Raw genomic sequence first — 72089 nt, 5'->3', positions numbered from 1 at the left:
TTATCCAGCCACCTTCTGTCAGTTTCTATTTGCCTCTCATGGGAAAACTTGCTCCTGGTTTAGATAGCACTTTTCTTAGGTCATATCTGTCCTTTGTTTTAGATCCTGTGAGTTTCAATTTCTTGTTAAATTCACTTTCTCTAGACTTAAAACAGTAAAATTCTAGGTGTCCATGCACATGAATCCTCTGATGGAAGCAGTTTCTGCAAGCTGACATTTGGAGAAGCACCTCCTGCTAAGAAGCCAACTCTTGCTGGAACCCTGTCTTGACTGCCCTTCCCAAAGATATCCCTTTTCATCATGAAGCAGCCAGAACAATTATCCCCCAGTCCCCCTAACAGAAGCTAGGGTCCATTCTTCTTGAGGGGAGCATATGAGGAGTCAGATGGTTTAATAGGCAGTCAGGGTGGTCTCAGTGGAATTTGGGGTGTAGAATGCTTGCTTCCTCCCAGAACATTACCTTTAGCAAGAACAAAATGTCCACCATCCTTCCTTAGGAATCTCCAAATTTTCCATGAGAATAGCAAGGGCGTGCTGATTTCATCCTCCTGAGCTCACAGTTTATTGTGAAAACAAGTTATGCATACCACCCTTCTAGATGGTTTTTGTTGTATCCTGAGTAAGCCAGATAGGATAAAGAATTGTAAATCAGGTCTTTTGTTGACTGATAGTTTCATCCCCAAAGTTGTACTTAAAAACCCCACTACCACCAGCCACTTTGAGTTTTTCCCTTTTGGAAACCTCCCTCCATGCTGCTCTGGCTGGAGTTCTTTGACTCTAATAAATCTTGCTTTTTAAATCTCAAAAAAAATAAAGAAAAAATGTCAGTGACCTATTCAATCCTGCAACAGCTTAAACTTTGATGCAACCAAAGCCTTGTATTCATTTTGACAATATATGGCGTTTCCCCCAGCTGTATCCAACTGACATATTTATACAAGTTCCTATATCAAACTCATTATGAACCATTGTCTTGCCTTATCTGTGAATAATACCTTTTATCAATTCATAATAAGATGTCTTTATTATTCAGGTTTTTGTGGTGGTAAAGCCAGCTAGATCATTGCTCAGTGGACTAAGAACAGCTAATGAACTCAGGATAAGCAGATTTAAATACTTGGCAGCTGTATATATTTTACTAAAATATTTTAATTGAGCTGCTTAAATTTGACTCCATTGAAATAAAATTGCTTGAAAAGTGACAGTGGTTTCAGATATTTCCTTCAACATTTTTTAATTTAATCTTTTAAGTTGGATATGTAGGTGCCTTAGTTTACTTTTTGATTGAATTGTCTAGCCATGAAATTTTGTTTTGATTAAGAATGCCCAAAAAGTATATTTTTGTTTGAAATGTTAAAGTATATTTTATTTTCCTTACATGAAATCATTTGCAGATTTGGCCACCACTTGACATAAAGTGATTTCTATAGTTTGAATAACATGTATACCTCAATTTTAATCTTGCAATGATTACAGTTATTTATATAAAATGAGAGTTGAGATGTAGAACTGAATCATTGCCTGTGTTTTCTGGTATTTTTTTCCATGCCTAAAAATCTTTTTTAAGAGTATTTTGAATGCCTTTGAGTTACTAAGATTCAAAATAATGTAAAGTGGTTTATTTTTATTTGGTTAAATTCACAACCAAAAAGGCAGTGACCATCAGCTTTATTCCTAATACTGTCCTCTGCATGACATTTACCTATAGCTTATGAGAGGTGGGGGAGAGTGAGAGAGAAACTGCTGGGACTCAATCCAGCACCAATATGTGATGCTGGCATTGCCAGCAGTGGTTTAAACCACTGCACCACAATGATGGCCCCTCAGTGAAACTTTTCAAATTGCCATCTGAAATTTAGAATCTTATCAGTTGGGCAGTGATAAAGATTTCCTGTTATCACAACTGTGACCCAGTTGTATTTTGTCCTTGCTATAGATGATTATTGTTCATCTAATATTTGCAAAATTTTTATACACAGGGGTTTAATTTCATGCTTTCGTATTCTAGTGTAGTTGGACATACATAATTCCCCTCATACTAGCTCCATACTTTGATAGCTGAAATTTTAATGTACAAATAAAAACATGCCAATTTAATGAGCACACAATTATTCTTAGACATTTAAAATTAACTGAAAGTGATCCCTGTTAAATGTAAGAGTGGGACTAAGAGAGGGAGGAGACGTACAATTAGGCACATGCTCACTCAGACTTACCCCTAATGGTAGAGCTAGAAACCTGCTAGGGGATTCCAATTCAATACCACCAAGGTGGCATGTACCAATGCCATCTTTCTCATGAAAGTGATCAGTTTAAGTTCATAAATGATCAAAAAGATAGCATTGTCAAAGGGATTACATAATTAAGACCAGTGTCTGCAAATAATAATAGATAGAATTACAAAGGAGAGAATGATCCTACATGAGAAGCAGGATACACAGCAGACTCACAGAATGACAAATGCCCTAAACAGCACTCTGGCCTCAGAATCAATCCTTAAGGCATTCAGATCTGGCTAAAAAGTCCATGAGAGTTTCGTAGGTATGGAAAGCCAAGACACTGTGGCAAAAAATGACCTAAATGAAAGATCTCTGTGAGTGAGATCCCAGTAGAAAGAACAGGCCATCAAAGAAGGAGGTACCTTTCTCTGAAGGGAGGAGAGAACTTCCACTTTGACTATGGCCTTATCTAACTAAGATCAGAGTTGGTGAACTCAAGAGGCTTGCATAACCTTGGCAGCTCATTACAAGTGCCTTGAGGGATCAGTGACATCATAAATAAGAGTGTCAATTGTTAAATCAACAATGGGTGTCAATGTGCACCTACTCCCCATGTAGGATCTCTGTCCTTAATGTGTTGTACTATGTGAATTAACAGAACTACTACTCAAACAGTATTCCACACTTTGAGTGTCTGTGTGGGTGCAAACTGTTGAAATCTTTACTTATTATATACTAAGTTGATCTTCTGTATATAAAGATAATTGAAAATGAATCTTGATGAAGAATGAGATGGGAGAAGAAGTCAGAGATGGATGGTTGCGGGTGGGAGGGAGGTTATGGGGGGAAAAGCCACTATAATTCAAAAGTTGTACTTTGGAAATTTATATTTATGAAATAAAAGTTGAAAAAATTAAGCAACAATCTGCTTTATTTTTAGGCTTTTATCCACAAATGACTAGAAATGTGAACATCATATAAAATAAAGTTCCTCCACATTAAAAAACGATGACCATATTAAAATCTGATACTTCTGAATAAACACATAAATAGGCATTAATTCATATTAAAAGACTATCTTGCTTTAAAAAAGAATCAGGCTTCAGCTTCTTTTAATTATTAAGTTCCTCAGGGGGATTTAAACATAATTTTTATTTTCTAGACAGGAAAAATATTTTTTGAAGACATACTGTGTTTCAGACACTATGTCAAATGATTTTTCCTATTCAGTTCTCCTAAAAATACAGTGGAAACTGTACTTACTGTCCCTAGTTTTCAACTTGGAAACCTCAGTTTGTTAAGAAGCCTACTAAAGTTTACAGAGCAATTGATGAGGCAGATATTGGGTATACAAAGCCCTTTCTTGCATCATACTTATCTTTGGCATCCCAAGATTATGCTTAATTCACAACATACTGGAATAGATGAATGACTGCCTACATATAGAAAGCTTTTTTTTTATAAATGGTATCTCTATATGAGTGGGATGACTAAAAATTTGACTGTATTAATGACAGAATTTTGTTATTTAGGTAGAATACATAGAAGTTGTATTTTAAGTATTCAATATATTAGAGCTAGAAAACACTTAGCCTTAGGGTCTGTTGCACTCCCAGACCATTTCACATTCCGTTCCTGTGACTGATTGCTTTGCATGACTATGACAAAAGCTTGGCAGCCTCATTGGGTGGGGCCCATGAGTGTGAGGACTCAGACTGTCATTGCACTGAGACCTGGAGCCAAGCACTGAGTGCATGCTGAAGACACTGCTCCAAGCTCCACCACCCTATTGGCCAAGGCACAAGTGCAAATTGTACTTATGAATTTATCATAAATTATTTTTTAAATGGAATGTTTCAAACCAAACTATGAAAATGCTTTCCCTCCGGAATGGAATCCCACCCTTAGCAATCTGAGTTTGACTTGATAAATAACGTGACAGGCTACTGAGGAAGATTGCAAATTATATCTCTCAGGGGGTTTTCAAAAGACAATTACCATCTGTCCAGTAGAAGTCCAAGGTAAGGTTCAGTCTATGAATCTAAAATCTAGGAACTAGATTTTAGTTCGCAACTTTCTAGTGACTCTTCTTGTGATCTAAAACAAGTTGATTGAATTCTGGGGCCCAATTTCCCCAGACTGTGATACTGAAACAGAGGGTCCCTCATCTAAATAGCCTTTTAGCACCTTGTTATCAAGATGCCAGCTCTAACTAACCTAGAATGATATTTTTGGACCAAAATGTGTTCTGTTTAAAACTCCATTGGAGGTAGCTGGTCTGTTATGGAGGTGTTTTTTCATAAGTTGGGGAAAAGCATATTGCACAAAATTCATCTTTTTTTTTCTTTTTAAGACTTCTAAGAACATTTAACAGGAGTGGGTTTCTAGTAGTGAACTGATATTTAGTTCACTTTCCATTCAATTTCCAAACACACTTTATTATAAAATATATTTCATACAACATATCATTGACCTAGTATTTTATGAAACATATTTTGATAGACATAAATTTCAAGCTTATTGTAACCACTGTGTTTTATAAATATATCTGTTTATTATCCTACCTATAGGGACAGTGTTGAAATTTATTCATTTGTTAATTCATTCAAATAAGATTTATTAGCACCTATCATTTGCCAGGACAGTGTTAACTAGAGAATACACCAATGAATGAATACCAATATTAACAAAGATTTTTGTTCAAGTATAGCTTGCCTTTTAATGCACAGTGGCAGATAATCAACAACTGGGTAATAGAAATTAATATGCGACATAGAGAAAAATAAAGATGAAACTCTGACTTAACCTTAGTGACTCATTTATAACCAACAGAATCCAGTAGAAGTAAATATTATTTCTGAAACTAGGTCAAAAAAGGACATGCTGCTTTGGCCACCTCCCTTTGAATGGTCAATCTTCAGAAATTTGCAACATAGTGTGAATTAAGATATGCATTTTTGCTGCTCTATATTTTATCTCTGTTTAAAAGTCTTTTCAGGGAATCAGACTGCTCAGACAATATGAAATTGAAAAGAGTTTTTTTTAATTATTTGGAATCACTAATACGTTAAGCTGTGGCAATTTAGTTATCCATTCCCATAAGAGGCATGATTCCCTAGCAGTATATGAAGCTGAGTTTAAATTACAGGGTGCCCTTATTTGGTAATATTCTAAATTTTATTCCACCTTTTTCTTTGCTGAAAATGATAGGATTTAATTCTTCTTAGGGCTGGACAATATTCCATTGTCTATATATTTATCTATCTCTCATTTTCTTCATCAATGCATCTGCTACTGGACATTCTGTTGATTTCATATCTTGCCTATTTTGAATAGTTATGAACAGATTTGGTGAAAACTGATATTATCCACATCCTTTTTCCTACTGACCTATGCAATTGGTGAAACCAACTTCTAAAAACTTAAAAAATCAAATTGTTCTTCCTCTAGGGTGTAAATTTTCATTTCAGCAGAATGCACAATCAACACAGCTATGCAATTATGTCATGTTTAGGAAACCTCTTTAGCTTTTCAGCTTTAATTATACAGTTATTGCAGTCATTGGTAAGACAACATATAGTCCCTGTAAGACTTCTGAATAAATTAACCTGCAATTATCACAGCACGTGTATTTATTTTCAAGCAGTGTTCATGTTTGATTATCTTAAGTGAGCTATTGTCTCCTTTGCTTGGCATACTACAATGACTGAAGCATAAATTATATAAAAATTAAGCAGTGAAAGGAAATGTATATTGAGACTACGTAGACTTTTTAAAAATATTTGTTTATTTGAAAGGCAGAGTTACACAGAGGCAGAGGTAGAAGCAGAGAGAGATATTCCATCACACCCCCAAATGGCTGCAACGGTTGGAACTGGATGAATCTGAAGCCAGGAGTCAGGAGCTTCTTCCAGTCCTTGCAGGTGCTGTTCCTGTGGAGTGTAAATTCCAGGAGGAGAGTTAAGGCTGTAGCAGATGTTATAAAATGTAACTTTAATTATTTTGGAAGCTTATACATTGTTGCTGGTTTTACTATATTTTGAAGATATGAATAAATGAGTTAACATTTATCAACTGAATATTCTGTGCCAGGTATTGTGTTAAATGCCTTACATGTGTTAATCAATTTAATCCTTACATCATTGTATGATTTTCTGAGATAGGCAGTTTTTTTACGTTCACTCCCAAATGAAAATATTGAATTTTGGAGAGATTAAATGATTTTTTTTTAGGTTTGTATACCTTGTAACCATGAAAAGCAGGATTTGAATTTATAGAAAGTAGAACACCTCCTTTTTCTCTCTGTGCTTTATTTTTCCTGTTTTCCAAGAACAAACCAATCAGAATAAGGATGCTGTTTAAACTGGGACTAGTTAGTACCTTGGATAGCTCCCAGGGCACAGTTTCCAATACATCATTGGCTTTACTCTCTGAGCATCCCGGCTATCTGGTGGAATTTGCCTCTTTTCTCTCCTTTCAGTGACTCTGAACATTACAGAGGCTCAGCTAGTAACTCATTATTAACAATTCTTTAATTTTATTTGGAAAATACTATAGTGGAATCAGTATGTGTGACGACATATCAGACAGTAGAATGCCAGTGATGAGGATGCTTTCTTTTCATTCTGCAATATCCCTCTCCCTCTAATACAAACATCAATAAATACAGTAAAAAGACTTATTTATTTATTTAGTAGGGTATCATGCAGGGACTTAACAACTGTGGGAGCTCTTAAAAACTTACAATAAAACATTTTAAACATTTAATTAGGAACTTAATCAACAAGGATTAGGAATAGAAATTTAATTTCACAACATAGGGTATAATTGGTTTCTTTTATGTTTTACTGTGCTGTTCCATCAAAGATATTTTACTCTTATATATTCAATTGTTCTTCGAAGAACTTTTGTGAATAACATGTATGTATGTCTGTACTTAGGAGACAGACACACACACACACACAGAGATATATGAGTATACACAACACATCATAAACATATCAGGTTCTGATTTATATATGGTAAACGACTCCTTCATTAACTGATAATGATCAAGAATGATGAGGGAAAAAGATGTATATTGCATCTTTTTTAATCCTGTGGAGAAATAATGTCACTGAAAATTTTATTTATTTTTGAGAAACAGAGAGAAAAAGAAAGATATGTCTTATCCATTGGTTTCCTCCTCAAATGTCTTTATCAATGAGACTGGGCTGAACAGAAACCAGGGGTCAGAAACTCAAAGTCTCTCATGTAGTTAGCAGGATCTCAATCACCTGGGCCATATTTGCACCTCCCAGGGTTTGTATTAGTGGGATGCTGGAGTCAGGAGCCTAAGATGTGACTCATCCCAGGTACTGGAATATGAGAAACAGGTACCTTAACTGTGAAGCCAAATGCCCAACCCTCTCCTCCTCCTTTTTTCTTTTTCTTATGTGCACAGAAAAATTATTTTATCTCAAGTTTTCCTCTTACTTGTTCAAGTTTCTGTACTTTTTCTCTTTCCAGACCCAGTAACAAGGAAACATTACAAACTCATATAACAAGTTAGAAATAATGTGTCTTCGTTAAGGTCACAATGCTAAACCAGATGTGTGCTACTCATTGGAGTTTGTTTTGATCAAGAATCCTAGTGGCAAACTTTTGGACATATTTCTTGTCCTATTTTGGAAGTAATTCCATGATACAGGTCTGAAGCCAGGGGATCAAACAACACCAACAGACCAAAAATCTCATGAGGCAGCATTTTGGGGAAAAAAATAGAAAAACTCACATACTTTGAGTAATATAACATATTCAGTTTGGGATTTTAAATACGGTTGAGCAATAGTAGTAATAAAACCAATCTGCTGTACTTAATTTGAATCTTTCAAGAGCAGAAATTATTGGCCTAATTTATTAACATATTTAAGCTAATAAATAAGTATATTACTCAAATTAGGTGAGATTGGGTACACTGGCTTTCTTTCAAAGTATTTCTACTTCACTGATCTGTTTCATACATACTAAAAGTATAGAGTAGAATATGGTGAATTAACTTACAAGGCAAAACATAACCAAACCCATCCAATATTCAAGTGTCTGAGGTTGATTGAATTGTGTGATCTTAAAAACACTCAGAGTTTAATATACTATGCTGTATATTAGAAAGCCTTTCTAATTTAGGTTAACGGTGAGAGATAGCCTTATGGAACTTAGAAAAAATAGCACATTAAAATTACATTAGCATGAGTTATTTAAACATTTTGATTAAATTTTGTTTCTAACAAAATACAATGGATAACGCATAGTCAGTTGTTATTAAATAAATGAGCATTTATTTTTAAACTTTATACTCTCTTTGAAAAAGATTTATGTATTTATTGGAAAGGCAAATCAACAGAATGATACAGAGAGAAAGAGATTATCCATTTGCTGGTGCTCTCTGCCAAGTGGCCACAATAGCCTGGTTGGGACAAGCTGAAGCCAAGAGCCAGGAGCTCCGTCCTGGTCTCCTCATTGGATGGCAGAGGTCCAAGTTCTTCTGCCATCATTACTGTTTTCCTAGGGACATTAGCAGGGAGCTGGATATGAGATGCCAGATTTGCATGCTGTGGCTTAATTCGCTATACCACAACAATGGTCCCATAAATGCACATTTCTAACATTCCTGAATACTAGGTGTTTTTTAAGTAGAAAAACATTTATGTATATGTCTTATATGTGAGCTTGTTTTAGCATACTTATCCATATAAGTGATTCAAAACTGAGTCAAGTTAAAAAGGGTAAATGAAGGTATAAAAATCAGTGAAATATTATATTACAGAGTTCAAAGTTATTGATGACGATACTACCAATTGATTAATAATGGTATGTACATTTTAGCACTGGCCATACCTATTTTAAAATTAACATAATATTGACTTTGCTTACTAAACTGATTTCAATGTGAATAATACTTTTTTTTTTTTTTTTTTTTTTTTTTTTTTTTTTTTTTTGACAGGCAGAGTGGACAGTGAGAGAGAGAGACAGAGAGAAAGGTCTTCCTTTTGCCGCTGGTTCACCCTCCAATGGCCGCCGCTGCAGCCGGCGCACCGCGCTGATCCTGGCAGGAGCCAGGAGCCAGGTGCTTTTCCTGGTCTCCCATGGGGTGCAGGGCCCAAGCACCTGGGCCATCCTCCACTGCACTCCCTGGCCATAGCAGAGAGCTGGCCTGGAAGAGGGGCAACCGGGACAGAATCCGGCGCCCCAACCGGGACTAGAACCCGGTGTGCCGGCGCCGCAAGGTGGAGGATTAGCCTATTGAGCCACGGCGCCGGCTCAATGTGAATAATACTTTTTTCAGCTTGTTTCTTAGAGTTTTCCTCACAACAAAATACAGAGTCACACCTGATGATACTTAAATAAAAAAAGAAATAATGCTGGATGTGCTTTATAAAACTAATTGTTTATACTGCAAAATGTTAAAAAAGGCAAATATCTAACAAAGGGTTGAATATTATGGTTTGCCATGTACTCAATAAATAATCATGTCAGAATATAATGTTGATTTTAAAAGATACTACTGAAATATTTTACAATGTAAATTGCAGAATGCAAAATTCTACTTAAGGATATTCAGAATTGGAATGGCATGTATGAAAAGTAGGAATGGCCTAAGTAACTAAGCAGAGGATTTGTATGTAATTTCTATTTTTACGTCAAATATTTTTTAAAAAATGGTAGCATATTTCACTTATATAAAACCAAAATTCATGAGATAAAGACAATAAAATAGTAGCCAAGTAATTTTAATGTCAATTAATCACAATGTAAATATGTGACATATTAGGAAAATTGGTTCCATCCAATTTAAGAACTCTTATTTCAAGAAGCTTCTTTTAAGACTAAATATTAACAAATGAAGAAGAAAGACGTTGAAATAGAGTGAACATGGTCATAACTGGAGCTTTGCAAGAAGAGTATGCAGTTGATGAAGCCCAGCAAATTTCTATCCACTGCTTAAAATTTGTAACAGAGGGAATTAAAGAAAACTGAAAGTCCTTGAGAGTGTGAGGTTGATGTTACCTGTTCTCAGTTCTGTTGTTATTGATTTCATAGACAGTATTAGCTTAGATTATTTTCTTGTACCAGATGAAAATTAAAATGACTTCCATACACACCCAATAAAGTAGGTCGTGTTCTCCCTTGGTATCTACTTGTTGTCATTTCTGATTTATTGGTCCTAATAAATTTATGACACAACTAAGGGATTGAACAGTTTGGCCTGACTTTAGTCACTCCCTTGCTTTCCAGTTACTTGTTATCATTTTTAGTCATGAAATCTAAAACTGGCAAAGCAAGTCAGCCTTTTAACCCAGTCTTTTTTGTTTTTTGGTCTGAATAAGTCCCACACATGAACAGAAACTAATCTCAGTAGAATTCTCAACCAAGGGGAAATGTGGTGAGATCCAGGGGCGATCTAAATAGTAAAATTGTGCTCTGAGTAAGGTTTCATAATGTCCAACACATTTGGCAGCATTTTACCTCTAAGTACCCCCAGAGGGTGCCTGTGAGTATAAAGTAGGATCTTATGCAAGACACCAAATTTGTTAGTCATATTTACTTACCTTATAAAACCAAAATTATATCTCTCAATTGTTTTGAAGACAGCTGCAGCTAGCAGATCTAGCCCTTTGGGTACACTCAGACTTGGGTTTTATTTTCTCAACTCTTTGGAACAGTTTAGACCCTGGCTACCACATTGCTATACTGCAGCAAACAAATTATTCAGAGCATGTTATTATTATGATTCACCACAGAGAAGGAACTTCAGAGTTAAGAAATTTCCAGTGTTGTAGGGAATGGAAAACCTAGAAACCGGGTCATAACTAATTTTACTGGAAAGGCTACAATTTAGAATGGAGAGTTGAGTTTGAAGCACTGATTAGTTTCTACTGGGAAAGCAGATTGTTAGAGGAAAACAAGAAAGACAGAACCCGAACAAGTAAACAAATAAATAAATAAAAGGGACTACATTTGTGTATGGAGCCAGAATCCAGTTTCCTTTTACTATTAGTGCTCAACTATCACTTTGACAGTTAATACATGTGTCAGGACTGTACTATATTTACAGTTTAAAGATTAAGACATGCAGGAAGTATATCCCACTTTCGTTTTTACCATAGTCATGTATTTATTTATTTTCTAATTTTTTTAATTTAGGACAAGTGTTTTTCTACTTGCACTGCTTCTCAGAGTAAGCTTGCAATGGTTCTGAAACATTTAAACTACCTTTGATTAGGGCTGACCTGTCCAGCCAGTCTTGTGGAACTACATAATGTGACATTTAACCATGGAAAAGAAACAATGACAGCACACTGATTGGAAATGCAAAGAACTTCAGTTACTTCAATTATGACATTCAATGTTACTGCAAAAATGCTTACAAATGAATAGAATTAGCTTTAAAGGATGAAAAACAAACTCTGAAATTGTTCCTTCATTATTGGTGGTGCACAAATAAAAACTATAAGGAATTTTAATCTATAAAATGACATATAACTAACTGGATATTTATGTAGAAAAAAATTAATTTTAAAGAATCTTGGGATAAATGGCAGAAGGTGTTCTTGTGCTGCCAGAATAAATCAGACAAAGTTCATTGTAGACATTGTTTTCAGCAAACAATGCCAGCTCTAAAGAAATGGGCCTGTTAAATATAAGAGTGAGAATAAGAGAGGGAGGAGATGTACAATTTGGAACATGCTCAATCGGACTTGTCCCAAATGGTGGAGTTAGAAATGTGCCAGGGGATTCCAATACAATCCCATCAAGGTTGCATGTACCAATTTCATCTCACTAGTCCAAGTGATCAATTTCAGTTCACAATTGATCACACTGATAGGTCTAAGTGTCAAAGGGATCACACACACAAGACTAGTGTCTGCTAGTACTAACTGATAGAATAAATAAGGGAGAGAACGATCCAACATGGGAAGCAGGATACACAGCAGACTCATAGAATGGTAGATATCCTAAACAGCACTCTGACCTCAGAATCAGCCCTTAAGGCATTCAGATCTGGCTGAAGAGCCCATGAAAGAATTTTAAGCAAGGAAAGCCAAGACACTCTGGCAAAAAGAAAAAAAGAAAAAAAAGAAAAAAAAAAAAAAACCACCTAAATGAAAGATCTCTGTGAGTGAGATCCCAGTAGAAAGAATGGGCCATCAAAGAAGGAGGCACCTTTCTCTGAAGGAGGAGAGAACTTCCACTTTGACTATGACCTTGTCTAAATAAGATCAAAGTTGGCAAACTCAAAAGGCTTCCATAGCCTTGGCAACTCATGACTAGAGCCTAGGGAGATTATTGACGCCATAAACAAGAGTGTCAAATTGTTAAGTTAACCATAGGAGTCACTGTGTACTTACTCCCCATGTAGGATCTCTGTCCTTAATGTGTTGTTCAATGTGAATTAATGCTATAACTAGTACTGAAACAGTATTTTACACTTTATGTTCTGTGTGGGTGCAAACTGATGAAATCTTTACTTAATATATACTAAATTGATCTTCTGTATATAAAGATAATTGAAAATGAATCTTAATGTGAATGGAATGGGAGAGGGAGCAGGAGATGGGAGGGGTGCAGGTGGGAGGGAAGTTATGGGGGGGAAGAAGCCATTGTAATCCATAAACTGTACTTTGGAAATTTATGTTTAGTAAATAAAAGTTTTTAAAAAATTTAAAAAATGCAAAAAAAGAAATGGGTTATATAATATCAATGTTCACTATAAATTAGTCCTTTACTCTGATTTTGCAGAAAGACAAAAATAGTGCACTATTTTAGAGAAAATAATGAAGGTTAATGATGAATTTTCTGTTTGAAGACATTTTAGTAGAATTTTTGAAAACATGAAGGCACTTAAACATTTCTGGAATCAATCCTGATGCATAGGTTTACAGACATTTATAAACAGGGTCTTCACTGAGTTATACTCCTTATGTAATATGTAATACTATATCCTTCTTTCCTGACAATACTAAGTCCTTGGTGTGACTCCCACATTATGTGCAATTAATATTTCTGCATTCACAAAAATAGTATATATTTGTATGTATGCAATATTTATATATGAAGTGAAAATGACAAAATGTTAATATAATTGAATTTGGGGAAAAGGAATCCAATTGTACACAATTGTGAAATTTTGTGTGAAATGGGGTTTTCATAAATTTCTGCTCAACTTCTCTATGAACAATTTTCTTATTTTTAAAAGATGTGTTTGTTTAAGGCAGATTTACAGAGACAGAGGAATTGACAGGTATTTCAAAATTAACATCAATAGTAGTTTTCTTCCAATCTACTATGTGCGAAGATATATTGTCAGAAATCTGGCTATCCTGTCTATGAAGGTGAACATGTGAAGTTCTGTATTCCTGAAGTCATTGATAAAAACAATATTACTGTCATAGGGTTTAACCTGCTGTGCTGCAATGCTGGCCCCATTCAATATGCTTTTTATCTACAATAAAATTTTAATATTTTAGCTGGGATAATTTTATTTGTGTGATTGTAAGAGACATCTATATTTATGGTATAAAAATAGATACAGGTATAGAAAATACAATAAAAACAAATCAAAGTCTACATTTTTCTTTCCTTTTTAATATTATAATTTATTACTAAAATTTTTTCGTCATGTAGAATAAGGTGGCATTGAAAGATGATATCTTCCAGATATCAAAAATATCATGCTTGCCCCATCCTCAAATGCATAGACATTATTAGAAAAGAAAAATATCAATTTTTATATTGCTACTTACTGTGTTATACCATGATGCATACTACTTTGTTTATTATCTTTGTCTGTTTTATACTTTTTCATGTCTTTCATGCTTTCTTTGGCTTAATATCACCAAATAATGTGAAAAGCAGTGTAATTGATAAAGGTAATTTGTTAGTTTCCTTTTTGAATGTGTCAGAACTTAGAATTTCAAGTATAAAAATCATTGCAGAAAACTTGAGTGGTGAATTCTTTCCTCCTGATGTTTCCTTCAAATGAATGGTGAGTTGTTAGCACACACTTTCTGTTCCCCTTGTGTCTTAAGTCACTCTTTCTATGGAATATTGAATTGCGGGGAGGAGGGACAGACAGTAGGTATAATCTGGTGAATGAGTTTGGAAGCATAAAATGGGTATGTAGAGTTTTGCCTTTTCTCCTCCCTCTTTGAATCCTTGACCAGGTCCCTAAGAGCAGTCTTTTCTGAACGTTCATTACTGTAACTTTGCCTGTTTCCAAGTAGTGTGCCATGATGGAGAGGCCAAATTGGCTTTATCCTGGTGTTCAGGACTGAGAAACTCCTTTGTTCTTGCACACAATTTGATTGAAGTATCAGTTTAATGATTGTGATTCTTTGGCTCCCATTGGCTTCACTCTATTTATTTTTAAATGATTAAGAACTTGAGTTCATATGATAATGCAATCTATCAGGCCTCTTCAAGGCCCAGTAGAGCACCAGATGGTGCTCTATTCCTCCTGACCTAGAGCTGCTCAATAGTGCATTGAAAATGATTCTATTCCCATATTGTTCATGGAGTTCCTGTGGGAATGCACATTGCTGATTTCTAGTTTAGATATTGCCATGAACAGAAATTTCTCATTGTAGCTACTGCATATCATATTTAGACATTAATTTATTCACATATGGTGGCTTTGGGGTTTATGTGAATGTTAGTGATTATGGCCATTTTTTCTTTTCACACCTACCTTCCTTTACCTACTTTTTTATTCTCCACTTTTCTTCTTTCTCATTTATTTTTCTCCTCCCTATTCCTATTTTTGGTTCTGTTTTCTTCTTTATATTTTTCTCAAGTTTCAGTATTTTGAGTTTACATAAAGATATTCAGTTTCTGGAAATACAGTTCACAGGATATAAAATTCTGGGTATTAGGCTAGTTTGGCAATTCTTTATTCCATCAATTTTGGCTCTATCATGTGTTTCTAAGATTGTTTAGACATTTATTCTCCCTGACTGTTCCAACTCTTGGCATTGGGTCTTGGGGAAAAATTATTTTGATTAGGAAACACAGATTTTCTGCCTACTTCTTTCAATAACAACAAACCTGGTCAGGACCCCAGATATTTCTTACTTGAAGTCATTTAATTGAGAATAAGCAGATGAATTTGTTTATGAACAAAGCATAAATGTTATCTGTGATGAAGGTGACAAGGGCTAGGCAGGTAGCGAGTGTAGTAGGATCTGCTGAATTGGAGATATCTATAAACAACAAGCTCCTGCAATTCTGTCCTTCTACTTGTCAACCAAAATACCTCCGTTCCCAAGGTTCATATGCTTCATCTGGGACCTGGGGAAAGATGTCAACAAGATACGTATATTAAAATTCACTTCAAGGGATTGCAGTTGTGACATAGCTGGTAAAGCCACTACCTGTGACACTGGCATCCCATATCTGTGATGATTCCTGTCCCGGCTGCTCCACTTTCCATCCAGCTGCCTGCTAATGGCCTGAGAACAGCGGCAGAAGATGGCCCAAGTGTTTGGGCCCCTGCCACCCTCCTGGGAGACCTGGATGAAGCTCTGGGCTCCTGAAGCCAAGCTGGCTCAGTCCTGATTATTGTAGCCATGTAGGGACTGAACCAGCAGATGGAAGATCTTTCTTTTTTCTCTGCCTTGCCCTCTCTCTCTCTGTAATTCAGACTGTCAAAATAAGTAAACAAGTCTCAAAAAAAAAAAAAAAATCCATGGTGGATTTTATAATACTCTCAGGTGGCTTCATGTCTGTAGAGACATCCCTATACCCCACCCTCATCAAAGGAGAGGCTGTAATTGTCCTTTTGTTTTTCCTTCCCCACCCCTTTCTCCTTCTTGGCCCATGGTCTACTCACAATGAGCATTTCACTGTGTTGGGCAATTCATGTTCATGTGTGTTTATGTTTGTGTGTGTGTTTTCAATTTGTCACCTTTTGAATAAAATTTTCCTTATATGTGCCAGCATTAAAAATTCCTTTATTCATTCCATAAAATAATAAAACTTTGTGTAAGGCAAAAGCTTCCAAGAAAAATTAATCTCCCATGCCACAACAACAAAGGTATTTGAAATATGCAATGGCTTCACCAGAAACTTAAACAATATTTTACTATTAATATGTTTATGAACATAATATAATTTGTATTTAAGTATATATTGGAATTAATTGTATTATATATACTCATTCCTAAAACCAGCATATTATCTTATTTAATGGAAAACATCGAAACACTACGGATTTTTTCTCAGATTTGGTACAACACAGATTAGCCTACTATCTCAGTTACCATTCAACTATTAGAAATATTAGGCAGGACAATTTCAGGAAAGTAATAAACTAGGGCTTATTAATAGGTTAATAAAAGAGAAAATTATTCTTTTTTGCATATGATATTGGATACAGATTGAAAATCCAGGAAATATATATATTGAAACTAATTCTAATAATATCAGTGTTCAGTCAAGTAGCAAGATGTAAAAGTAATGAAAATTAAAAATCTTCCTCTCCTGGCTCCTCTCCTCTCCTCTTGTCTCTCTTCTCTCTGCTCTCTCTTCTCTCCTTGCTAGCTCCTCTCCTCTCTGTCTCTCTCTCTTATACTCTCCTTCTCTCCCTTTTTCCCTCTTTGCCCCTTCCCTCCAGCCTGCTGGTTTTCCCCAATAAACCCTTTCCCTTACTCCAGTGTTTGGTGTGTTTTGTGACGGCCTAACAGAAACACATCCAGCATCCCCCTAGTGACTTTACTCTCCCTTTGGGGACCTCTGAGCTGCTCTGGGGTCCTGGATTTCTTCCAATCACAGAACACACTGCTGGAACTCCTTCCATGCCACTGAACACTCCACGATCTCCATGACCTTATCACTTCTGTGACCGTTTGGGAAAATGGAAGGAGATCCCATATGCTCAAACTTTTCTATCTTTGATCTAAACCTTCTGTGTGTACTGCTCTCTGGTCTAGGTCCTATTGGCCTGCAGGGTTTCCACTGGAAGTCAAGTGCCTAAGCCAAAACCTCTGCCTTCCATGTTTGTGGCCCCAACTTTTCACTGTCTTGTCTCACTATACCTCCCCCTCCCACCCAGGAATTCAGACTTTATCCTAGAACCAGGCCTGGCTCAAATTCTACTCTCTCTGTCTTATCAGTTTGGGAGTGATTGTCTCCATGCTTCCACTCTCTAGCCCTTATCCTCCAACTGGTCTCTTGTCTCTCTCCCTCTAGATCCAGTATTTTTTTTTAACTTTTATTTAATGAATATAAATTTCCAAAGTACAGCTTATGGATTACAATGGCTTCCCCCTCCATAACTTCCCTCCCACCTGCAACCCTCCCCTTTCCCGCTCCCTCTCCCCATCAAGATTTATTTTCAATTCTCTTTATATACAGAAGATCAGTTTAGCATATATTAAGTAAAGATTTCAACAGTTTGCACCCACATATAAACACAAAGTGAAAAATACTGTTTGAGTACTAGTTATAGCATTAAATCACTATGTACAGCACATTAAGGACAGAGATCCTACATGAGGAGTAAGTGCACAGTGACTCCTGTTGTTGTTCCAGTATTACCATAAGAATAGCAAGGGAGTGGTAATCCCATCCTTTTGGGCTCCCTGCTTATTGAGAAACAAATTAGGCATCCCTCCCTTCTGATGGCTCTTTTGTTTTATCAAGAGCAAGCCAGACAGGAAAATCTGGTTTGGTGCATGGACCTTTGGCTCACTGTCACCTTTGGGAATTGGGCCTAAGGTGTTCTTAGGAAAAAAGCAACTGTAACTAGACACTGAGTTTGAAGGAATTTCTCTTTGAATCTAGCAAGTTCACTACCTTTAAAAATATTGCTTTGTAACCTGCTAAACTTATTTTCACAATTTATTTTAACAGGTTTCCAGGTAATCAGTACTCAATGAAACAGCAATGGGTAATTAGTACTTGTTTTAGATGAATACAATTTTAATTTTAATTGAATTCAGGTAGATATGATATAATATCAGCATCCTAAGTCATTTAGGTGTAACTGCTAATTTAAATTGGGTAAAGGCAAATTAAATGAATGTGTCTAAATGTAAACTTTTGTATACTCAGCATGTTATATTCTATAAAAACCATTTGGGTTAGTTTATAAACTGTCTATGAAAATAGACATGGCATAGAGTAACTCAGGCTGAAATTTGATGTGTTACCTTATTTAAAAATGTCTTAATTTTGAGATTTTTAATAGATTATTTCAAAATGTAAATCAAAGACACTGACTGATGAAAACATAAGTAAAGAAATGTGAGCCTAGTAAGGAAAGTTAAATCTTGGATATAAAAGCTTTTAATCTATTTCCCTATCATAAAATTAGAATCTGATCCTCTGTTAAAGTAATGTGCTAAAGTAATCTACTATGTTCTCTTGATGTCTCTGTTAAATTCTAATTGTTTGAAAATAGCTGAGTTTCTATTAAGAGCTATGGGTTACTTAAATGTATGCTTATTCTAAAACATTTGAATAATCACTTTGTAACAATGATCAAATTTGGTCTATATTATGTCATGTTAAGGAATCTTATTTCAAGCAGATATTTTGGATTTTGAGCCTTCTTGGCATTCTTGACAGGCTTTCAAAAAACCAAAAATCAAAGTTCCAAAGCATTTGGACTCTGAAATTTCCAGTAAATTTTGGACTTCAGTTTTTCCAGTTTGGGCCCAACTGGAAAAAAAATCGAAGGATATATATGTCTCTCATCTTGTAGAGACAACAACTAAGCAGGCTATTTGGACTATATTTAAAGTAGTGTCAAGATGTGAAGTGGTGCTAAATTTTAAGTTTTGAGAGTATAAAATGCTATTGATACAAATGTCTGAGAGTTAAAAAGTCTAATGATGTTATGTTACTAGACATGATGGTTATCTTACTGAGAAAGCCCTAGAGACCTAAAAGGGTTAAATGTTCTGTAAAATACTACAGGTGCTTTCAAAAATGCTATATGAAGTAAACAAGTGCCTCTTGTTGGTTAATGAATTTATAATTTTAAACGTGTCAATTTAAAATCTTTTGTCATTTGCTGCTCATAAAACTAGAACATTGTTGGTTCTGTGCTTAGTTGTTCTCTTATAGGTTCTGATGGACTTTTTCCAGCCACTTCTATTGTAGTCAGTATTTTGGGATGACTCTAAACAGATGAAGCAAATAATGTATTAAAGGTACCAACTGAGAGAAAGTATGGTTAACTGAGGTTACTAAGAACAGAAAGTAATTAGAATCAATTGGCAATTTACAAAAGGGAGTTAGATTTTTTAAAAAGCTGTGGGGGAGGCTGAATCTGGAGAGGCCTAGAAGAACTTCCTGAGCCTGCCTCGAATTTGAAAACCTGTCTTTAAGTTTCAAATCCCTGGTGGCAAGCACCCCAGCCCCAGGGCGCTTTTGCCTAAGGATCATTAAGGTGGTATAATAGGAGTGGCTAAGACCCTTTTACATCACATCACCCCACCCCTTGCCCGCATCCACTCTGTACCATCTGCTCTGTACCTCAGCTATATACACACCTCCCTTTTACAAAAGTGAGATCCTGCTTCGACTGGGCTCCCCACCACCTCTGATTGTCTCCCGGGGATGGGGGAAGGCTGAGTGGTGGGTGGCACACTTCCCCCCTTGGCCAAGGCAAGCTGCGGGCAGGCAGCCTGCCTAATTCTCTGGCGGTGATGAGGAAGAGTCACTGCAAAAAGCCATTATTGAAACTGCTATATTGTTCTATTATGTTATGTTATATGTGTATACATATTGTATGTCTACATGGGAAAATTTATTGAGTTTTATTTTAATTGGCTTATAGATAAAAGATTGCCCATAAATTTAAACAGCTAAAATTATTCAAAGATACATTTTAATTCCTGTGCCCTGAGTTTCTATCAGATGTTTTAAATTTGTTGGTAGAAAGAAACTAAAAACATTTTATATGCTTGTACTTGAACTTGCTGGTTAAACAAGCTACACCATGTTGAATATTTAAGAGATGTTTCCAAATACATGTATTCTTAAAATTTATAGAAGGCATTGGATCTTCTGGTAAATGTTTTCTTAAGTTGTTATCTAATGGTTGAAATCGCTTTCTAAGTTTTCATTTGATATTGCTATTGTCAGTAAGCGATCTGGGACTGGCTCCTCCATTTCTCTATTCTAAGCCCAACTTGTTCTTTCATTTCTGTATTCTCTTCAAGGTAGAAAGCTAATTCTATTCTGAAGGACTCTCCAAGGTGCACAATTTGATTTTTAGATCTTATAAAAGGGATAGCTAACATTTTCTGTAATAACATATAGTCAAAATGAAAGCTTAAATTATAATTTCACAGCTAGATCTACTTTGCCATCAGCACAGTAAACAGGGAAGACCTCCCTTTCAGACCAAAGGGAGAGAAAATTTTAAAGTAAGGACATAGCTTTCCTCAAGGGCATTGTCTGCCTCAACATAAGCCACTATGTAACATGCCTGTATCTATAGACTTGTAGTTTAGGCCACCAAGATTAGAGATGGGACTTGAATACTCCCTTGACTTCCATCCTCTGGTCTGCTTTAACAAAAACCAGGAGGGAAAGAAAGCCAGGCATCAGAAGCAATGTAAAGATAGGTGGCAGGCCTATTAATGGCTGTTCTGTACAGTGATCTGCCCTCAGAGACCCAACAGGCCAGTCCCCTGCAGTGGCTTTCAATGTGGAAAGCCTGGGCTTCAGCAGAAGTCAGCTTATGAAGAGTCCTGGCAGCTCTGCCAGCCAAGAGTTGGGTCACTGGAAATGGACCTGCACTGGAGTCGAAGAACACCCAGGTCAGAGCCACAGACCTTGCTGGCTCTAAGCTGAAAAGCCCTTAACTCGGCCCAGCTTCCAAGGTGACCACTGCTGCTGAGAGGAGATGACCAAGCAGGGTCAGTAACATTGCAGGCAGAGCTGTAAATTTCCTGTTAGAGATGCCACCTGCCTTTACCTGGCCAGCTCTCCTCCCAGGCCAGCTAAGTAATGGAAGTCAGCAGGGTGCCTTCCCAAGGAGGTTCACACCTCCCTTAGGATGTACCCTATGAAGAGATAGGTAAGTCTGGGCCTCATAATTTACAAGGCCTCAAAGCCCACCAGATTATTATCAAGCCCCTTCTGTCAGGTTCTATTTGCCTCTCAATCAGAAAACTTAGTTGTAGCTTAGATAGCACCTTTCTTAGGTTCTCTAATAATGACTGTCTTGTGTCTAGCCCACTTGGGCCTCATTCCTTTGTAACCACAGCCTCTATTCTACCACCAATGGCTCTGCCCCCCAACCTGTGTGTACTGATGGTCCTCTCCCCCACTTAATATTGTATGATTGTTCAGAATTTCTCTACAGACAAACCCTTCTCCCTGCAATAGTCAAGTGGCTTTTTTACAGTCTTGGCTGAAATCAGCTTTAAGCCACATCCATCAACCTGTCTCCTCTAGGGTCCAGAGGTACCCCACCCATTTCCTCTCCTCTATGAAATCCTCTAATTACCTGCTTAATGCTACTCTTAGGATCATTGGTTACTATTCTCACCCTGTCTTCTATACTACAGTGTCTAAGTGTTTACAGCAGGTGATAATGGAACAAACAAAGGCCTTCAGCAACCAGACAGTCAACCAAATGCTGCTACAGGGTTATACTCAGCTCCCCACTCAGGAGACAGCGGCTTGAGACATTGCCCCATGCCAGCGAAGAGTACCTCGTCACCCCATGTCAGCAGGAAGTAGCTCTAAAGACAGATCATCGTCCCTCTACCCCTCCTGGACTTTTGGGAATAATGTGATCCCATACAACTCCTGCTTTATAAAAAACAAAAGGGGGGAATGTTAGGAACCTGGTGCAGTTTTATCTGTGGTGTGATCTACACCCTGATTTACATCCTATGCCCCAGTTCCCACCTCCATTGCTGAAAGCCAGGTAAACACGTAGTACAACCACTAATGTCAAGCTCCACCCCCATCCTAATGGGATTCGCTGCTCCGGCTTCCCTGCCTGCCCTCCACCAAAGGTTTAAAAGGGCCTGTTCCTGAACACGTGGCTCTCTTGGCTCCTCTCCTCTGCTCTCCTCTCCTCTCGTCTCTCTTTTCTCTGCTCTTTCTTCTCTCCTCGCTAGCTCCTCTCCTCTCTGTCTCTCTCTCTTATACTCTCCTTCTCTCCCTTTTTCCCTCTTTGCCCCTTCCCTCCAGCCTGCTGGTTTTCCCCAATAAACCCTTTCCCTTACTCCAGTGTTTTGTGTGTTTTGTGATGGCCTAACAGAAATACATAACAATTTGTCTATTGTCAAGGTTGTAATTTAGTTTCACAAAGGCCTTAGGTCAGCTTGACCCCAGTAACCATGTATCCCCCTCACCTTCTTGTGGTTTTTGCCTTTATAAGTCCTGTTGCTTTGAGCTTCGGGGTAGAGAATTCTTTAGGGCATGAGCCTGCTCTCTGCTCCCAGCAATAAAGGACCATCAAATTAAAAAAAATCTTCATACACAGATAGTAGAGTACATAATGGCAGCACACTCCATTTATAATAACAACAATGATTAAATATTTAAAACAGATTTAACAAGAAATTGGCAAAAAAATATAAACAAATTATAACACTGATGAAAAACAAAGAGAGAATGAGAAAGACACATGCTATTTCTGATTCAATATTGTAGTGAGTGATTATCTAACATTATAACTATGATGATTCTTAACTGTAAGTTCAATAAAATTCTGATAAAATACAAGCAAGCTATTGATAAGGTTAGACAAGTTTGTACTAAGTTTTATACAAAGAAGCAGACATGCAATAGCCTGGAAAACACAGTCAGATAAAAGTTACCAAGCAACACTAGGCTTTCAGAAATGAAAACTTTTGTAAGTGAAATATGTTGTTTCCGTGACATTAAATTATAAACCTCTCAGGAGAATGGGATGGAAAGATTACAGGTAGATAGTAGATATTTGGAAATTTGGTATTTCAATATGATAAATGTGCTATCTCAAATAAAGAGGTTAAGATAGACTTTTCCCTAAATGAGATTGGGACAGCTGCACGATCATTTAAGTTAGGTCCATGTCTTACACCATATTCAAGAATATGCTCCATATGTAAGAATAAATCATACAAGTATTAGATGAAAACAAGGGTGAATTTATTTTTATGCTTGATATTGGTAAAGTCTTTCTCAACATGAGACAAAATCCAGGATCAATAAAATTATTAAAACATTTGAACAAATAACTGAAAGATAACCCCTAAAAGAATCAAAAGACATCTGACAAACTGGAAGAAACCTAATTACAAGAAAACATTGGATCAATTCAACTGAAATAAATTCTCTAAATAACTGACAAATACTCATTAAGAACATTATTTATAAAAAAAAAAAAAAAAAGAGGCTGGCGCTGTGGTACAGTGGCTTAAACCTCCACCTGCGACACCAGTGTCCCGTATGGGCACCGATCCAGCTCTCTGCCTGGGAAAGCAGTGGAAGATGGCCCAAGTCCTTGGGCACCTGCACCCTTGTGGGATACCCGGAAGAAGTTCCTGGCTTCTGTCTTCGCATCTATGCAGCTGTGGTCATTGTGGCCAAAAATAACTAAGTGCAATATGAGATCCTTGATCAGATCTAGGAGCACAAAAGAACATTAGAGCTAAAGAATCTCAAATTCAATTAAGTTATGTAGCTTAGTTATTCATATTTAAATGGTGTTTCCATCCTGGCTTGATCATTATACTATGTTTGCATAATTGTTTACATAATTTTTATAATTAGTCAATGTAAAAATATTAAGTATTAAGATATATATCAAGATAGTCATAAAAAAATAAACCTGTTGATGGAACAAAGCAGTTTTCTGTAAATAGAGTGAAGTTTAAATCAATGAACTGTACTGCATGTTGTGTATCTGGACACATATCTATGTCACAAAAGGGGGATGATATTTGAGAACCTCAGAAGAGTTGTTACTTTGGGAAGCAAGGGAGGAGTATAGGAGATGCAGGTTACCCATCAGCTTCTGACTATATCTACAATGTTTTATTTTCATTTAAAAGGGAAGCAGATGTGGCAAATTTCATAATTTTATGTATCAGGATGGTAAGTAGACATGTGTTAGATCAAGTATGCTTGAAACAGTCTAAAAAAAATTGGAAGAAAAATTAAATAGGATTAAGTAGGGTCCTGTAAATAAAGAATGAAAAACTTGACTTAGTGGTTATACCATGAAAGTATTTTAAGAGTCACAGCTCTTATTTTTAGCATTTTGTCATAAAAATATTCTACTTGTAATAATGATTTAATTTTGACTTCTTCCTTTGGATTTTATAACAAACAACACTATTTTATAACTTTAAAGCATTAAATATACACACAAACAAAAAATATTCCTTAACTCTTTATTCAAGAATTTAGAGAAGAAACATAAACTTCATTGTCCAATGGGTTGAATTTGGTTGATTCATTTGGCCTACAGGGTGGGTTTATTTATTTATTATTTTATAAAATGGAGCCAATACTTAAAAATTGTTATTTTCCCTTGGAAACCCAGATTCCTGGTTTCTTGTGGATATAAAATCAAGAGGTTGACAGTGCTGTTTCTGCATTGTGAATGGGCTGAATTTAGAAGTGGTAGCACCATTTGAACAGGCATGAGTGCTCCACTTACTAGAGGCACTCATCATTAATACCAAATATGTATTTAATCTTACACTTGTCATTTTGTGTCCTAATTTTCTCTGGTTGATTTTAAGATCTAAGAGTTTAAGATGCACCATTCAAATGGGAACCATGTGTTCTTCCTTTAAAGAGAGAGAGAGAGAGAGAGAGAGAGAAAGGAGAAATGGATATGGTGTGTTGGAGTAGTGAGTTAAAACAAAGTAAACTTTCTCATGTAATTTTCTTGTGTACTGTAAGTACACAGATTGAAGGAAGTTTCCTAATCACTGGACTGATTTTAGGAAGACTTAGTATTGCAAGACAAATTTAAGCCAATATGATCTGAAGATATTTCAACAAGATCAATTAAACTTCCTACTATTTAATCTGATTGTAGTGTTATCTAATTCATCAAACTACAGATTTTCTCCAATTCTATCTCTTATTACTCTTTCTCCTTTTTTTATTCCTTTTAATTAGTAACACATTAGCTATAGTGTCATACACAGATAGCTTGAACTCTGTTCTGTTAATTAAATATTATACAAATTTAATAAGCAATTTCTGCCAAAAGAATATATTCTCTATAATGTAAGGTTAATTGACTTTATTGCTGATTTATACTTGTTTTTTTACTGGCAAGAATATATTACATTCATAAAATTTTATCCATTAATATGCAAACTTCAGGATTTCTTGGTCTTATCAAACTTGATCTTGCAAAAGTAGCTTCAATGGTTTCTTTGTTTCCTTCTTCTCCTTCTGTATTTTTGATTGCCTTAGGGAGCCCTATGACTATAGTCATGTGGACATAACATTGAGTGGCACTTATAAGAACTAAGGTTTAATGTGCTATGGTGAAATCAGAACCCTTTGCAACAGTTTCTAGGCTGAGTTCCCAAGTTTAACCTTAAAGTTAAGGGTAAGTGGATGAGAACACATCAGTAGCAACAATCAAAGTCCTAGAATCCCTTTTCCATTTCTGATGTTTCTTCCACCTTTGGTATAAAGACCACTGTGTACCTATGTTTTTGTTTGTTTTTTTAATCTTGGTCCTACATTTCTCCAAGGTCTCCTAAACTATTCTCAGTTTCTGTCGCTAAAATCTGATACACAGACGTCTTAACTGCTAGGCTAAATGCTTATTCTGAGATGTCTGCTTTGCTGTTCATAAAAGGATTTGTTTACATATATAACACAATCTCATGAGTGTGTCCATATTTTGGAAAATATATTCCTAATTTGGAAATGATTCCTCTATTTTTGTTTTCAAATTTTCTAAGAAATGACAAGAGCTAACACCACTGATTTTCTTTCTGTGACTGCATTTATAAACATATTTTAGAAGAACCTGAATAATAATATTATTGAAGGAGAGACAGATTTACAGACATAAGCATTAAGTTTTACTAATCTATTTGAAATAAAATAGTAAAAATTTGCTGTTATTTATTTACTCATATTTTATTTATTTATTCACATTACATTTGCTGTTAACTGATTACAATAAGCCAATAGTTTGAGACTCATTGTTTGTGACACAAAGACTAATATTCTGAAAGAGGCATATATTCTCATGATATGCCCATAAGACAAAATATCATTGAATTTTTTTCCCATGGAAGGTGAAACGCTGTAGCAACGCACACACAAATCATTCCTTTTCAAGGAAAGTTTTAAAAAAGTGATTTTTATGCTAACTTTTCATGTACTTATCTGGATATTACCTAGAAGAAAGCAAAATTACCCAAAGCAATTATAGGAGTCAAGTTTACATAATCACCTAAAGAAAGTGGTTACTTTTTTTATTTATTTGTTGGCCAGTTTTGAAATATCGACTAGATGAGACTAGACTAATGGGAAAATTAGGACAAAATGTCAAAGCATTTGGTCATGAATTCTGCTTAATAACCTTGATCAATATCAAGGTTCTCAAGAGAAGAGGAACTCATAGGAAGATATATCTAGATATAAGATACATAAATAGGTATTTACTATGAGAATTGGCACACGTAATTATGGAGACTAACAAGCCCCATGATGCACTTTCTGCAAGGTGGAAAGGCAGAAAATCTAGTGGTGTCATTCAGTATATGTCCAAAGGCCTCAGAGTCAGGAGATCCAAAAGTGAGGCACCTGGGGCTCCCATGTAAGTCCTGCGATCTGAAAGTTCCAGAACCAAGAGCTCCAGTATCTTAGCACAAGAGAAAATGGGTTTAGGCCCTCTGTAAGTTAAACGATGCCCCCCTCATTAGTGAGGGCAGATCTTCTTTATTCATTTTATTGATTCAAATGCTAATATCTTTTAGAGGCACCCTCAGAGGTGCAGGGAAAAATATATTAATAGCTATCTGGACATCCTCTAGACCAAACTGACACATATTATTAACCATCACAGCTCCTCCTCCTCTTGTCAACTTGACATATCATAAATACTTCATAAACAATACTAAATATCAAATATAGATAATACTCCAATTATAATTCTACCTAACATGATAAAAATACTCTATGCACTACTGAAACCATACTAATATCTTCCCCAGAAGATGAGATAAAGTTCTTAAGTGATAGAATGATAGATATTTTTCTGATTCTGTAAATTAAATATTACTATGTAAAAATAACAATACTTAAATATGTATATAAAGTCAACATATCTTATGCTATTTGATAAGGTGATGAAAAGGAAAATAAACAGATAATTGCTTAATACATGTACACATAAACCTGCTCATAAGAATAGGGAGATATCATTCATGATAATTATGGTCCTTTTTTCTATAACTAGTCATGTGGTCATAGCTGGTATTGATAACATCCTTCTTTCACTAACCATTCGATATTTCTCTATGCATTCAGCAAGTACTTTAGCTGGTCATGGTCATTTATCCAAACCTTCATTTATATTCCTGCTGAGTTTTGGGACTGCTGTAATTTTTCACTTACTTTAATCACAGGGCAAAGTAATACTAAGAAATACTCCCAACTCCTGTTTTCTAAACATGCTCCTTTTCACCATCAGTATGAAAGAGTAGTCTAATTTCTCCTTGGAAGCCAGAATCAGTCCTTCCAGCCAACACCACACCTCTTTTGATGACCTGTTGACACAGAAGCATGAAGAAATCAAAGTGGCAGAGCAGCAGTCTTAACTTCCTTTTCAATGGAATAATTGTGTCTCCTGGTATAAGCATCCTTCCCTCTGGAGCTAAGACATTTAGGCAAGTAGGACATAAGATCAAAAGAAATAAAAACTTTGCAAATGGGCAACGAGGGGTACTAATGAGTGATAACTTTCCCATTTCTACATATTAATTCCTGTACCTGGGATTCTTGCCTCTCAAAGAGATAATACTATATATTATACGTTATATAATATACTATATATTATATTCAGAGTATATTAGTACACAGTCTTATGGAGAAACTCGCACTAGCACGGCAAGCTGTTTAGGTGGTGCTTTAACTTAGTCTTCAATATGTCATTCTATTATGTTGCCAATCTGTTGGCTTTGAAGGGGTGGGAAACATAACATGTTAAGACTGGTGAATTTCACGATGATTGTCACATTACCCTACTTCTTGACTAAGAAGTGCATTCTCTGGTCAGAAGCAGCATTATGTGGAATATCATGATGGTGGATAAGGCATTCTGTGAGTTGATGGCTACTAGTTATTGCAGTACACAGGGAAGAAAACTCATATTAAGAGGATCTAGTCCAGTAAAAACAAAATGATGCCTCTTTCAAGACGGAAACTGTCCAGTGTAATCAATCTACTACTAGGAGCTGAGTAATCACCCCAGAGTGTGGTGCCATGTTGGTGACTCAGTGTTGGTCTTTGCTGCTAGCACCTCAGGTACTAAATGATGGCTCTGGTCAGAAAGATCTCAGTGAGTGGAAGTCCATATTGCTGAGCCCCTACATAATCTACAGTCTTGCAACCACTTCATTCATGAGCTCATTAGGTGCTAACAGTAGGCAAGGATAGACTGACTGAAATCCATAGAACAGGTCATCTTATCCACTTGGTTATTAAAATCTTTCTCTACTGAAGTCACAATTTGGTGAGCATTCATATGGTTCATAAATAACTTTACATATTTTTCTCATTCAGAGAAGTATATATGTATACATCATTTTCACCTTTCTTTTTTTTTAAAAAAATGTTTATTTGTTTGTTTGAAAGAGCCAGAGCCAGAGCCAGAGAAAGAGGGAGAGAGAGAGAGAGGTCTTACATCCACTGGTTCAGTCCCCAAATGGCCACAATAACCGGAGTTGGCCAATCTGATACTGGGAGTCTCCCATGTGTATGCAGGGGCCAATGACTTGGACCATCTTCTGCTACTTTCACAGGCCATAGCAGAGAGCTGGATTGGAAGTGGAGCAGCTGGAACTCAAACCGGTGCCCATATGGGATATTGGCACTGTAGGTGGTGGCTTTACCCGATACACCCCAGACGGGCCTGTCTTCAACTTTCTATATCACCAATATCACAATCACAATTTATTTCATACAAAGTACACTACTAGGTGCACTGTCCAAATTTCAGCCTAATAGCAGGATTTCTTTTAAACATTGTTTTTCAGTGATATGCCAAGAAGGGCTGTAGTTTTGCAGCTTTCCACATCATGCAGAACCATGTGTAAACCATACCTTTGTCTTCTATTACCCTGTCAGTTGACCATTGAGTATCCTTTATAAGGCAACAGGTAGGTGCAGGCTGCAAAAGGAAGCACTATTGTAAGTTTTGGCACCGTGGGCATGTAGGTCACATCTTCATGCAATTTACTTGTGTCTTCAGGGTATTTTCAGTCCCAATCACATAATACTACACCCATTTGATGATGAAGAATTGCTCTGATGCCCAACTTCGTGGCTTGGTAGTCAGATAACATCCAGTTCATGTTAGACAATTTATATCACTTGGTAACTTGGTGGTCTATGGTCAAGCACTGAGAATGTACTGAACTCTAGTAGCAGGCCAAGAACTTTCTGTCAAGTGGAGAGTAGCTATGTATGATTAGTGGTAGAACCTGGCTCACAAATCTCAAGAGCCTGAATTGTGATTTTTCCAATGGGAGCATACCAACATCCTTATCTGCTACTGACACTTCAAGCACTATTTGTTCTGCTGGGGCACAAGGCCAAAATAGCAGAAAGGCCTGCACAGCAGTTTTCACATATTACAGAAACTTGTTCTGTTCTGGGTTCTGCACAAAGCTAACCACTTTTCAGGTCACTCAATATGTTGGCTTGGAGTAAGATATCCAAATGAGAAACGTTGCCTCCAAAATCTGAAAGACCATTAGCTATTATGTTTCTTTCTTGATTTAAGAAGGGTTAAATGCATGTACCAGAACTGTGGCTTAACGGATTAAGCCTCCTCCTGCAGCACTGGCATCCCAAACGGGCATAGTTTCAATTCCTGTGTTCTACTTCTGATCCATTGCCTGCGAAAGCAGTGGAAAATAGCCCAAGTGCTTGGGCTCCTGCATTCATGTTTGCAACCTGGATGATGCTCCTGGTTCCTGGCTTCAAACTTGCCCGGCTCCAGCGATTGTGGCCATTTGGGGAGTGAATGCAGTGGATGGAAGTTTCTCTCTCTCTCTTTCTTTCTCAGCCTTTCAAATAAAATAACCAAATCTTTTAAAAAAGAGTTAAATGCAACAACTTATTCTTCAATTTGACCATCTCAGCTTGTCCCATATCTCTGGATCCTTAGATATTTCACTGCAGTAGAAGACCTCTGGATGTTAGTCAGAGAAATGCCCCATCCTCTGACATTCTAGAATCTTACCAATAAGTCTAGAGCAGCTGCTGCTTCTCTCAGGAAAGCCAATCATAATTTCATCAACCCCTGCATCACTTAAAAGGGGGGCAGCAGCAGCATGTTTATGTCTTTACTTCAGAGTAGAATTTAAAACCAAAATACTAGTACTTGTAACATTTTTTTTTTTCAAATTCAACATGCTCAGATTGGCATTCCAGTTAGTCCCTTTGATGCTTGTTGTACAGATACAGGTATCAGAAAAAGTGGTCAAAGGACATACTTATAACAAGTCATTCCAAAATCAGTTCATGTTCTAAATGGTAAGACTATGAGTATATAAACACATTTGGGAGATGTTTATGCTATACACCCCTCTATAGAGGAAGCACTTGTCCAGAATTGCAGTTAAGAACCTTCTTAGTTGATGTGTTGAGAAAAGGCAAGGGAAAGAAAGAAAGCAAGAGTCTAACTGGGACACTGCTATGATTATCCAGTAGGGAAATGGTAGTGAGATAAATGGGACAAGTGATAAGTTTCTCAAAACCTTTTTAGTAAGTTTGGCCATATTTGGTGAGAGAAAGGTTATGGGGATTAAAAGAGAACTAGAAATATTTTAACAGTTATTTTGTGACCAATTAATATAAGTGCATAATGGCCATTAATTGAAGTTAGGAAGACTCTAGGGGATTTTAGTTTGTGTTGAGGTTAAGGAGTAAAGTTTCGTCCTATTCCAATTTGAGATGCCTATTACATATGCAAGTACAAATCTTAGAGTGATAAATGAAGAAGATATATTTTGAAAATTGTCAGAATCCAGATAGTATTAACTAAATGAGTTCACCAGAGAAGGGAATACAGGTATAAAAGATGATCTCAGAAGAGAAACAAAATCAACCTAATGAGGTCAAGTTGAAGTATGAGCTAAACAAACAGAAAACAAATGACCAGTAGGATATTGAAAAACAGGAAATTGTGGTGTTATTATCATTGCCACCTGGATCAAACTTGATGTCATCATTAATTAAAGGCTACTACATGCCAGAAATATAGAGATTATATTCATGACTCATCTCAACCTCAACCAACTGCTATATGAGGGAGGTACCATATAATCTCTGTAGTAGTAACATATATTTCCTCAGGTCACAACAGATTAAGAATGGAAACGTCAGAACTTGAACACAGGCCTTCTGACCCTAAAGGGTAGCTTCCTCGCTGAGACAAGAAGCAATCAACTTAGGGAGGGGAAAATTTAACTTAGCAGTTAAGATGCCCACATTCCATATCAGAGTGCCTGGGGTTGACATCCGGCTCCAGTTCCTGACTCCAGCTTCCTGCTAACGTAGACCCAGGAGGTAGCAGTGATAGATCAAGTAATTGAGTACCTGCCACCTACATGGGAGACAGGATTGAGTCCCTGGAGGTGGCTTTGGTCCAAGCCCAGTACGGACCATTTTGGGCATTTGGGTGTGAACCAGTTGATGGTTGCTCTTGCTCCCTCTTTCCTTTTCCCCTCTCCAGATCTCTCTCTCTCTCTCTTTTCACTCTCTCCTGGTATCTTTTTTCTATCCCTCTCTCCCTCTCAAACTTTTTTTAATTTAAAAAAGACTTAGGAAAAGAGTTTAAAAGAGATTGAAAATAATGACAGAAGCACACCCATCAGGCGTTTTTGTTATTTATGACGTTGCATACTGAAATAGTATAATTAATCATGAAAAGAACTCACAAGAAATGCTTAGTTATGTGTTTTCTCTTCTGGCAGTACTCCATGTTTATGTACACACACTGGGCTGAGAAGAGAAAACGCCTTCGTCTTTACTCCAAACTATCACATTGTCTGGGTGGCATATTAAAGATATGAGACACATGGCCTTATTGAAAGCACACTGAGATATGAATAAGAATTGGAGACCAGACTGTAGGTCTAGTGCTGTCACTAATGACATCTTGAGCAAGTCATCTGGCTTCTAGGAGCCTCTCTTGCTTAGCTATAAAAGAAGTTGTACTGGAGAGTATATTTTAAAATTCTGTCTGTAACTTTTATCTATCCTCCCCAAATTTCTATGCAGGTGAAGCACTGAAAAAAAAATCATGCTTCAGATTAAAGTATTTTTAAGCTCTATAATGTAATGTTTCTTATGTGAAATTTTCATCAAGGCTGTATATAAGATAGTGAGCCCCATCTACAAAGTTATGTATAATGTAATATTTGTCATGTAAAAAGGATTAACTATAATTTTTGTAATATGGTATTAAAATACATAATTTTCTGAATATAATTCTAAGAAAAACATTGGTGGGGGTTTAATTAATAGGCTCCTCAAAGCCCCAAATATTTCAAATATTTTTACTTTATCATGCTAATCAATGCTTGTTTCTGCAATCACTACCTTGCTATCATTAAAACTTTTGAAATATATTAAGTAAGACAGATCATGGCTTCAAAAACTAATAGAATGTTTCACAATGTTTAATAATATTTAGTGAGATTTCATTTTACATATAATTATGTTTGTGACAACACCAAATACAATTTGCAGAATGCTAACTGTACAAAGCATTGTCCTAGATTTATCCACTTATTTTGTTCATTATTATCAAGCCATGTGCTAAATGCAGTTTATTAAAAACAGATATGTGCTTGCCATGGGTAATAAGAACCTTTGTAATTTAACCCAGAAATAAAATTATAGAGGCAATGTTCCCAGTTGCTGTGATTGTTCTGGGGGGGTCTCTAAGGATTTATCCAGTAGCTGGAATGCAGACATTTTTCATTAACTTCATACTGTTAAAAAGAATTGTTTAATTCCTTTAAAACTAACAATAATTCATAGAAGAATTAAAAGAATTCATACAGAAAGAAATCCATTCTCATAAATAAAAGTTAAGCAACATTCTAGAAGACAAAATAAAATAATCCCAGCTCTACTGGGTTATTCTGGGGCCAGTTCAGAAAAGGTCATTGTAAGTAAACCTTTGTCTCCAGGCGTGAAGTCACCCATTCCAGGATTTGAGCTAACTTTCTAAGCCCCCTCAACACTATTGCCTGACAACTATGAAGAATTTTCCTGAAGTTTATTTCATTCATTTTCCAGCCCATTATTCTATGTTGAAACTATCTAAGTAGATCATTTATAGCTTGCTTCACAACTCTATCACTCTGAATAAATGACTCATGGGCTCAATGGAAAGCACAGGGGTAAACACAAGGAGTTGAGGCAGAGGTAATGAGTGCAATCACTTGGCAATCCAACTCGGAGCCTTGCCAAAGTAGTCTGCTGGAGTCAACAGCAGTGTGGCTGACAACATATTTCATATGTCTAAGGTAGGAACTTAGTAGAAATCAAGAACACACATTAAGAAATAGTGGACTGGGGGTGACAGAAAATGCTTGGAACCAAGTATCATACATTTCCATAAAAAATGTGTATTATTCAGCCTACTCATTGTAGGGGAAGGTGAGCACTAAGACTAAGATGATTCTAAAGAATATCAGAAAACTTGGAAACAGCAGTGTGGCATGGTAGGTTAAGCTGCTCCCTATGACAACAGCATACCGAATTGAAGTAAGTGTTCCAGTTCTCGCTTCTCTGCTCCTGATCCGGTTTCCTGTTAATGCATCTGAGAAAGCAGCAGGATGACCAAAATACTGAGGCCCTACCATCCATGTGGAAGACCTGAATGAACTTTCTGGCCCCTGGCTTCAGCCTGACCTTACCCCAGCTGTGGGGCAATTTTTGGAGTGAAAGTAAAATAAATGATGGAAGATCTTTATTTCTCTCTGTATAACTCTGTCGTTGTGCTTTTGAAATAAATAAATATAAAATTAAATTAATAAAATCAATATCAGAAAACCTCTTTCCAGCTGCTTTCATCCTCTGCTTTTGTCAAAATTAGTAACAGATAACAAAAGAAATAATTCTATCACTTCCTTCAACTTGAGAGAGAAATACTTTGAAACATTGAGGCTTTAGAAGCATACAACAGAAGGGACAAAGAAAACTAGACAAGCCACTTTAACTGCTTGGGGAATGTTGATAATAAGTCATCAAAAGCGTGAGCACTCCAACACTGAAGAAAAGCCAAAAAGCATGATCAGTGGTGGCGGGGGGGGGGGGGGGTAGAGAGAATAGATAAGTCAGACTTCACTGAAACAAACAAAAATGCTTCTCTATGAAAGACACTGTTAAAAGAATGAAAAGTATGAAAAGTCAAGTCACAGACTGGGAGAAAGTCTTTGCATGCAAAATGCACATCTGGTAAAGGACTGCTATGTAAAACATATAAGAAAACAAACGTTTAAAAATGTACAAAAGCACTAAACAGACAACTGAAAAAAGAAGATATACAGTTGCCAAAGAAGTATTTGGAATGGCAATTGTCATAAAAATTGCAAATTAAAACAGTGAGATTCTGTTACAAACTTAACTAGAAGTCTAAAGCAAAACACTGACAGCTCCAAATGCTGGTGACAATGCAGAGTAACAGGAATTTTTATCATTGTTCATGAGAAGAAACAGTGCACTCACATTTGTCAGTTTTTTTCAAAATTGAACACATTTTTATTATCTAATTCAGTCATTGCACTGTTTTGTATTTACTCAGGTGAACTAAAAATTTACTCCCAAGCAAATATCTGCATATGAATATTCATAACAGTTTTATTCATAACTACCAATACTTGGAAACAGCCATGATATTCTTTAATAGGTAATTGAACAAAATGGTAAATCTATACAGAGCACTATTAACCAGCGACAAAAGTAAATGAGTTATAAAGTCACAAAAATACTTTGTGCTGTCTTAAATATATGTAGCTAAGAAAAATAAACTAATCGGAATAGGCTACATTCTACATGCTCCCAACAGTATGACTTTCAGGAAAAAGAAAAACTATGGAGACAGTGAAAAGATTAATGATGGCTAGTGTGTAAGCTCGGGGAGTAGTGATGGATTGGCAGAACTTGGAACTTTTAAGGCAGTAACATTATTCCATATGACACAATAATGATTGATAGACATCATTAAAATGCATTAAAATTCATAGAATATAAAACACAGGGAATCCAATCATAAACTGTAATGTAGACAATAATAATGCTTCAACATTAGCTCATCAGTTGTAACAAGTAGACCACACTATTGCAAGATGTTAATAAAAGATAAAATCGGAGAATGAGAATGAGGAGTTACATGGGACAAGTCTGTAATTTCTATTCAGTTTTTCTGTAAATCTAATGCTGCCCTAAAAAGATGACTTTTCTTTTAAGTAAAGGGATGGCCAGGATGCTCACAGTTCACAACATATAAACCTTTGCTTTGCTTTATTTGCATGTTTACAATAGTAAGAGATAGATAAGAAAGCAAAATAAGTAAACAACCAGATGAATACACCAATAATAAAATTAATCTGATACATGTGAAGACAAAAAGATGGAAGAATTTGGAGGGTTTCCCTAATATTTGTTTTGCATGTCTTTGGTTATACATATATATTGTTCAGCAAATATATATATATATATATTAAATAAACTGTACAAGTAAAAGAAATAAACTAATAAAAGTGAGTAATAAAATTTAAAAGTGAAAAAAGTCAGAAGGCATAGTTATTTATTAATGTAACCATTTTATATATTAGTAATTTATATTCACAATATTGGGTTCTAAAATGAGTAGGTTTATGAAGTTTATGAATACAAAAAATTAACAACTCTAAAATACTATCTCCTAGCATAATGTTGATTTCACTCCAGATTTAACATGCAGTTTAGGATGAACATAACTGATGGCAAATATAATTCATTCACATTTCTAAATGCCATTCTATTATCTACCAGTTTATGACAAAAGCAGGACCTTGAGCATCTTTTACTCACTGTTTGAGTCCAGTGCAATACAGTCAATACAATATGGACTCCATCACTCCCCCCAGCATCTGATGACAGTAGAAAAGCAAGTCATGAAAATAAATCACAAGAAGGATTAAAATCTCATGTGATTTTCACTGTTGGAATAGGGAAAGAAATTACTTAGTAGTTGATTTATTTACAAGTTGAGTATATTCATCTATTGGTTTATAATTTTCTTCTGTTTGATACTATTCAATATTAGTGTTGAGAGGTAGAGAGATACAACACACATACATACAGGCACACACACACACATGCACACAGAGGGGGAGGAGTGGGTGGGAGAGAGAGAAAGACTTTCATCTACAGGTTAACTCTCTAAATGTCTGCAATGACTGGGGCTGAGCTGGACCAATGCTGGGAGCTGGAAACTCAATCCAAGTCTCTTGAGTGGGAGCAAGCAATCCAATTACTTCAATCATTACTGTTGCTTACCAGGGTTTAAACTAGTTGGAAGCTGTAGTCAGGAGTGGGAGCCATGATCAGAAACCTTAACTGCTAGGCTTAACCACCTATTTCACATGAGAGTTTCTTTTTTTTAAATTTTATTTAAGATATACAAGTTTCATGTTTTTCATATATGCAGATTTAAGAACATACTAATACACAATTCTACTTAAGTGCTGAAACTTAACTGAAAAGTGATCACTGTTAAATATAAGAGTGGGAATAAGAGAGGGAAGAGATGTGCAATTCGGGACGTGCTCAAGCTGACTTACCTCAAACGGTAGAGTTAGAAACATACCAGGGGATTCCAATTCAATCCCATCAAGGTGGCATGTACCAATGCCATCTCACTAGTCCCAGTGATCAATTTCTGTTCACAATTGATCATAATGATAGGACTAAGATTCAAAGGGATCACATAACAAGACTAGTGTCTGCTAATGCTAACTGATAGAATAAAAAAGGAGAGAATGATCCTACATGGGAAGCGAGATACACAGCAGACTCATAGAATGGCATTGGAGGGTGAACCAACAGCAAAGGAAGACCTTTATCTCTGTCTCTCTCTCTCACTGTCCACTCTGTCTGTCAAAAAAAAAAAAAAAAAAAGAGTTTAACTCATGTCAGATTGTGTAATGCAAATATTCAGAACTCTCCAGTCATTTTCCAGATCACACTAAAGAAACCAAGACTACCTTTTTGGCTTACAGAGCTTATCTCCAGGTCTATCTCTGCCCAATGATCTGCTGTATCCCCATTGTTAGCTTTGCTCTAGCCTCATTTTTCTCTTTGGCATTCTTTAAACACTCCACAATTGATGCCTGCTACTTTTGTTGTTGTTTTCTGTTCCTGGAACCATTTTCCCTGTGACAGAATTTATAGCTTAACCACAATATTTCAGGAAAATTATAAAATTATTTTGTCAATAACAAAAGACATTTTTAAGAAGAATATTTCATTAGGCTAAAAAAGTAGCTTTTCTGCATAGTCTATTTTATTTTGGGAATTAAAAAAAAAACTGCAAGAGCATCCTAATACCAGTTTATGAGAGAAAAGAAGGGCTATAAGAGTAAAAATGAGACAAAATTTTGGTTATCCATTAGGGTATAAAGTTGTGATTAACCTTTGGCAAAGAATAGAAGCCTGATTATTCCAGTAGGATAAAAGATGACACAGTCTTGCAATTTGGAGCTGAAATTGCTCAAGGAATATCAAGATTATTTCCAAATGGATCCTGGGAAACTGGGCCAGGAATCTGGTGATGCAGATAACGCAGATTATAGAGTCTGGGAAGCATGTGCCTCACAAAACAACTTCAGGATCTGGATCACTTCAAACCCCTTTAAAGAAATAAAACTTTTGATTATGGTTTCTCCTTATACAGCCCATTCTCAGGCATTTTCTCCTCTTTCATTCATAAGATGATCACCAGCTACTTTTGAGCCTGCTTTCATTCTCCTTAATCATAGATATCAGAGCGGAGATGATCTCTTTCAATAGGACTTGCAAAAGGATAGGGTCCTTCTTTAAATGTTACGAACTCTTACCAGCTCAAATTAAGTTGCATGCATATCCTCAAAGCAATTCCTTTTGCCAGAAGACAGGATATACAGGTTAATCTAAGCATTTTCTCAAAGGGCCAGAGCATCAATTCCCAAAATATGCAGGCTGAAGTGTACAAAGCAGAGAGGTTGATTCTCCAGTGAAAATCTCTTGATCTGATAAAACTAGTTACAAGGCAGTTAGTAAAGAATGGATGCTAAAGATTTAACCAGGAATGAGTACTTCATCCAGAATAAATAATTACTGCATTAATTTACTCATGTATTAATGATTCTTGATTGCTATTGCAGAAACAATATATTGATTATAAAATGTATTACCTGCTGTGTTAAGGGTTGATTATATGGAGACAACACCAGCACTTATGTTCAAGAATCTTGTGATTTATTATAGGAGCTAGATAAACTAGCAACTAAAATAGCTATTAATTAACTAATAGCTATTAACTTAGGAGCTACGTGGGAGCAATAAACAGGCATCTAACCAGACTGTGAAGATTAATCAGGGAAATTTCCTGAGGAAAGAACATCTGATTTGAAGGTTCAAGGTCCAATGATAAATATTCAAGTGATAAGGTTGTCAAAGATAGAAGGAGCATCATGTACTAACACATGTAAGTGAAAGACAGTTGATTCATCTGCCAGCTTCAAGTAACATTTTATGATGAGGCTGTTTAAGAGCTTGCAGGTTTTTATAAAAAAATTATGAGTATGAGAGTAAAGTTAGATGAATTTGTAGCTGTTTAAAATGATGAACTCTGGTTGCCAAATGAATTATATAATGAGTAGTTATTTTCTTTACCATTTATACCTTGTAAATGTATTACTATGAATAATTTCTTAGGCATTCTATTCTGTGGAGAGAATCAGATGGGTAAAAAAGATGAAATGATATAAAAGCATCTTTATTTTTAATTTAGTTATTTTAGAAATGAAAATTCAAGTGTTGCTTATACGGAAAAGAAACATATTCAGATCCTATCAGGTAACTCTTAAGAAAACAAATTTAATGCTGATTTCATTTTCATGTGTTCTCTAATGAAGTAATTTTACTTTTCAACAAAGAAGAGAGACAATAAGTAGATGTAAGACCATGAAAGAGCTTTTCAGACAATGAAGCCTCTGTGAACCCCAAATATTTTACATTTGATAAAAAATTAATGAAGGTTTCTGATATTATCATATTTGAACTTAAACATGACCAGGAAGAAAAAGTAAGTTTTAGAAGTCTTCAAAGTAAAAATTGCATAATTTACAATAAAGAATATTCCAAGTTGTTGAGGAACCTTGTTTAATGTACAGATATAATTGTTTGTCTTAGATTTGGTATCGGGCTACTATTTTAAGAAATCATGTAGAAAAATAGGCCTTGCCAAACCATTAAGTGGGTGAACGATTTCTTAGTTATGAAATCAAGGCAAAAAGCAAGGTGATCATTATTCTCTGTGATAATCCCATCCCCACAGATATTCTGATATGGACCACTGGTGAAGTGACTCCTCCCTGGATCTTAGATCCCACTTTGATGTGGCATCAAGTATTATTCATTAAGTATTATTGTGGTCTGACATTGAGAAACATAACACTGGAAATATTTGGAAAATATTTAGGGAATGCCAGTTTAATTTTGCATCTGCTAAATGCTAAGGATTGTGATAATAATGACAATTATATAGTTTCACTGAAATTATGATATTTTTTGATTATTGAGAAAAAATGGAGCAAATTTTATAATAAAAATTTACATCATAGGACACTAATAAAAATATACTCTATTTTACACAGAAAAGAGCTTATATTATTTCTTAAGTGAAATTGAGGAGGAAGGCAAGTGACTATTTGAGATTCAGAAACGATAAAAAATCAGCAATCAGATTTTTATGTGGTAAAGAGTATCAAAAACTATAATAAATTTTGGTGAATTTTATGACAATTGGTACTATTCTGAAATTTTTTCCATATTTATTACAATCTATTAGATAGAGGGATTTAAAATTGTTCTCTTTACTTCTCCATAGAAACCTTTTATTTAATGAGTAAAAATTTCATCAATACAACTTCAGAAATATAGTGATACCTGCCCTCCCACCCCCACTCCTACATCACCTCCTCCTCCTTCTCCCATTCCTAACCCCTTCTCCATTAAGATTCATTTTCAATTAACTTTATAAACAAAAGAACACCTCTATACTAAGTAAAGATTTCAACAATTTGCACACACACACAAACACACACACAATAATATTTGAGAACAACTTTTACAGTTAATTCTCATATGACAGCTCATTGAGGACAGAGGTCCTACATGTGAAGGAAGTGCACAGTGACTCCTATTGTTAATTTAACACTTAACACTTTTATGTATGACATCAATGATAACCTGAGGCTCTTGACATGAGTTGCCAAGGCAATGGAAGCATTTTGAATCTACAGTCTCCATCAGTATTTAGATAAAGCAACAAGCAAAGTGGAAGTTCTTCCCTCCCCTCAGAGAAAAGTATATTTTTCTCTTATGGCCACATCTTTCCACTGGAGTCTCGCTCAGAGAGAAACTTCATGTAGGACATTTCTTGCCACAGTGTCTTGGCTTTCCATGCCTGAAATGCTCTTGTGGACATTTTAGCCAGATTCAAATGCTTATTCTGAGGTCAGAATGTTATTTAAAGCAATTGTCATTCTATGAGTCTGCTGTGTAGACTGCTTCTCATTTTGGAACATTCCCTCTTTTTTAATTATATCTATTATTATTATTAGACACTTGATCTTATTTATATGATCATTTTAACACTTAATCCTATACATAAGATCACTTTAATGCATAATACGATCACTTTAACAATGAAGATGACATTTTTATCACCCAGTTTAATGGGACTTGGGTTCCCATGGCAAGTCTTTCAAATGTATCCTTAGAAGTAACCCCATAGGAATATATATGCAGAACTAAACAGCTTTAGAGTTACAAATTTCCTCCTCTCTCTCTTATTCCCACTCTTCTTTTTGCTGAGAACTATTTTCAATTGAGTTTATACACATTTGATTAACTCTATATTAAGTAAAGCATTCAAAAATTAGTATGAAGAAAAAAAATGTTTCTCAACAGTCAAGACAACGGCTGTTCAAGTCATTCATTGCTTCTCAAAGTGTCAACCTCATTTCTACAGATTTAATTTTAAGTGCTCTATTATTTATCATAGATCAGGGAGAACACATGGTATTTGTCCCTTTGGGACTGGCTGATTTCCCTAAGTATGATGTTTCCAGATTCATCCGTTTTGTTGAAAATGACCAGATTTCTCTTTTTTTACGGCTGTGTAATATTCCATAGAATACATATCCCACAATTTCTTTATCCAGTCTTCAGTTGACGTTCATTTAGGTTGACTTCATGTTGTAGCTATTGTGAATTGAGCTGCAATAAACATGGGGGGCAAATAAATCTTTTATTTGCTGATTTCATTTCTCTTGTGTAATTCCCAAGTGTGGAATGACTGGGTCATATTTTAAATCTATATACAGATTTCTAAGGTATCTCCAAACTTATTTCCATAGTGCATTTACCAGTTTACATTCCCACCAACAGTGGATTGGGTTGCATTTTCCCCACATCCTCACCCACATTTGTTGTTTGTTGATATCTCTATGAAATACATTCTAACAATGGTGAGGTGAAATCTCGTTGTGGTTGTGATTTGCTTTTACCTGATTACTAGTGATCCTGAACATTTTTTTTTAACTTTTATTTAATGAATATAAATTCCCAAAGTACAGCTTACGGATTACAATGGCTTCCCCCCCCACCCCATAACTTCCTTCCCTTTCCCATTCCCTCTCCCCTTCCATTCATATCAAGATTCGTTTTCAATTTTCTTTATATACAGAAGATCAGTTTAGTATATATCAAGTAACGATTTCAACAGTTTGCACCCACATAGAAACACAAAGTGAAAAATACTGTTTGAGTACGAGTTATAGCATTAAATCACAATGTACAGCACATTAAGGACAGAGATCCTACATGAGGAGTAAGTGCACAGTGACTCCTGTTGTTGACTTAACAAATTGACACTCTTGTTTATGGCATCAGTAATCACCCTAGGCTCTTGTCATGAGCTACCAAGGCTATGGAAGACTTTTGAGTTCACCGACTCTGATCTTTTTTAGACAAGGCCATAGTCAAAGTGGAAGTTCTCTCCTCCCTTCAGAGAAAGGTACCTCCTTCTTTGATGGACCTTTCTTTCCACTGGGATCTCACTTGCGGAGATCTTTCATTTAGGTCTTTTCTTTTCTTTTTTTTTTTGCCAGAGGATTTTGGCTTTCCATGCCTGAAATACTCTCATGGGCTCTTAGCCGGATCTGAATGCCTTAAGGGCTGATTCTGAGGCCATAGTGCTGGTTAGGACATCTGCCATTCTGAGTCTGCTGTGTAACCCACTTCCCATGTTGGTTCGTTCTGTCCCTTTTTTATTCTTTCAGTTAGTATTTTCAGATGCTAGTCTTATTTATGTGATTCCTTTGACTCTTAGTCCTATCATTATGATCAATTGTGAACAGAAATTGATCACTTGGACTAATGAGATGGCATTGGTACATGCAACCTTGATGGGATTGTATTGGAATCCCCTGGCACGATTCTAACTCCACCACTTGTGGCAAGTCAGCTAAGCATGTCCCAAATTCTACACCTTCTCCCTCTCTTATTCCCACTCTGATATTTAACAGGGATCACTTTTTAGTTAAATTTAAACACCTAAGAATAATTGTGTGTTAATTACAGAGTGCAACCAATATTACTAGAACAAAAAAAATAATAAAAGGGATAAAGTATTAAGTTGTACATCAACAGTAGGGCAAGGGCTGATCAAGTCATTGTTTCTCATAGTGTCCATTTCACTTCAACAGGTTTTCTTTTTGGAGCTCGGTTAGTTGTCACTGATCAGGGAGAACATATGATATTTGTCCCTTTGGGACTGGCTTAATTCACTCAGCATGATGTTTTCCAGATTCCTCCATTTTGTTGCAAATGACTGGAATTCATTGTTTTTTACTACTGTGTAGTGTTCTCTAGAGTACATCTCCCATAATTTCTTTACTGTTGATGGGCATTTAGGTTGAATCCAGGTCTAAGCTATTGTGAATTGAGCTGCAATAAACATTATGGTGCAGACTGCTTTTTTGTTTGCCAATTTCATTTCCTTTGGGTAAATTCCAAGCAGTGGGATGGCTGGGTTGAATGGTAGGGTTATATTCAGGTTCCTGAGGAATCTCCAGACTGGCTTCCATAGTAGCTTAACCAATTTGCATTCCCACCAACAGTAGGTTAGTGTCCATTTCTCCCCATATCCTTGCCAGCAACTGTTGGTGGTGGATTTCTGAATGTGAGCCATTCTCACCGGGGTGAGGTGAAACCTCATTGTGGTTTTGATTTGCATTTTTCTGATTGCTAGTGATCTTGAACATTTTTTCTTGTGTCTGTTGGCCCTTTGGATTTCCTCTTTCGAAAAATATCTATTGAGGTCCGTGGCCCATCTCTTAAGTGGGTTGTTTGTTTGTTGTTGTGGAGTTTCTTGATCTCTTTTTAGATTCTGGTTATCAACCCTTTATCTGTTGCATAGTTTGCAAATATTTTTTCCCATTCTGTCAGTTGCACTGTCACTCACCTGTTTCTTTTGCAGTACAGAAACTTCTTAATTTGATGCAATCCCAATAGTTAATTTTGGCCTTGACTGCCTGCGCCTTTTCCAGAAAGTCTTTGCTTTGTGATGCCTCAGGCTTTGTTTTTGTTGTACAAAATTGCTTTAGCTATTCAAGGTCTCCTGCATCTTCATATGAATTTCATCATCATTTTTTCCATATTTGAGATGAATGTCTTTAGTATTTTCAATGGTATCGCATTGAATCTATAAATTGCTTTTGGGAGAATGGACATTTTGATGATGTTGATTCCTCCAATCCATGAGCATGGAAGATTTTTCCATTTCTTGGTATCCTCTTCTATTTCTTTCTTTAAGATTTTGTAATTTTCATCGTAGAGATCTTTAATGTCCTTGGTTAAGTTTATTCCAAGGTATTTGATGGTTTTTGTAGCTATTGTGAATGGGATTGATCTTAGCAGTTCTTTCTCAGCTGTGGCATTGCCTGTGTATACAAAGGCTGTTAATTTTTGTGCATTGATTTTATATCCTGCTACTTTGCCAAACTCTTCTATGAGTTCCAATAGTCTCTTTAGTAGAGTTCTTTGGATCCTCTAAATAAAGAATCATATCATCTGCAAAGAAGGATTGTATGACTTCTTCCTTCCCAATTTGTATCCCTTTAATTTCTTTTTCTTGCCTGATGGCTCTGGCTAAAACTTCCCAATCTATGTTGAATAGCAGTGGTGGGAGTGGGCATCCCTGTCGGGTGCCAGGTATCAGTGGAAATGCTTCCAACTTTTCCCCATTCAATAGGATGTTGGCTGTGGGTTATTCATAACCTGCTTTGATTGTATTGAGGAATGTTCCTTCCATACCCAGTTTGCTTAGAGTTTTCATCATGAAACGGTGTTGTATTTTATCAAATGCTTTCTTGGCGTCTATTGAGATAATCATATGGTTTTTCTTGTGCAGTCTGTTTATGTGGTGTATCATGTTGATTGTTTTGCGAACACTGAACTATCCCTGTATACCAGGGATAAATCCCACTTTGCTGGGTGGATGATCTTTCTGATGTGTTGTTGTATTCTATTGGTGAGAATTTTATTGAGGATTTTTGAGTCTAAGTTCATCAGGGATATTGGTCTGTAATTTTCTTTCAATGCTGCATCTTTTTCTTGCTTAGGGATTAAGGTGATCCTGGCTTCATAGAAAGAATTTGGGAGGATTCCCTATTTTTAGATTGTTCTCAATAGTTTGATGAGAATTGGAGTTAGTTCTTCTTTAAATGTCTGGTAGAATTTAGCAGTGTTCTGTGTTTTTGTGTGTAGCACATCTTTAAGCATTTTTGCAGGGTTGGACGAGTGGCGGCAAATTCTTTCAATTTCTGTTTGCTATGAAAGGTCTTTATTTTACCTTTATTCACAAATGATAGCTTTGCAGGATATAATACTCTGGGCTGGCAGTTTTTCTCTCTTAGTACCTGGCCTATATCTCGCCATTCCCTCCTAGCCTGTAGGGTTTCTGATGAAAAGTGTGCTGTGAGTCTAATCAGAGATTCTCTGAGAGTAATCTGATGTTTCTCTCTTGCACATTTTAGAATCTTTTCTTTATGTTTCACTGTGGTGAGTTTACTTACAACGTGTCTTGGTGAGGATCTCTTTTAGTCCCTTTTATTAGGGGTTCTATGAGCTTCCTGTACTAGGATGTGTCTGTCCTTCTCCAAACCTGGGAAATTTTCTGCTAATATCTCACTAAAAAGGCCTTCTAATTCTTTCTCCCTCTCCATGCCTTCAGGAACCCCTAGAACCCAAATGTTGTTTTTTTTTTTTTTTTTTAATAGTATCCTGTAAATTCTGGAGAATAATTTTTTTAACTTTTATTTAATGAATATAAATTTCCAAAGTACAGAATATGGATTACAATGGCTTCCCCCCCATAACGTCCCTCCCACCAGCAACCCTCCCCTTATCCACTCCCTCTCCCCTTCCATTCACATCAAGATTCATTTTCGATTCTCTTTATATACAGAAGATCACTTTAGCATACATTAAGTAAAGATTTCAGCAGTTTGCTCCCACACAGAAACATAAAGTGAAAAATACTGTTTGAGTATTAGTTATAGCATTAAATCTCAATGTAAAGCACACTAAGGACAGAGATCCTACATGAGGGTAAGTGCACAGTGACTCCTATTGTTGACTTAACAAATTGACACCCTTGTTTATGGCATCAGTAATCACCCTAGGCTCTTGTCATGAGCTGCCAAGGCTATGGAAGCCCCCTGAGTTCACTGACTCTGATCATATTTAGACAAGGCCATGGTCAAAGTGGAAGTTCTCTCCTCCTTTCAGAGAAAGGTACCTCCTTCTTTGATGACCCATTCTTTCCACTGGGATCTCACTCATGGAGATCTTTCATTTAGGTCATTTTTTTTCCCCAGAGTGTCTTGGCTTTCCATGCCTGAAATACTCTCATGGGCTTTTCAGCCGGATCCGCATGCCTTAAGGGCTGATTCTGAGGCCAGAGTGCTGTTTAGGACATCTGTCATTCTATGGGTCTGCTGTGTATCTCACTTCCCATGTTGGATCCTTCTCCCCCTTTTTGATTCTATCAGCTAGTATTTGCAGACACTAGTCTTGTTTATGTGATTCTTTTCACTCTTAGTACTATCATTATGATCAATTGTGAACAGAAATTGATCACTGGGACTAGTGAGATGGCATTGGTACATACCACCTCGATGGGATTGAATTCGAATCCCCTGGTATGTTTCTAACTCTACCATTTGAGGTAAGTCAGCTTGAGAATGTCCCGAATTGCACATCTCTTCCCTCTCTTATTCCCACTCTTATATTTAACAGTGATCACTTTTCAGTTAAGTTTCAGCACTTAAGAAGAATTGTGTATTGATTACAGTATTCAACCAAAAGTATTAAGTAGAACAAACAAAAAAAAGACTAAGAGGTATAACATATTAAGCTGCTCATCAACAGTCAGGGTGAGGGCTGATCAAGTCACCGTTTCTCATAGTGTTCCTTTCACTTTAGCAGGTTTCCTTTTTGGTGCTCAGTTAGTTGTCACCTATCAAGGAGAACAAGTGGTATTTGTCCCTTTGGGATTGGCTTATTTCACTCAACATAATGTTTTCCAAATTCCTAACAGGGATCACTTTTCAGTTAAAATTTAAACACCTAAGAATAATTGTGTGTTAATTACAGAGTTCAACCAGTGGTACTAGAACAAAAAAAAATACTATAATGGATGAAGTATTACATTGTACATCAACCGTCAGGACGAGAGCTGATCAAGTCACTGTTTCTCATATTTTCCATTTCACTTCAACAAGTTTTCCCTTTGGTGCTCAGTTAGTTGTCGCCAATCAGGGAGAACATATGATATTTGTCCCTTTGGGACTGGCTTACTTCACTCAGCATGATGTTTTCCAAATTCCTCCATCTTGTTGCAAATGACTGGGTTTCATTGTTTTTGACTGCTGTATAGTATTCTATAGAGTACATGTCCCATCATTTCTTTATCCAGTGAACCGTTGATGGGCATTTGGGTTGGTTCCAGGTCTTAGCTATTGTGAATTGAGCTGCAATAAACATTATTGTGCAGACTACATTTTTGTTTGCCAATTTAATTTCCTTTAGGTAAATTCCAAGGAGTGGGATGGCTGGGTCGAACGGTAGGGTTATCTTCAGGTTTCTGAGGAATCTCCAGACTGACTTCCATAGTGGCTTGACCAGTTTGCATTCCCACCAACAGTGGGTTAGTGTCCCTTTTTCCCCACATCCTCTCCAGCATCTATTTTTGGTAGATTTCTGAATGTGAGCCATTGTAAGGGGGGTGAGGTGAAACCTCACTGTGGTTTTGATTTGCATTTCCCTGATTGCTAGTGATCTTGAACATTTTTTCATGTGTCTGTTGGCCATTTGGATTTCCTCTTTTGAAAAATGTCTGTTGAGGTCCGTGGCCCATCTCTTAAGTCGGTTGTTTGTTTTGATGTTGTGGAGTTTCTTGATTTCTTTGTAGATTCTGGTTATCAACCCTTTATCAGTTGCATAGTTTGCTAATATATTTTCACATTCTGTCGGTTGTCTCTTCACTTTCCTGACTGTTTCTTTTGCAGTACAGAAACTTCTCAATTTGATGCAATCCCAAATGTTAATTTTGGCTTTGACTGCCTGTGCTTCTGGGGTGTTTTCCAAGAAGTCATTGCCGGTACCTATATCTTGCAGGTTTTTTCCAATGCTGTCTAATAATTTGATGGTGTCAGGTCGTAGATTTAAGTCTTTAATCCATGTTGAGTGGATTTTTGTGTAAGGTGAAATGTAGGGGTCTTGCTTCATGATTCTGCACGTGGAAATCCAATTTTCCCAGCACCATTTATTGAATAGACTGTCCTTACTCCAGGGATTGGTTTTGGATCCTTGATCAAATAGAAGTTGGCTGTAGATGTTTGGGTTGATTTCTGGTGTTTCAATTCTGTTCCATTGGTCTATCCATCTGTTTCTGTACCAGTACCATGCTGTTTTGCTTACAACTGCCCTGTAGTATGTCCTGAAATCTGGTATTGTGATGCCTCCAGCTTTGTTTTTGTTGTACAAGATTGCTTTAGCTATTCGACGTCTCCTATGTCTCCATATAAATTTCAGCACCATTTTTCCAGATCTGAGAAGAAGGTCTTAGGTATCTTGATTGGTATTGCATTGACTCTATATATTGCTTTTGGGAGAATGGACATTTTTGATGATGTTGATTCTTCCAATCCATGAGCATGGAAGATTTTTCCATTTCTTGGTATCCTCTTCTATTTCTTTCTTTAAGATTTTGTAATTTTCATCGTAGAGATCTTTAATGTCCTTGGTTAAGTTTATTCCAAGGTATTTGATGGTTTTTGTAGCTATTGTGAATGGGATTGATCTTAGCAGTTCTTTCTCAGCTGTGGCATTGTCTGTGTATATAAAGGCTATTGATTTTTGTGCATTGATTTTATATCCTGCTACTTTGCCAAACTCTTCTTTGAGTTCCAATAGTCTCTTAGTAGAGTTCTTTGGATCCTCTAAATAAAGAATCATATCATCTTCAAAGAGGGATAGTTTGAGTTCTTCCTTCCCAATTTGTATTCCTTTAATTTCTTTTTCTTGCCTAATAGCTCTGGCTACAACTTTCAGAACTATATTGAATAGCAGTGGTGGGAGTGGGCATCCCTGTCTGGTGCCAGGTATCAGTGGAAATGCTTCCAACTTTTCCCCATTCAATAGGATGTTGGCTGTGTGTTTTTCGTAGATTGCTTTGATTGTACTGAGGAATGTTCCTTCCAAACCCAGTTTGCTTAGAGTTTTCATCATGAACGGGTGTTGTATTTTATCAAATGCTTTCTCTGCGTCTATTGAGATAATCATATGGTTTTTCTTCTGCAGTCTTAATGTGGTTATTGCATTGATTGTTCTGCGAACATCGAACCATCCCTGCATACTAGGGATAAATCACACTTGGTCTGGATGAATGATCTTTCTGATGTGCTGTTGCATTCTATTGGCGAGAATGTTATTGAGGATTTTTGCATCTATGTTCATCAGGGATATTGGTCTGTAATTCTCTTTCAGTGCTGCATCTTTTTCCAGATAGGAATTAAGGTGATACTGGCTTCATAGAAAGATTTGAGAGGATTCCCTCTTTTTCGATTGTTCTGAATAGTTTGAGAAGAATTGGACTTAATTCTTCTTTAAATGTCTGGTAGAATTCAGCAGTGAATCCATCTGGTCCTGGGTTTTTTTTGTTGTTGTTGTTGGAAGGGCCTTTATTACTGTTTCAATTTCTGTCTCAGTTATGGGTCTGTTTAGGTTTTCGATGTCTTCCTGGTTCAATTTAGGTAGGTTGCATGTGTCCAGGAATCTATCTTTTTCTGATAGGTTTCCCTGTTTGCTGGCATACAAGTCCTTGTAGTAATTTCTGATGATTCTTTTTATTTCTGTGGTGTCTGTTGTTACGTTTCCTTTTTCATCTTTGATTTTATTGATTTGGGTCTTTTCTCTTCTTTTTTTAGTTAGTTGGGCCAATGGGGTGTCAATTTTTTTTTTTTTTTTCAAAAACCAGCTCCTTGTTTGGCTGATTTTTTGGAATGTTTTTTTGGATTCAATCCTGTTGATTTCTTCTCTGATTTTAATTATTTCTCTTCTCCTACTAGATTTGGGTCTAGTTTGCTGTAGGTTTTCTAGATCCTTGAGGTGAATTGAAAGCTCATCTATTTGGTGGCTTTCCAATTTCTTGATGTAGGCACCTATTGATATAAACTTTCCTCTTAACAGTGCTTTTGCTGCATTCCATAAGTTTTGGTATGTTGTGCTGTTATCCTCATTTACTTCCAGAAAGTTTTTGATTTCTCTTTTAATTTCTTCTATGACCCATTGTTCATGCAGGAGCATGTTGTTCAATCTCCATGTGTTTGCGTATGCTCTAGGGATTCCTGAGTTGCTAATTTCCAACTTCATTCCTTTATGGTCTGAGAAGCTGCATCGTATGATTCTAATTCTTTTGAATTTGCTGAGACTTGCTTTATGGCCTAGTATGTGGTCAATCCTAGAGAAGGTCATGTACTGCTGAGAAGAATGTAAAATCTTTAGCTGTAGAATTGAAAGTTCTGTATATATCTGTTAGATCCATTTGGGCTATAGTGTCATTTAAATGTACTGTATCCTTGTTGATCTTCTGTCCTGTTGATCTGTCTATTTCTGAGAGTGGAGTATTGAAGTCCCCCAGTACTATTGTATTGGGGTCTAAGTCTCCCTTTAAGTCTGTTAACAAATCTTTTAGATAAACCGGTGCCCTATAGTTAGGTGCATATACATTGATAATTGTTATATCTTCTTGTTGTATTGATCCCTTAATCATTATATAGTGTCCCTCTTTGTCTCTCTTAACAGTTTTTGTGGTAAAGTTTATGTTGTCCTATATTAAGATGGCTATGCCCACTCTTTTTTCATTTCTGTTGGCACGGTATATCTTTTTCCAGCCTTTCACTTTCAGTCTGTATGGATCTTTGTTGGAAAGATGTGTTTCTTGTAAGCAGCATATAGATGGGTTTTGCTCCTTATCCCAATCAGCCAATCTGTGTCTTTTAACTGGACAGTTCAGGCCATTCACGTTCAATGTGACTAATGATAAGTGGTAACTTTGCCCTGCCATTTGCCAAAGATAAGTTCTAATATATATTTTGAATTCCTTGTGATCTTTTGCTGTGAGGTTTCCTTCCTTTACCTTCTTTCATATTGATGACCGTGTTTCTGTGTTTCTGTGTGTAACACATCTTTAAGCATCTTTTTCAGTGTTGGATGAGTGGCAACAAATTCTTTCAATTTCTGTTTGCTATGAAAGGTCTTTATTTCACCTTCATTCACAAATGAGAGCTTGGCAGGATATAATATTCTGGGCTGGGAGTTTTTCTCTCTTAGTACCTGGGCTATATCTCGCCATTCCCTCCTAGCTTGTAGAGTTTCTGATGAGAAGTCAGCTGTGAGTCTGATTGGAGATCCTCTGAGAGTAATCTGACGTTTCTCTCTTGCACATTTTAGGATCTTTTCTTTCTGTTTCACTGTGGTGAGTTTAATTACAACGTGTAGTGGTGAGGATCTCTTTTGGTCATGTTTATTAGGGGTTCTGTGAGCTTCCTGTACTAGGATGTCTCTGTCCTTCTCCAAACCTGGGAAGTTCTCTGCTAGTATCTCACTAAAAAGGCCTTCTAATTCTTTCTCCCTCTCCATGCCTTCAGGAACCCCTAGAACCCGAATGTTGGTTTTTTTAATAGTATCCTATAGATTCCCGACAATATTTTATAGATTTCTAATTTCCTCTTCTTTTCTTGGTCTGACTGTATCCTTTCCTGTTCTCTGTCTTCTAAGTCCGATATTCTCTCTTCTGCTTCACCCATTCTGTTTATAAGGCTCTCTATTGTGTTTTTCATTTGATCTATTGAATTCTTCACTTCATTATGATTTCTCGTCACTATCACAGTTTCCTGTTGTACTAGTTGTTTCGTTTCATTTTGATTCCTCCTTAATATTTCATTTTCACGAGAGAGATTTTCTATCTTGTCCATTAAGGATTTCTGTACTTCAAGAATTTGTTTTTGAGAACTTCTTAATGTTCTTATCAATTTTTTGAAATCCATATCTTGCATTTCTTCTATCTCATCATCTTCATAATCTTGAATTGGGGTGTCTTTTTCATTTGGGGAAGTCATAGTATCTTCCTTGTTCTTGTTACCTTGGTTTATGCGTTTGTTGTTTGGCATATTGGAGATATTTTTGGCTTCTTCACTTTGGTGTTTTTTCTTGTAATACTATGACTCTATATTAAGTGGACTGTCTGCTTTTGATGGATCCTTAGAGGCTGTGATGGGTGTGGCCATTGAGCTCTTTTTGGTTTTTCAGGTTTAAGGGTGTGCCAGAGGTGACTCACCCAGGTTGTTCTCTCTCTTGTGCTCTCTCTCTCTCTTTTTAACTCAGAAGGGAAGTAATTCCACACAGCTGAGTGGAATTGAGGGTAGTTGATGTATGAAATCTGGCCCCTGTTTGTATTATTCTGCTCTTTTCCAAGGACCACACAGGGGATCTATGCAGCCCTCAGTGTAGTCTCAAATTTCTCCACAGTCTCTCACCGGGATGTCAATGTTACCGAGTTTGTGTACTCGGTGAGTTCTCTCTCCCACCCTTAAATTTTCACAGTCTTAGTTCATTAGCTCCACACTTTCACTAGGTCCTAACCTCCAGTTATTTCTCCCCACCAGAGTCAGGTTTTTCTGCTTGGCTGATGGTGGGCACCGTTTTATGTATGTCCAAAATGGTGCCTGCTGTTTGTCTTGCTCAGCTTTGTAAGGTGAGTGGAGAGAGAGGCTAGTGTCATGCTGGTTCCCCTTATTTATTCATTTTTCTTTCTCTGCTCCAGTCTGGCTGGTGAACTTTCCCCAGTGGGGCTTCAGGCCTCGTTCCCTCTAGTCTCTTTCTGCCTTTCCCCACCAATAACTCAGGTTACTGAGGTTTTTGTCTCACCTCCTCTTGCAGCATTGGCGCGCAGACTCCACAGCTTGGCTTCCGTGCCGTGATTGTCCTTGCTCTCCCCGTAGGTCCTCCGTGTCACATCCACTAGATCCGGAAGAGTTTCCTCTGCAATTTTTCCCCCAAGCCTTTTCCTGAGACTACAGTAAGTCCACTTTTATTAAACTATCTTTTCCTGGACTATCAGTGTGTGCTCTCACTATTCTGCCATCTTGGCTCGGCCCAGGACCCGAACCATTTTTTCATATGTCTGTAGGCCATTTGCATTTCCTCTTTTGAAAAATGCCTGTTTAAGTCCTTTGTCCAATTCTTAACTGGATTGTCTGTTTTATTGTTCTTGAATTTCTTGCTACCTTTCTATATTCTGGCTATTAATCATTTATTAGTTGCATAGTTTGCAACTAATTTCTCCCAATCTGTCGGTTGCCTCTTCACTTTCCTGACTATATCTTTTGCAGCATGGCAGCTTCTCAATTTTATGTAATCCCATTGGTAAATTTGGCTTTGATTGCCTGTGTCTCTGCTGTTTTTTCCAAGAACTCTTTGCCTGTGCCAATGTTTTGTAGCGTTTACCCAATGTTCTCTGATCAGTTGATAGTATCAGGTTATAAATTTTGGCTTTTAATCTATTTTAATGGATTTTTGTGAAATGTGTAGATTAGGGGTTCTACTTCATATTTCTGCATATGGAAATCCAGTTTTCCCCGCACCATTTATTGAAGAGACTGTCCTTGCTCCAGGGATTGATTTCAGCTCCTTGGTCAAATATAAGTTGGTTGTAGATGCCAGGAATTTTTTCTGGCATTACTATTCTGTTCCATTGGTCTATCCATCTGTTTCTGTACCAGTACTATGCTGTTTTGATTATAACTGCCATATAGTATGTCTTGAAATCTGGTATTGTGATGTCTCAAGCTTTTTTTTGTTGTTGTTGTATAAAACTGCTTTAGCTCTTCGTGGTTTCCTGTGTTTCCATATGAATTTCAGCATCATTTTTTTCTAGACCTGAGAAGACTGTCTTTGGTATTTTGATTAGTATTGCATTGAATCTGTAAATTGCTTTCATAAGAATGGACATTTTTATGATATTGGTTCTTCAAATCCATGAACATCAGGGATTTTTCCATTTTTTTCTATCTTCTATTTCTTTAATGTTTTATAATTCTAATGGTAGAGATCTTTGATATCCTTGGTTAAATTTATTCCAAGGTATTTGATTTTTTGTAGCTATTGTGAATGTGATTGATCTTAGAAGTTCTTTCTCAGCCATGGCATTGTCTGTGTATACAAAGGCTGTTGATTTTTGTGTATTGACTTTATTTTTTAAGATTTATTTATTTATTTTAAAGTCAGAATTACAAACAGAGAGAGAAGAAGGGGAAGAGAGAGAGCAAGAGAGGTCTTTCCTCTGCTGTTTCACTCCCCAGTTGGCCACAATGGCTGGAGCTGTGTCGATCCGAAGCCAGGAGCCTCCTCCGGGTCTTCCCATGTGGGTGTAGGAGCCCAAGAACTTAGGTCATCTTCTACTGCTTTCCCAGGCCATAGCAGAGAGTTGGATTGGAAGTGGAGCATGGGATGTTGGCACTGTAGGCAGCAGCTTTACCCACTATGCCACAGCCCTGGCTGCATTGTGTATTGACTTTATGTCCTGCTACTTTACCAAACTCTTCTATGTGTTCCAATAGTCTAACTGTGGAGTCTTTTGGATCCTCTGTATATAGAATCATGTCATCTGCAAGTAAGGATAATTTGACTTTCTCTTTTCCAATTTGAATCCCTTTGATTTCTTTTTCTTGCCTAATTTCTCTGGCTAAAATTTCCAGGACTATATTGAATAGTAGTGTTGAGAGTGGGGATCTTTGTTTGGTTCTGGATCTCAGTGACAATGCTTGCAACCTTTCCCCATTCAATAGGATGCAGGCTTTTTTTGTTGTTGTTGTTCAGAAATTGCCTTGATTGTGTTTAGGAATGTTCCTGCTTTAGCCAGTTTGCTTACAGTTTTTATCATGAAAGGGTGTTATATTTTATCAAATGCTTTCTCGGCATCTATTGAGATAATCTATCATTTTTGTTTTTCAGTTTGTTTATATGATGTATCACATTGATTGATTTGCAAATAGTGAACCATCCCTGCATACCAGGAATAAATATTCTTGGTCTGGGTGAATGATCTTTCTGATGTGTTGTTGGATTCAATAGGCCAGAATTTTGGTGAGAATTTTTGCATCTATGTGCTTCAGAGAAACTGGTCCGTAGTTTTCTTTCTCTGCTTCTTTTTCAGATTTAAAAATTAAGGTGATGCTGGCTTCATAGAAAGAACTTGTAAGGATTCCTTCCCTTTCAATTATTTTGAATAACTTGAGAAGAAGTAGAGTTAGTCCCTCTTTAAATGTCTGGTAGAATCCAGCAGTGAAGCCATCTGGTCCAGGGCTTTTAATTTTTAGGAGGGTCTTTATTTAATTTTCATCTTGGTAATGGGTCTGTTTAGGTTTTCTTTGTCTTCATGGCTCAATTTAGGTAGGTTGTGTGTGTTCAGGAATCTATCCATTTCTTTTAGGTTTTCTATTTTGTTGGCATACGGCTCTTTGTAGTAATTTCTGATTATTCTTTTTATATCTGTGTTTCCATTGCTACATTTCCTTTTTCATCTTTAATTTTGTTGATTTGGGTCTTCTCTCTCCTTTTTTGGTTAGTTTGGCCAATGATGTGTCACTTTTGTTTATTTTTTCAAAAAATCATCTCATTTTGTTGTTCTTTGATTTTTTTTGGTTTTAATTTTTTTTTAACTTTTATTTAATGAATATAAATTTCCAAAGTACGATTTATGGATTACAATGGCTTCCCCCACATACCGTCCCTCCCACCCACTACCCTCCCCTTTCCCACTCCCTCTCCCCTTCCATTCACATCAAGATTCATTTTCGATTATCTTAATATACAGAAGATCAGCTTAGTATACATTAATTAAGGATTTCAACAGTTTGCTCCCACACAGAAACAGAAAGTGAAAAATAATAGATGATTTTTTTTAAATGATGATGAAATCAGATCAGACCTATTGTCATGTTTAATCCCAGTGAGAGTCAAGTTGGGAGTTGATAATTTCTTTTTTTTTTAATTTTAATTAAATTTAATTTAGTTTTAAATTTAATTTAGTTTTAATTTTGTTGATTTCTTCTCTAATTTTAATTAGTTATTTTCTCCTACAAATTTTAGCTTTGGTTATTTTTGTAGATCCTTGAGATGCATTGATAGTTCATTTATTTGGTGCTTATCCTATTTCTTGATGTAGACACCGATTGTTATAAAGTTTCCTCTTAACACTGCTTTTGCTACATCCCCAAAGTTTGATATGTTGTACTGTTGTCTTCATTTGTTTCCAGGAATTTTTATGACTGACTGTTCATTCAGAAGCATGTTTTCAGTCTCCATGTTTTTTCCTATGTTCTCGAGATTCCTGAGTTGCTGATTTCCAGCTTCATTGCACTGTGTTTCAAGAAAACACATGGTATTATTTCAATTTTTTTGAATTTGCTGAGACTCGCTTTATGGCCTACCATGTTTTCAATCCTAGAGAAAGTTCCATGCACTGGTGAGAAAAATTTGTATTCTGCAATCATAGGATGAGTACATCTGTAGATATCTGTTAGGTCCACTTAGTCTATAGTGCTGATTAACTCTTCTGTTTCCTTGATGATTTTTAGTCTGGTTGATCTGTCCACTGCTGAAAGTGGGTATTGAAATCATCCATTGCTGTTGTATTTGAGTCCATATCTCTACATTAGATCCTTAATCTTTCTTTTAAATAGCCAAGTGTCCTGTTATTAGGTGCATATTCATTTATAATAGTTACATCTTCCTGCTGAATTAATCCCTTAATCATTATATGGTGCCCTTCTTTGTATCTTTTAACAGTTTTTTATGTTAAAGTCTATTTTGTCTGATCTTAGGATGGCTACATTAGCTCTTTTTAGGTTTCTGTTAGCATGGAATATCTTTTTCCATCCTTTCACTTTATGTCTGTGTGCATCTTTGTTGGTGAGAAGCAATTCTTGTAGGCAGCAAATAGATGGGTTTTGTTTTTAAATTCATTCAGCCAGTTCCTGTCTTTAACTGGAGAGTTGAGGCCATTTACATTCAAGGTGATTATTGATAAGTAATGACTATAGTCTGCCATTTTTTTCATAAATATTCCTATTATTTACTTTGGATATCCTTTGTACTTTTACTGAGAGATTTCTTTCCTTTTCCTTTTTCTGTAGTAATCACCATGTTTCTGTCTTTCTGTGTGTAGCACATTTCTCAGGATATTCTGCAGGGCTTGACAGGTGGTGACAAATTCTTTCCATTTCTGTTTGTCTTGGAAGGTCTTTATTTTACCTCGTAAGTGAGAGCTTTGCAGAATACAGTATAGTAGGTTGATATTTTCTCTTAAGACTTGGACTATATCTCACCATTCTCTCATAGCCTGTAAGCTTTTTGATAAGAAGTCTGCTGTGAGTCTAATTGGAGATCCTCTGAAAGTAAGCTGGTCTTTCTTTAGTGCAAATTTTAGCATCTTTTCTTTATGTTTTATGGTGGAGAGTTTAATTATAATGTGTAGTGGCAAGATCATTTCTGATCATGTCTATTAGGACTTCTATGTGCTTCTTCTTTGGATGTCCCTTTCTTTATCCATATTGAGGAACTTTTCTGTTATTATTTCACTAAAAATTCCTTCTCATCTTTTCTCTCTTTCTACACTTTCATGAACTCTGAGAATCTATATGTTGGGTCATTTGATAGTATCCTATGAATTACCAACAGCTTTTTTAGTTTTCTAATTATTTTCTTGTGTTTGGTCTGACTGTATAATTTCCTTTGCTTTGTCTTCTAAGTCAGATATTCTTTTTTCTGCTTTATGATTCGGTTGTTAAGGCTTTTCACTGCATTTTTTATTTGTTCCATTGAATTCTTCATTTCCAATATTTCACTTTGATTTTTCATTAAGATCTCAATTTCATGGGAGAAATTTTCTTTCATGTCATGTATGAATTTCATTTTTTCAGACATTTTCTTCTGATTACTTCTAAATAATACTATGATCAATTTTTTGAATTCCATTACTGGCATTTCTTCAATCTCATCACTTTCAAAATCTATTATTGAAGTACTGTGTTCTTTTGTCATGTTGTCTTCCTTATTCTTGTTTCTTGAATTGGGACTTTTGTTATTTGGCATTTGTGGAGATAGTTGATTTCTTTGTTTTTTCACTGTGGTGCCTTTTATCTTTGGTCTAAATCTGAGTGGATTAGTGGAGTGTCTGCTTTCAGGGAATACCTAGAGGCATCTGGTTGGTGTGACCAGGGAGCTCTGTTCAGTGCTTCAGGGTGAAAGGCATGTCTGAGGTGAAACACCAAGGTTTGGCTTGGTGTCTTTTTGTCTCTCTGTCTTTTTTTTTAATCAGAGGGGAGGTCGTTCTTGTCTCTTGGGGTAGACTCATCTGAGCTCCTCTTTTCAAAGGAGACCAGTGCGTGGGTTCCAGCCCCAGTGGCTATAGTATGCACCTGTTCTGCCAGACGGAATACACAAAGGATCTGTGCAGTTCTCAGTGTAAGCTCAGATTCTCCAGCAATGTCCCTCGCCTGGTAACCAGGGATCTCTGATCATGTGGAGCCTCCCACAATGACTATCCAAAGTCTTAGCCACATTCTGAGTGCTCCAATGCAGCCCCAGTGTTTTCACAGACTCAATACATAAGCCTTCCATGGTCATGAGCATGCATCCCCCTGTCCACCCCACCAGATTCAAGAGTTTCTGGCTGGTGGCTGGGCAAGGACATGAGCTGGCACACCTGTTGCTTATGTACAAAATGGCACCTGTTCTCTGTCAGCTTGTTATAGGATCCCATTGTACGGTGACAGAGGAGAGAGCAAATGTGCCCCCCCCCCCTTGTATTTTCTCTTCTGGTTTGGCAGGTGCACTATTCTCCAAGACGGATTCCCTCTAGGCTCTTCCTGCTAGTTTTTCATCAGTGGCTTGGGCTGTTGCAGTCTGATCTAACTTCATTCTCTAACACTCATGCAGAGGCTCTCAGCTTCTGGGGTCCTGAGTTGTGTGCATCCATGCCCTCCACATAGATCCACTGTGTCCCTCCAATTTGACTAGAGTTTCCTCTGCTGTTTTCTCCTTAACTCTTCCCTGAGACTTCACTCTTTCCAATTTATAACCTCTCTTCTCCTAAATAAGGAGCAGTAAGCTCCTTCCCTACTCCACCATCTTAATCCATTCCCTTCAAAGCATTCTTAAATATAGGGAGAGCGAGGAATAAATAGTGAAGTTAATATTTCATCATTTTACTGGATACACATTAAATTTAAATTGACATATTGGGAGTAAGTGTTGGAGTCAGAACCATCAATGCTCTGTCATTGATAATTGTTCAACATGGGAAATGATTATTAAGGCTTCCATGATATTTTCCTATCCATAAAATGAGAAATAAAATCTATCTTGCAGAAACTAAAAATCAATTGTAAATCACAGTATACAGTCAATGTTGACTAGGAATTTTAGGAATGTCCTTCAAAAGTCAGACCTATGTAGTAACAGAGTCCACATAGCCAGTATATGTAATGCAATGATTATATGTACTGAAATACACTACTAATAGAACACATTTGTTGAGAAATGACTGTATTAGAGGCTTTTGTGACTCACAAAATGTAGTCATTAAAAAGCAAAACTGAGTAAATAAGAGAAAATAAAACTAAGGAAAGTATGTAAACTATACAATTTTAGAGTTACAAATGCTACTGAGAATGAGATCATATAGGAACATAGATATTAATCAATATATGATAAAGAATCCTTGAAAAGTTTAAATCAGATACACATCTCCTGTCGTGGCTGTGCTTTTTCATTTTTTGACTTCCAGGGGGCAGCTTGGGTAAATATGTGAGTTTCTTTAGGACTTTTTAAAAATTATAATTGCAAGCGATAGTTAATATTGCCAAATAATTTTAAAAAATTACATGTTCCTCCCTTGTTAGGCTGAGTGTCTGAATTTCAGGTAATCAAAGTTCCCCGATTGTTTTTTCCTTGAGTAGTCAGGATTTCCAGTTTTTACTACAAGAAAGGAGGAACTCTTACTCTACTTACTCAAACTCAGCCAGTTCACTATTTTTTGAGAATTTTAACATAATTTAGAAAAGTTACAATTATGCACATTTCATATGTGCAAAAACAACAACGAATTGGTAACACACAATTTTTATCTCAAATAGTATTTTAGGAAATCCAATGTAAGGATGTAGAACTACCATAAGCCAAAAAAAAAACAAAACCTTTTTGAGATATTAGGCAGTTCCCAAAATATCTTAAAGAGGCAGACAATCAGTCTTGGGATGCTAAATAGTTGGGAACAGCACTCATGTCATATTAAAGGCCACACATATTAAAGAACACACATAGTAAAAGAAATGCATTAAGTTAAGCTTCTGAACACTTTTGGAATCCCAGAATATCATTATTAAACACATACATGTTAATTTTTGTAGGTCTGTATTTTACTTGCTCTTGAGAATTTGAAGAGCATGCAAATCATATTCTTTCATGAGACATCTGCTCTTTTTCTCTAGAAACATTTGCATTTTTCTTCATTTTTCATGAATGTCACTGTAATTGATCTAGGTGTATTTTTACCTCTTCTCTGACTACTTCATATAATATTGTTTACAAAGATTACAACAATAAATATTCCTTCTCTGTCACTTTGCAAAGTGACTTGAATGTTCTTCCTTAAAAGAGATAAAGTTTATTTTTCCACCCTTTAAATCTAATCTTGGCTATCTGACTTGTTTTATCAATAGAATATTAACACACATGATAAGGCAGAGATGTCAGCAGCACTTGTACATTGGATCTTACTCCTTTTGCATTTTTTGGAACTCTTGAGATCACAATGTGAAGAAATGAATGAATTTGAGATACAGTACTGGAAAAACCACAAGGAGAATCATTTAGGGGTCCTATTTACAATCTGAATTTTCAATCCTAAAGTTTAAAATTTCTTTAATCTTGGGAATTTCGTTATTATGTCTTTAATTATTTTCTCTAAGTTTACTTTAATCTTAATCTGAAACTGCTTATAGATATATTATTAATTCATTTAAGTTTATTTAGGTAAATTATTTATTATTATAAATAATATATATAATTTATATATATTATGATTTATTTATTTAGGTAAATTATATGAACCAGTTTATTTTTCATATATTCAATGTCTTCTTGGTTCTTTTCATATATTCACTGTGCTTGGTTCTTTATAACTGTATCTTATTTCATGTTAAAATAATTCATACTTATATATAAATTAATTTATCTCAATTTTATGCAATACAATTATCCTTTTACCCTATTTTATGTTAAAATTCTGATTAAATTTCCCACAATCATGTTTTCAGCCTTAAGTATCAACACAATGCATACATTCACTTCAACATCATAATGAACCTTTTAAATAAGTTTATACAGAGGAAAGGAATCTAAGTGAAAATATACAGACCAAGAAACTGGTTTCCCATACAAAGATTTATTAACAGATTTGTCTTTGACTTTTGGGAATACATTTAAGTCAGATACTTATAAGATTGCCATGTTCTGACCACAGGATTGGAACACAACTCTTTTAGCAGGAATGAGAACTTTCTCTTGAAGAGATTAGGGATATCAGCATATAGCTATCAATCTCACAAATTAAAGTAAAATTTAGCAGGCAACCCTTAAATAGGGAGAGAAGAAAATATTCCTCATTTTTGAAATATCAATTTCGAAAAAGTTTGACAAAACCAATGAAATAGTTGGAAGAGAGTAAGTTTTCAGCATTTGTTGGCAGGCTTTGTGCCACTGCTTTAGAAACTGCCCTCCAATCACCACATACAAGCACACATAACAGGACTGCCAATGGCATAGCTTTGCTTCTTTAGAACAGAATGTCACCCTACTGCCTAATCAGAGATGTAGAAAGCTTGGTTCAGGGACAGTAAAATCAACAAATCTAAAATAATCACCTATAGAAATTATTTTAGTTTTCTTTTTTTAAGATATATTTATTTATTTGAAAGGCAGAGTTGCAGAAAAGGCAGAGGCAGAGAGAAAGAGAGAGAGGGAAAGAGAGAAAGAGAGAAGGGGGAGGGGAGAGAAAGTCTTCCATCACTGGTTCACTCCCTTAACTGGCCACCAACAGCCGGAGCTGGGCCAACTCAAACTCAGGAGCCAATATCTTCTTCCATGTCTCCCACATGGGTGCAGGGGCCCAAGGACTTGGGCCATCTCCCCTGCTTTCTTAGGCATGACAGCAGGGAGCTAGATCAGAAATGGAGCAGCCAAGACTCGAACTGGTGCCCATATGGGATGGCAGCACTGCAGGTGGTAACTTTACCCACTAGGACACAGCATCATGCCCTAGAAATTATTATCATAGTTATGAAAGAGACTTATACATATTTTTGAAAAATAAAGATCATGTGAACCTACTGACCTTCCAGCAATTGGGAACTTGGGGAAAGTTTAAGAATTGAGCTAACAGGGAGGCAGACCAAGAGAAAGAAAGAGATGGAAGAAGGAAAAAGAGAGACAGGGGGAGAGGTGATAGTTTCTTGATTTATCTGTGCTTTAAATCTGTAAAGTTTGTTTGTTTCTTTGGTTTTGGCTTAAGAAAGTTTAAGTTGGACTTCGCTCATTGCAATTGTAAGAATAAAACGATTTACACAAAAATTTGTACCAGTTATGAAGTACATTTAAAACAATGAACTGGTTCATATTACATTCATTAGGATGTTGCCCAGAGTAGTATATTAAAAACTATGGTAGGGTACTTTTAAAGTAAGATGGTAAATTTTATATTATGTCTGTTTTGCCACAATTTTTACAAATTAAAAAGGGAAAAAAGAGTATGTTGATGCTGGAAAACCATGAGAAAACTTCAGCAGAAGTGTTCTTGCTTTCAGGTCACTAGTGCTTTTTCAAGTTCTTTAGTTTGGAGATTTCCTGTATTCTGAAGCCATGCCAAGAAATCATTCTCCCAGTCCCCCTCGCATTCTTGGTACAGGTATATGACTTAGATATATAACATTAAAAATCATCTTTGCAACTCTTCCATTTGAACACAATGTGAAGAAGCAGGCATGTTGCAGGATTTGTTACAGCAAGAGTGAAAAGATATGTATCAGTTGCCTACAGTAAAATTAAAAGGAATTTGAGGGTATTGTTTTGCACTGTGGTGGTAATTGTGTGTTTTTTTTTTTCTTTTTCATGGAAAATAGAAGTAACTATAACTTTACTTTGGTGCAAAAACCACCTTGAATTCCATGAATAGATTGCTTTAAAATTTCTAATTAATTTTTCACAGATTAAACATAGTTCATAGGTAAAATTCTTAACTTAATGCATTTCTTTTACTATGTGTGTTCAAATGAGACTGTAAAAATGTTATGTGATAGTATATAACAGCAATTTATCATTAAAAACAATCCAAATTAAAAAAGGTATTTCCAATTAGGAAAGCAAAAAATGAAAATACATAATAAAGGACATAATTAAAGAAAAAGCTGAAAATGCAGTATTAGAAAGCAAAGGAGTAATATAGTTGATCAGCAAATTCCTTTTCTTTGCAAAGCTTGATAAAGTAGTCTAACTGCTTGAGTAAAGAAAATAACAAGGTGGGGAAAGAGAGCTTTTGTTTATAGATATGATGGAACAGTTTGCAATGATTCACCTCTCTCTTTGTGAAAAACTTTAAAAGACAGATAAATACAAACCAAAAACATAGTTTCCAGGTATCATAGTTTCCAGGTATCCAGAAATTCCTGGAGAAAATGTTATCATGGAAATGGACACTCTCCTCATGGACAGTGCCTATTTTAGGTATAGGGATGCAACTACAGTTATTTTTCTATTCTATCTATAAAAACAGAACGTACTACTCAGCTGATGCTCTGTTAGAAAGAATCCAAAGATAAAGCAACCAAGGAACACAGGAGAACACAATTTCAAAGAGCTATGCTTGTTTACCTAGAGGTAGCTTGCTGCAGGCAGTATTGCCATAATTTTAAATCTTCATAACTTGAAATACTTTTTTCTCATTACAAATTTATAACTGATTTTGCATAATTTTACTGAAAGGGCCCTTCACCACCAGTTATCTAAGCTTCAAGTAAAACAAACAAAGATCTATTCCTGATTAGGAGAGGAAATGGGCCAAATGGCTTTCCCACTTTTAATGTAACATGTTTTCCTTTATTACATTTAAAAGATTAAGTGTTATGTAATTCTCTCATCTGTTAAGAAAGAAAAAGAGTTGTAGTCTGCCAGATAGAGTCACTTTGTTAGCCTTTATATAGGCTTATTTACTTAGCTTGGATGGCTACTAGTTAAGCATTGCTATAGTTCATCATGCAGAATTAGCTGTTATATAAAAGTTATAACATAGGAAATCAGTATTTTCTGATTTATTTCTGCTTATAAATATCATCAATGGAATATTTAAAATATTGACATTATTCCTATATGCCAATAAATGGTCTAGTTTATACCAAAGTATATTAACTATTTTAAGAGAAAAGCAAGAATTATTTAAGTTGGAAACCACCTGCTGAAGTGGCTAGGAGGGGAGTTCCAAGAGAGGAAGACCAAAGGGACTGGTGGTGGGGTTTTTTTAGCACAATTTTGCGAAGAAAAATTTGTCAATCAGTACAAGGCAGGGACAAACCCATCAGAAGACCTGATTTGTTATCTTATTTACCTTGTCTGGCTTGTTCATGATAAATCAAAAAGCCTTCAGAAGGGTGAGATATTTAACTTGTTTTACAGTAAACTGGGAGCTCAGAAGGTTGGAGTCACCACTCCCTTGCTATTCTCATGATAACACTGGAAGATTCCAAGGAGTGAAGCAGGCACGTTTGATCATACTAAAGATACCTTTTGGGGAAGCAAGCATTTTGCCACCCTCTTAGCCAGATTCCTTTCCTCATTTTCCACCAGGACTGACTTAACTGCCTATTAACATGACTCTTTACATTACCTCTCCAGATGATTAGATCCCAACTTCCGTTAGGGCTATGGGGGTAGGGGATGATGACCATCCTGGCTTCCTCAAGCAGAGTTGGTGCAAAGTAGGGACCGGCAGTTAAAGACAGCGTTCCATCAAGAGGTGGCCTTTTGAAAGGGATACAGTGCCAGCTTGCAGAAACTGCTTCCATCTAAGGTTTTATTTGCATGGCCATCTGGAATTTCACCATTTCTAATCTGGAACAAAGAAATCTCACAAGCAGATTGAATACATGGGGTCTAAAACAAAGGACACAGTCATTATTAGAGGATTTAAGAAAGGTACTGTCCAAACCATGAGAAAGTTTTCCCATTGAGAGGCAAATAGAAACTGACAGAAGAGGTTAGATAATAATCAGATGGGCGTTAAGGCCTGGCCAGGTATATATGAGGAACAGACCTATCTCTTCATGAGGGTTACTGGAAGAGAAATCATAAGGGAGATGTGAGCCTCCTTAGGGAAGATACCCTGTTGACTTCCATTACCTAGCTGGCCTGGGAGGAGGACTGGCCTGAATACAAGGCAGTAGGCATCTCTAAAAGAAAATTTACAGTGCTGCCTGCAACGTTAATGACCCCAGACCAACCCCTCAACAGCAGTTTACATTGGAAGCTGGGCAGAGTCAGGGGCTTTTCAGCTTAGAGCCACCAATTTTTGTGGTTCTGACCTAGAGTCCTTTAATTCCAGGAAAGTTCCATTTCCAGTGACCCAGTTCTTGGCTGGCAGAGCTGACAGGGCTCATCAGAGGCTGACTTCTGTCATGATTTTTGTGCATCCAAAGCCCTGGCTTTCCACATCAAAAAAACAATGCCATTTGCAGTGGATTGGCTTTGTTGGGTCTCCTTGATGGCAGATCCCTGAATAAAATTGTTATTAATTGGTCTTCCACCTATCCTTACATTGCTTCTGCTGCGTAGCTGCTGCTTCTTCCTCCAGGTGTCTACAAAGTAGACCAGAGGATGTGTTTATGATGTCAGCCAAGGGGATGTTCAATCCCATCCGTAATATCTGATGGACTGAGCTAGAAATCTGTGGTCATAGTCTGACAGTTCTGATAATGTTTTTCCTGTAAGATAAGAAAATACCCATAAGGAGAGCTCCTTCTATGTAAGACCAAATATGCTCTCTGTAAGTTTTGAAGTCACTGGTAAAAGTTTCTTTCCCTTAGTTTGATTGGTTTTGCCTATTTAATGTGCTCATGGAAAAAATAAATGTAGCTGAGAAATCATAATTTCTTCTATAAGTGGCCAGGCTATTATTACCAAAAAAAATGTTAACCATCCCTTTTTTAAGGTCTAAAGATCTAGGGGACATCACTGTGGCATAGCAAGCAAGGCTGCCGCCTGCAGTGCCTGCATCCCGTATGGGCACCAGTTCGAGTCCTGGCTGCTCCAGTTCTGATCCAGCTCTCTGCTATGGCCTGGGAAAGTAGTAGAAGATGGCCCAAGTCTTTGCACCCACATGGGAGACAGCGAGGAAGCTCCTGGCTTCAAATTGGCACAGCTCTGCCCATTGAGGACAATTGGGGACAGAAGTGGATAGAAGACACCCCCCCCCGCTCTTCCTCTCCTTATCTCTCTGTGTAACTCCGACTTTCAAATAATAAATAAATAAATCTTTAAAAATAATAAGGTCTAAAACTCAAGCCATACATCCTGAGAGTTCTTCAGAAGAGAATTGGCTTCTCACCTCAAAGAGAATAGAGGGATGAGGGAACAGATGAGTCCTCCCAGATTGCCTACTCAGAAACTTGAGTGAAGGCTAACCAGACAATTTTAATAATCAAATAAAAAATATGAAAACATTCATCAAAAGTTCCAATGCCTTCTATAAATTTTAAGAGTACATGCAGTTGGACTTGTTTCATGAACATCTAACACAAGTGAAATTTTTTTGACCAGCAAACCCAAGCACAAACTTAACAATGAAACATTTTTAGTTGCTTTCTACCATCAAATTTAAAACAGCTGATACAGAGATTTATATAGGTCATGTGAACCAGAAAAGGTATATTAGATTAATTTAGCTGTTTAAATTTGAGTAACCTCCTATCTATAAGCCAATTAAAATAGAACCCTTACTAAATTTTCCCGTGTAGACATAAAATATGTACACGTATATACATATAACATACATTATAGGAGAGAACAATAAAGTGGTTTCAGTAATAGCTTCTTAAAATCTTTAAATTGCTTTTTAAAAATTGCCATCAATTCCTGCTCTCAGTAATCCGAAAAAAAAAAAAAAAAGAATAAAAAGAAAAGAAAACACAGATAAAAATCTAGGAAGATTTTTTTACCTGCAAGCTTTTCCCCGTTAAGTCAGGAACAAGAAAATGATGCCTGCTCTTGCCACTTGTGTTTAATAAGTACTGGAAATCCTAGTCAGAATTACTCAATAAAAGAAACAGATGACATCCAAAATTGAAAGAAGGAATCAAACTGTCTTCTTTACATGTGAAATTAACTAACATATAGAAAATGGAAAGAGAGATGAAACATGGAACTAATAAACTAAGTAAAGTTTTAGCATACAAGATCAACATTAAAAGATCAATAGCAATTGTGTAATAATAAACTATCTGGAAAAGAAATAAAGAAGAGGCACTTGCTTACTCCACACAGTATTTTTTTTTGAACTTGAAGGACACATCAATAGTTATTGTGTAATTAAATAAAATTTTTAAAAATGCACACTGATTCAGAGTCTTTGGAAAATATCAATTTAGTCTATCTATAACTGAAGACAATAGAGAAATCAAATATATTTGAGTAAACAATGAGAAGCCATTTTCGAAGTTGGTGAAAAATCCCCACACTTCCAGGTCCCAGAAGCTCATCAGTTTCCAAGCAGGATGAATATAAAGAAAAACCACATTCTGGTTCACTGCCAGTAGTTAACAAGGGAGTGAGACCCTCTTCCAATGTCATTTGAGTGACCTATCTTGGGACATTTCTGATGACTGTAGCCACAGCAGATATTTCAATTGAAACTCAATGAGAAAGTATGAATTGAGACCAGTTAGCCAAGCATTCACTAATTTATGATTGCAGAAAATATAACTTAGCTTATTTTTAATTTCAAGCTGATTAAGTTTTTGGTAAATTGTTACACAATTGTGCACGTGTGTTTGTGTGTGTGTGTGTGTGTGTGTGTGACCATAGAGTATTGGCAGAAAACCAGGGAGGACACAGGAGATAAGAATTATCTAATAAAATTCTCTATCTAACTGACATTATAAAACATTGCATCCAACAATAGCAACAAGTCCACAAGTCCACAAGTAACACTTAACAATGTAGACCATATAACTGGCCCAATGACTAATTTTTGGCAAATTTGAAAAAAAATTAAGTAATAGATAGTATATCCTATAATTATAATAGAATTAAATGAGAAGTGACAGGAAGATAAAAGATTAAAAAATAGAAGTCAATAGATCTCTAAATAACTGTCAATTATCAACTACTACTTCTCAGCTCCAAATTCACCCTGTACTATCTGCTCTGCAATAATTGACTAGGCTCTTTAAGTTTTATTTAAAACTAAATAAAATCATTTAAATTAAGAACTTTTTTTGGACAGGCAGAGTTAGACAGTGAGAGAGAGACAGAGAAAGGTGTTCCCTCCGTTGGTTCACCCCCCAAATGGCCGCTACAGCTGGTGTGCTGCACTGATCCGAAGCCAGGAACCAGGTGCCTCCTCCTGGTCTCCCATGCAGATGCAGGGCCCAAGCACTTGGGCCATCCTCCACTGCCCTCCCGGGCCACAGCAGAGAGCCGGCCTGGAAGAGGAGCAACCGGGATAGAATCTGGCGCCCCAACTGGGACTAGAACCCGATGTGCTGGCGCTGCAGGCAGAGGATTAGCCTAGTGAGCCGTGGTGCCGGCCCTAAATTAAGAATTTAAAAAGAAAGAAAACATAGTTAAAAATTTCAGAAATGTGGACTGGCACTGTGGCATAGTGAATGAGGCCGATGCCTGCAGTACTGGCATCCTATATGGGTGCTGATTCAAGTCCCAGCTGCTCCACTTCTGATTCAGCTCTCTGCTAAGGCCTGGGAAAGCTGTTGGGCCCTGCACCCACATGGGAAGAAGCTCCTGGCTCCTGGCTTTTGATTAGCACAACTCTAATCATTGTGGCCATTTGGGGAGTGAACCAGCGGATGGAAGACTTCTTTCTCTCTCTGCCTCTCCCTCTCTGCAACTCTGCCTTTAAAATAAATAAATCTAAAAAAAAAAAAAAGTAAACTGTCAGAAATGAAAGGAGGATTAGCACTACAAAATTTTCATACTTAAAACAGCAATGAGGAACTGTATTGACAACTTTATGCCAATAAATTCAACAACTTCAGTGGAAAAATTACTTGAAAAACATCAATTACAAAAATGGTCTCAAAATAGAAAACCTGAATGTTCCTAAATCCATTAAAGAAGTTTGGAATTTAAAACTAAAATCCTACACACACACACACACACACACACACACACAAACACAGATCCCTTCAGTGTTGAATACAATAAACCAAGAAAAATAAAATAAAAATCCTGCACAAACTATTTCAGAAAAACATATAAGGAAAAATTGCCAACATTTTATGAAACCACCATTATCCATTGTCAAAGCCATACAAAAATTTAAAGGAAATGACCAACCTAAAATTATAATCATAGACCCTAAGCCTTAGCAAATTAATTCCAGCAAAATATTTTTAAATTGGCAAACATGTTCAAGTAGGATTTATCCCTGGAATGCAAGATTACTTTAACATTGAAGAAAATAGCTGATACAGGTACCATACTTGAATAATGGGGGAAATAACATGATCAGAATAACAAATGAGGGGCCTGGGCTGTGGCATAGCAGGTAAAGCCGCTAACTGCTGTGCAGGCATTCCACATGGGTGCCGGGTGAGTCCCAGCTGCTCCACTTCTAATCCAGCTCTCTGCTATGGCTTGGGAAAGCAGTAGAAGATGGCCAAATCCTTGGAACACTGCACCCACACGGGAGACCCTAAAGAAGCTCCAGGCTCCTGGCTTTGGATCAGCACAGCTCCAGCTGTTGCGGCCAGTTGTGAAGTGAACAAGTAGATGGAACGCCTCTCTTTTCTCTGTCTCTCCTTCTTTCCTTCTCTCTGTGTAACATTGACTTTCAAAAAAATAGATAAATGTTTAAAAAATAGAATAACAAATGAGTCCACACAGTATTTTTGAAAGCAGCTGTAGGATTTTATAAAACATTTATCCCTTTTAGGTCTCTGGGCCTGTCTCATTAAGATAACCATCATGTTTGATAATGACATAGCAAGATCATTAGACTTTTGTATTTGGACATTTGTATCAGTAACATTTTGCATTATCAAAACTTAAAATTTAGTACCACTTCACATCTTGACAGAACCTTTTCTTACAATCCAATAGCCTAATTAGTTGATGTCTCTACAAGATGAGAGATATATTCTTTGACATTTTCAGAGGCCCAGCTGGAAATACCAAAGTCCAAAGAATTTAGAACTTTGATTTTTTGAATGTTGGTCAAAGATGCCAAGAAAGCTTACAATATCTGGTAGAAATCATATCCCTTAACATAACGTAATATTGACCAGATTTGATCACTGCTACAAAGTGAGCACCCCAATGCTTTAGATTAAGTGTATATTCACACAAACCATAACTTTTTAAATAAAAATTACTCTTATTAAATTGGTCTTATCAACAACTCAAGTCTGCTGAGCATCATATGTGCTGGTGTGTTTTTATTAAAATGTGGTGATGTTAATTCTTACATGCCTAATAACCATCCTTTTGATATGAAAAATCTTTTAATGTGTACATAATGTTTTTGGGATCTTCTGCTGCATCAGGCTGCTCAGTAGCTTGGAGTTCTTCAGCAGATTGTTCTTCCTCTGACTCTGAATTGCTTTCAGACTCATCTGGACCTTCAGGATCAGGTCGTCGTCGTCGTCATCATCATCATCATCATCATCATCATCATCATCATCTCCAGGCACATCACCTTCTCCATCTTGATCTACTATCTCACTGAAGCCAAGTCCACAATGTCCCCAGTATCTTCCTGATAATTTACTGTCCACACTTTGCTGATATTGAGACTCCAGTTCTTAATTAATTTCTTGTCTTCTTCCCCTATTTGGAAGTGAGATGTTGATTTGTGATCTCCTATGACATAATGCTGGTATGTTCTTTCTTTCCTGCACCTATAAATCTCAAGAACTTTTGTCTTATTTCTTCATTACCCAATTGTACTGCCGCCCAATTGCTAGATCGAAGATGATTGTTTAGAGAGGCTGAACCCTTCACCCCATGCAGGTGAGACTCCCTGGCAGCACTCATCATTGCAGTGTTCCCAATAGGAAAAGCCAAACCCACTCACCGTTCTCCCTAGCTGTGACACCCACAGCCTGCAACCTGCCACCACTCCAAGCAGTGTCACTGCCAGAAAGTAGTATTTCATTCCCAGACTGAGCTACTCCAGCTATCACTGTTAACTATTCCAAAAGAGTCACAGATTATACAGACTATCAAAAAGTACTGAGTATAAATTATTTCATTTTAATTGAAAGATTAAAATAATATTGAAATTAAAAAATATTGGAGTTAAATAAACTATGTTTAATAGTGAATGTAGTGTTATAAGAAAACAGAAAAAAGCTATTTAAGATGGGAATGATCTCAAGTTTAATGTATCAATTTAATTTAAAATTATTATATGAAATTATTATGTAA

At 36.4% G+C, this 72089-nt stretch overlaps 1 pseudogene; it reads right to left on the bottom strand.

Annotated features, from left to right (window-relative positions):
- Nucleotides 1-71132: 71132 nt before the first annotated feature.
- Nucleotides 71133-71696, bottom strand: LOC100338323 (small acidic protein pseudogene; annotated as a pseudogene).
- Between the last annotated feature and the right edge of the window lie 393 nt (nucleotides 71697-72089).

Source organism: Oryctolagus cuniculus, chromosome 5 (genome assembly GCF_051225735.1).
Source record: "Oryctolagus cuniculus isolate XC-2025 breed Fujian yellow rabbit chromosome 5, ASM5122573v1, whole genome shotgun sequence".
In the NCBI taxonomy this organism is placed as follows: Eukaryota; Metazoa; Chordata; class Mammalia; order Lagomorpha; family Leporidae; genus Oryctolagus; species Oryctolagus cuniculus.
This window is presented reverse-complemented; position numbering and strand designations above follow the sequence as displayed.